Source organism: Onychostoma macrolepis, chromosome 07, assembly GCF_012432095.1.
Source record: "Onychostoma macrolepis isolate SWU-2019 chromosome 07, ASM1243209v1, whole genome shotgun sequence".
NCBI classification, from domain to species: domain Eukaryota; kingdom Metazoa; phylum Chordata; class Actinopteri; order Cypriniformes; family Cyprinidae; genus Onychostoma; species Onychostoma macrolepis.
This window is the reverse complement of record NC_081161.1, coordinates 47,621,886-47,693,974: the sequence shown is the minus strand read 5'-3', so window position 1 is coordinate 47,693,974 and position 72,089 is coordinate 47,621,886. Positions and strand designations below refer to the sequence as shown.

Sequence of the window (72,089 nt, the reverse complement as noted above, 5' to 3'; positions counted from 1 at the left end):
AATTTGGCGGAATGATCCGAGAATTGGATCCAATGCACTCTCCAGATCTCCTGTGTCTGATCTTCCTTTAACTGAATCATCTGTGGCAGGTAAGGAGGCCACCCAATCAGCAATGCGCTCTGTTTCAGGAGGATTATACTGTGGTGTTGATTTCTGCGTCAAAGTCTCATCCGACTGGTCCTGACTGAATAGTGAGCCGTCATGACAAGACTCAATCTCCTCTACCTCAAGGGGTAAAAAGTTGGCCTGCAGCATAAGATTGCGGTGTACCACCTTTTCTTGGCCAGTGCTGGTGTTTTTGACTCGGAAAGTATGGCATCTGGGGTCTTTTGAGACCACCACATAAGGTACAGATTCCCACTTATCAGCCAATTTCCTGCGTCCTCTTTCACCCTTATTGGCTAGTAACACCCAATCTCCTTCCTCAATGTCACAGCCTTTTGCCCTCGTGTTATAGAGTTCAGTCTGTCGTTGCTGACTTGAGCTTGCATTCGCTTGGGCTAGGTTAAGAGCCTCCTTGAGATCATCCTTCATCTTTGAAACGTAGCTGCCATAGTCTGCGATGTCATCATCCCTCCCAACACTGCGGAACATAACATCTACTGGCAGACGAGGAATCCTTCCATACATCAGGTAAAATGGTGCGTAACCTGTAGATTCATGAGCGGTGCAGTTGTAGGCAAACGTCAGTGTCTGTAACATCTGGGGCCATTGTTGTTTATCCCTAGGGGGTAATGCTCTTATCATGCTGCCTAGCGTTCGATTAAACCGCTCTGTGAGACCATTCCCCATAGGGTGATAAGCTGTCGTCCTTGACTTCCTGACACCTGCAAGCTGCATCAGCTCCTGGATCAGTTCACTCTCAAAGTTTGCACCCTGATCAGCATGGATCCTCTCTGGGAACCCATAGATGCAAAAATATCTGTCCCATAGTTGGCGAGCTACTTGTTTAGCTGACTGATTGCTACATGCAAAGGCATGTGCCATCTTTGTAAAGTGGTCGGTAACCACTAGCACATCCAAACTCCCGCCCTTACAATCCTCTGCGCACCAGAAGTCGATACACACCAGCTCCAATGGCCTAGTTGTCTTTACACTCTCAAGTGGTGCCCTCGCCTCTGGCTCAGGCGTCTTGCTTACCACACAGCGCTTACAGCACTTAACGTACTCTCTAGCGTCTCGCTCCATGCCCACCCAGAAGAATCGTTCTCTGGCTAAGTAAAGTGTTCTGGCCTGGCCTTGATGACCAGCCTTGTCATGTACCCCCTGCAAGACTTGCTCAGTCAGTGAGGCAGGGACAACATATTGCCAGCGTTTTTTTCCCGTAAGCTGATCTTTGCATACACGATACAAGATCCCATCTAACATCTTTAATTTTTCCCACTGTTTAAGAGTCTTCAGAATCCTTGACGTCTCTTTTGTCCTCTCGCGTCTTGATGGCCGTCTGCCACGGGGCACAGAAGAAAGAACTCGGGCCAGGACAGGATCTTCTAACTGTTTATCCTGAAGTTCTCTCAGTGTAAATACTGGTAGTGCGCTCTGACCAGCTGGGACCAAGTTGTGTACGTCCTGAGTCAGCCAGTGATGCAATTTATCCTTCGGTCCCGCGCTCCTCTCCATCTGGTTCTCCAGTAAAGCCAACACTTCATCCGAGGAAAGAGTCTCTCGCCTTTGACCCAAGAACGGAGGTTCAACAGACTGGCACTGGGAACTGATGCGGAAAGCATGTTAAACTACATCTTCCTTGAAATGATTAGCTTCCTCCAACAAGGTCTCGTAGGGTTCTGTCACCAGCCTCTGACTCACACGTCCTTGGACAAAAGGTTGTCGACTCATCGCGTCTGCTACCACGTTCTTGCTCCCTGGGATGTACTGGATGCTAAAGTTGTAAGGTGCTAGCTTTGCAACCCACCTCTGCTCACACGCATCAAGCCTTGGCCTCGTTAAGATGTAGGTTAACGGGTTGTTGTCCGTCCAAACGGTGAAGGAATGACCTTTCAGCCAATGGCTGAATTTTTCCACAGACGGACCATTTTAGGGCCAGAAACTCCAAACGGTGAGCAGGGTAGTTGCTTTGGGCGCGTGTGAGGGCCTTGCTGGCGAAAGCAACAGGGCGGGCTCCAGTCTCGCCTTCTGGGACCTGAGAAAGTACAGCGCCCAATCCATCCAGTGAAGCATCTGTTGATAGAATGAACGGGCGATTGAAATCCGGGTGTGCAAGCACCACGGACTCCAAAAGGGCAGACTTCAGCTGATTGAAGGAGTCACGCTGTTCTTTCTTCCAGTCGCTTGGGCTTAGCTTCCTAAAAGCAGACAACTTTGTTCCACGGTTCTTTTGCCCCTTTGGTGCAGCAGTCAACGCGAACAAAGGCTTGGCTATGCTAGAACAGTTCTGTATGAAGCGTTGATAAAACATAACCATCCCAAGAAATGATTTTATCTTTTTTTGAGATGGTGTAACCCCATCGTCTATCATAAGATCTCTTTCAGTCATAGCTGTAATGGCCTGGACTTTATCAGGATCGGCCGCTACCCCTTTTTCATCGATCACGTGGCCTAGAAACCGTACACTCCGACGTAACAAGTGGCATTTTTTTGGAGCAAGTTTTAAGCCATGAGCTCTCAGACGGCTGAACACCAACTCAAGCCTCTTCAATGCCACACACTCATTCGGTGCAACCACTAGAAGGTCATCTAGATAGCAGAGTATGGTCAGGAAGTTCTGGTCTCCGAAAATGTGCATCATGAGCCGCATAAAACTTGCGGGACTGTTGCACAACCCCTGAGGAAGCCTGTTGAATTCATAAAGCCCCATGGGTGTTGTAAATGCAGTCAATTTTTTGTCTTCTTCAGCCATCTCTATATTATAGAATCCCGAAGTGAGATCCATCGCACTGAATATGGCATTGCCTCCGAGTGCAGCTAGACAATCTGCCTGGTGTGGCAAGGGATGGGCATCTTTAGTAGTGCAGGCGTTCAGCCACCTGTAGTCAACACAGATGCGCAGATCTCCGCTTTTCTTCCAGACAAGCACTAGAGGAGAGGCCCATTCACTGGAGGACTTGCGGATGATCTCACGCTCCTCCATCTCTGAAAGGACCTGTCTGAGCTTGTGGTAATGGGCTGGTGGCACACGTCGATAAGGAAACCTAAAAGGCAGATCATCGACAAGATGTATTCGATGGCTGAAACCTTTCGCCCTGCCACAATCCAGTTTATTCTTTGAGAACACATCCTCATACTTGCATATCAGCTGCACAAGCTGTTCCTTCCAATGTTGGGACACTTCGCAAGCTTCAATGTCGAGGTCGCTAAGGCCAAGTGTATTCAGTCGATCAAGAAATCTTAAGTCAGCAGGCACACTATTAACATCCATGTCAAGGATCGTTTGGTTAAAGGTTTTTAGCTCATGACTGGCTGGATGTTGGGGGCTTATGTCCAGATCCTCTAGAGCTATACAAGGGAATGCATCGGCCAACTTTGTGTTCCTTCGCAATGTTACAGGGTTATTGCTAGCATTTAGAACTTTGACTGGCACCCATCCGTCACTGCTCATGGATGCCACAACCCGGCCAATGACAATGTTCTTGCATGAGTGTGACTTTGAAGGCTCAACCAGGATAGCGCTTCCTCGAAACAGGTACAGTAGCAGGTAACTTGGCCCAAACGAGGTGTTCTTGCTGGGGACACAACACTACGGCTTGGGTAAGTTTGGCTGTCCCTACCTTACTGGGCATTTCAGTGCCTCTCCATCTGTGGAGGCCAGACAACATGTCCAAAAACTGTACAATTTCGTCATTTTCCGAACTTTCAGGTCGACTCAGGACACGCCAGTACCCCTGTACATTCTTCATCTGGCTGATAATGTATTTGATGACATTAGTCCCCAGGATCATTTCATCTCGCTGACCAGGAACAACTAAAGTGGGAACACTGACCGCATGTCCGTAAACTTCCATCTCAAGCTGGTAAATACTTTCAGGCTGAATGCTGACACCGCCGCAACCAACGAGGATGATATCAGGACATGTTTCACTGGGTGCAAGCACAACTCCTGTGCTCTTCAACTTGCGTTCAGCCTCCTCGTTCATGGTACAGGCCATGGACCCACTGTCGAGGAGTGCACGTAATATAACTTTAGCACCTGCAATGGAAACATCAGTGTAAAATAGGCTGTCAGCTCTTTCCAACTTCATCACATTTTGATATAGGACACTTTTGTCAGGGATTGCTTTGCAGCTTTCCTCATACATCAGAAGATCATCTTTGTCGCTGAGGGTCTCACACTTCCCGCTCACATCGTCCCCTCTCCAATGCGAGCATGCTCGTTTACCTGAGAGTGTGACGCACCAGTTGGTTGAAAGGCTGGTTCCACAGCACTAGGACAGTCTTTACGCTGGTGTCCAACCCTCATGCAGATGAGACACCGTTTTTCTCGCATACAGTGTGAACGGGTGGAATGTGCTGAATCGCCACAAACACGGCAAGATGAGAAGCGAGCCCTGTGTGTCTGAAAGGACCCTGAAGAGCTGTGTGCCGGCTGACTGGTTCGCTCCAACACTCTCTCCAACATGCTAAGGACACGCTCCAATGCATCAGAATTAGATGGGACTGTTTTAGCTGCCTCAGGATGGCTACTAGAGATGCATGCTGCACTGTTAATGGCAGTGATTTCACCTCCCACAACTTCCTCAGAGCTGGGGACTGCCTTAGCTGTCGATACTTGGAAGGCGTGGGGCTTAACTGTACTAGGATTTCTGCGACATTGACTTTCTCTCTGATGTTCATCAATAGCCTCCTGAATCTCTTCGATGGACCATCTGCTCATGGGCCTGCACTTAAACACACTGGACAGTTCAGGGTCAGGACAATTTCGTATGAACATCATGGCCACTTCTGCACTCATGTTTTCCATGTTACTCCCACTGCGTTGTAAATGACTATTGGCTCGCTCTGCTGCGGAGTTCAATCTCACCCAGTAATCTACAGGGCTTTCCTTAGCTTTAGGCTGTGTTGCGTAGAAATCTGCCAATGGTAAAAGTGACACAGAGTGATCGCTAAAGTAGTGTCTTAACATGTCATAAATTCTCTCAACACTAGCTGAACTAGTGGAAGCAGTGCTTTTTAGTCCCACTTTAATTATGTTCTTAGCCCTTCCCAGAAGATGACTTAGTACAGTGTCTGCTTTCTCCGCTTCAGGGCAGCTACTTTTCTGCAAGTACAGTTCCATAACGTCTATCCACTCTTGGACATTGTATTTGTCACTTTCATCTCCTCTGAACATGGGTGGCTCTTTGATATCTGACCTCACTATGAAGCTGACTTTAGAAGAATCAAGCAAGGGCTCTGACTTGGTTAACCCTGATGTAGTTGTGGGTGACGGGCTGGCAACAATTTGACTAGCTAATATGCGGCTGGCTATGGACTCACCAATCTGATTACCCAGCTCCCCTATTAACTCTCGTAACTGCTGTGTGACATTGTTATTGTCGGAAGGAGTCGAGCAAGCTGGCTGTGCTAACTCAGGATGGGGGCTCACCTCTGGTACCGACAAAGTACTTGGGAACAAAAGCTTTGGTATAGCTCCTGTACTCTCCCCCACTCTGTATATGCCTCTACCCCTCCCAGCTAGTGGGGTGAATAAATCTGATGTATCTTGACCCCTTCCAGCCATTTTGTATGGTACAATAACTTAAATTTTGAATAAAACAACTCAAACTAAGGGATATGTAAATATGGAAAATACACAGATGTACAAATCCCAAATGACAATGTAGAATTTGACGGGAGGGAAAAGGCAGTCCTCAGAAGTATGCAAGTCCAAATGTCCAAATATTTAAAATATGCATGAATGTAAAATGTGTGTCACAGTCTATAGTTTATGTGGAACTTCACTGCCGAAGAATATGAGTTCGTGTTTGTGCAAATGTCCGAGTAAAATCACTTGAATATCTGCTGCGTAGATCCTCGTCAGACGGTACAGCACCAAGATGTCACAGCACACTGCTTGACCCCGGCGATTGGCTGCGGCTGACCAATGGATTCGGGTCACGGCACCAGTTAGATGTAGCAGACTTCAAATGGTAACCTCCGAACACCACAGAAACACGATTACACCAATAGTGGGATGATGGATTCACTGAGTTTATTCCTTAAACAAAGTAGTGAGGCAAAATTAGTATACACGGACATCCGAAGGCCTACTCTCACATCCCTCTGCTTCTCCGTTCGCATACGTTATGCGTCTCAGCGCAAACGCTTAAAGGAGCAGTGATATAATTTTGATAACATATGCAAATGTAGGTACTGAATTACCTCACATAACATAACAGTCTAAATGAAAGGTGGCAGTTAGATTAATACGTGACATACTTGTAAAAGTTAACATTCAAATATGCAGTAAACTCATTGGAACACACATATAATGAACTGTAACTCTAAACTGCATTAAACTCTGGTTGTGGACTTGATGTGTACAATACAATTCTTTTTGCACCAACTACCCGTGTCATTGCATGAATATATACCACAAGACAATTAGTATATAAAAAAAACCCCCAGCATACACTGAAGTGTACATGCCTATCAATCAAATTCACGAATTACACAATAACCAGTTAAACTAATGTCAACAATTTGAAATATCATACCTTAAACAAAGTAGTGAGGCAAAATTAGTATACACGGACATCCGAAGGCCTACTCTCACATCCCTGCATGGAGAAATACACGTGCGAATGAAGCGCTAAAATTTAACACGGTTAAAAGCGCTACTTTCAATGAAAATAAGTTAATCACACTGATACACATTATGACAGAACCTTTTAACAATGCTTTAACATCATAAATGCAGTTATTATGATTACCAAGAGAGAAGTAAATGCAAGATAAATATGAGAGTGTAAAACTACCTCTGCTTCTCCGTTCGCATACGTTATGCGTCTGAGCGTGAACGCTTGAAGGAGAAGTGATATATTTTCCTTCGGTGTCCCACTAATTAAGGCCCCACCTACAACAATCGATAGGAACTCCCAATTGGAACCATTGAAAAATAGAACATTAAATGCAAGTTTTGCTGAAGTTAACTAATTTATGTAACATTTCTCCTTACATATCTGAATTAATTAGCCTTTTTATATATGTCTCAATCCATCGGCCACACTGGATTCATGAATATTAATCACGTTGTCTGCATTGGCTCGAACGGATTTGCTGAAATCAAAACAGGGACGATAATAGGTGAGCGCCAGCCAATGAGATTTTCGTTTGCGCATTAGCTCCGCCTACGACCGGAATACCCAGCAGTTAAGCTGAAGAATTCAAAAGGAACTCCGTTATTTTGACAGAAAAATACAACAAAGAATAACGTTTACATACCAAGCAGAATTGACGCGCTACATGTAAGACTCCCTCGCTCTCTCTGCGTGCGAGGAAAAAAGCAAAGCGACAGCGAGTCGTGCGCTTCACACTAGAGCTTATGCCGAGTTCACTGCACGATTTTCAAACTCGTCGGATCGCTGTTGTTTTCACATTGCGTGACTATACTAGCATTCAGTCGTTGCTGTGTTCACATTGCACAATGGATCGGCGACAGGGGCTTTCACATTGCACGATTTCACAATAGGAAGAATCGCCGACAACTCTGTCTGATCCGCAAACTACGTTTCACAACAAAACACACGCGAGGAGTGATAAGCAAATAACGCGAGAACCCGCGTGCGTCAGCCCGTTGTTCTCGAGCTAGACTGGAAGTAGCTATTAAAACAATATAGCCCGCAAATGGTCTGTGCACTGATTTCCAGCTACAAAAACAAAAACAGATTATGCAGGAGGGAGATGCAGGGAACAGGGATTGTGTTCTGCAAAGAGTGGTAAATAATAATTTTGCAGTAACTGTTATGCTGATGTTGCGGCTGGTCAAACGTTTGTGCTTGTTTCTGTATGATATAATTGTACATATTAAAATACTGATATGGTCTATAACTCCTCACCGAACTTCCCTCTGCCCTGTATCTTTGTCTCTCATTGGCTGAAGGTCATCGTGATGTAGTTTTCAGTCAGAAATCATTGCACACAGCGTGATTGTGAATCGCCGACAGCTCCAGATATTTAGCATGCCAAATATTTCACAGGCGTCGGCGACGTGTCGGCGATTCTCTCAGATCGCGTCTTTGATAATTCACACTGCGCGATTGTCACTCGCGTGAACGAGCTCCGATTTGCCTCCAATGTTGGGCATTTGTCGGCGATTTATCAAAACCTGTCGGCGAGTGAAAAATCGGGCTAAAATCGTGCAGTGTGAACTCGGCATTACGGTACGTCAAATACAGCTGTGCTGCGCATCCATTCAGATGAACTGAAAAATAGATCGCTTGATGGAGAGAGAAACTCTGAAGCGAACTCAGAGAGTTCAGCGAGTGACAATATATCTGTGCTAAACTTATACATAGCCTCCCAGTAAAATCTGATCATTTATCAGCCAGTGGCTAATATTAGACATCATTTAGTCGCCCAGGGTGAAGATTTAGTCGCATATGCGAGTGATTTAACTTACTGGCAATGTGCTAGCACGTTTGTATTTCTTCTTCGCTGCTCTAAATAGTGGTTGCTTGTGTGGCAACACAGTACAACTTCCTGTGTTTGCATTCTGAGCAGCGAAGAAGAATTGATTTCCGATTTGCAGCGTTAAGCAAAGCTAGCGCGCATAGGTCTTGTTTAAAAATGGTATCGGATCGGTACATGGGTTCAAGTACTCGCCGTTACCGATGCCAGAATTTTTTGTGGTATCGGTGGAATTTCCGATACTAGTATCGGAATCGGAACAACCCTACACATTACACATACACATACTATACAAATAAAACTGTTTTATTTTCAGGTACAATAGGTGTATTTAGCAGGAGCATTCAATAAATTGAATCAACAAATATAAAAATAAAACACTATATAGATTGATTCCTATTAAATCAACTGTATTAACGTTTTTCAGTCAAGAGTAGTGAGTGATTTTTCTCATTGTGTTTTGGTGTTTTATTAACATTGAAGGAATAATTAACCCCAAAATAAAAAGTGTTTTATATTTATACCATCATTTACTCACTCAAAAGTTTCTTTAAACCTGTAGTTTCTTCTGCTAAACATAAATGCTATTTTGAGGAACGTGGAAAACCAAACAGTTGCTGGTCCCCAGTGACTTATTCCATAGTATTTTTTTTTCCTTCTATCAAAAGTCAGTGTGGACCAGATACTATTTGGTTACCCACATTCTTCAAAATATCTTCTTTTGTGTTCAGCACAAGAAAGAAATTAATACAGGTTTGGGACAACATGCGAGTTAGTAAATAATGACAGAAATTAAATTTTAAGGTGAACTATCCCTTTAATGACAGTCGGCAGCATGTTCAGTACTGCCCCTTTAAGACATGCAGGCATCTAATATACAGAGGCACGCATCCGTTTCTCTCAGCTGTTTACTTACTCATTTTAGACATAAACCTTGTGTGTTTTGACAGTATTAGTGCACAAGATAACTTAGTTCAGTAATCAGGTGCTTTTTGACAGGCTTTAGCACGCATGCTTCGGGTGTACGGGCTCAGAAAAAGCGCACGTCAGACCGACGCGTGAATAAAACATTTAACCGGTGTTACAATATATTCAGTTCCTGAAATATTTGGTTCCACTGGGTGGCGCTTACGTGAATATTCATCAGGATAACGCCGTGGGCGGGGCCATCCAAAACCGGACGAGTGGAACAGAAATTATTAGTGTGAGCGCCTCAGATCGCGTTTTGTTTTACGGATTATTTCAAGCAGGTAGTAAAATTGAACGAAGTTAAGCTTCAACTACTCATATGATTGTTCACATTTTGTAAATAATTAATTGTTTCTGTAACGTGTTTCTTAGTACTCTGTTTACCTTCATCCTATATCAGATCTGATTACTATTTAGGTAGTGTTGAAATACAACTACAAAAAAAAAGCGTATTTCTCCGAATTTCTCCAAGATTACTTGTTGACAGTTGACGTTTTTCACGAATGTCTGAGATTAAGCATTTTCAGTGTTTAAATAAATATTTACAAATATATTCTTGTGTTTTTATTCTGTCTCCCAATGTTGTCTGTGTCTAAAATAGCCTTTAAATTATACGCCGATAGCTCAAGACCACACAAGAACTTGGAATCGATGTTTGCGTGCTTGAATGTTACTCGACACTCAACTCAACATCATTTTGATACACAACCCTCATGCTTTCTTTATCAACAGTTATCATAAATGTGAAGCTTCAGTGGCATTAACTGTTGTATTCTGTAACAATGCTTTAGAATGTTGGGCAAGTTAAGACATTTATTTAAATTGTTTTTATGTCTAACCTCTAAACAAATTACAGCTCACCCATTTACATCATCCTTCTCATAAAATGCACTGGTGTTAATGTAATGTTATACTTATATTAGTCCAATAAGTAGGCCTAGTTTTTCTAGTTGTTATTATTTGCCTTTTCTGCTGTAGTAATATTTTACTTTCCTAACCTCATTAGTAACAGCCATTTTTTTTGTGCAAATTACATAATGGGTTAGGTTTGCTTCATGAGTAATTTCAAACGGAACTGTAGCCTACATTTTATCCTATATATAGGAATTTGTGGTTGAAAAATTATTGAAAAAGTTTGTAAGAGATGTTCCTTGATGGCAAGCTCTGTGCATTGAACAAAAATCAAGAAGAAAAATAAAAAGCGAGCTCAAATTTGTTTAATTCAAATATGGGTGCCATTCCAAAGGTAAGTGCAAGTTGTAATAGAACAGAGACAATAGAAAATTTGCTTATTTTGTGTTTATTTTTGCACATAAAAACCGCTTTCACGTTTGGCTTGTTTACACATTCCATGTGATACCAGCCATAGCAACTGTCACATTGAATCTGAAAAAGACAGTAAAATCAATATGAAAATGTAAACTAGCAAAGTTAGAAAGAAAAAAAACTATATAAAGAACACATTAAAATACCCAAGAGTCAGTGTCATCCAGAGTGTTAGGATATTAGACAAGTTTTCTGTGGAAACAAAGGCATTAAGGTATTGGTGTAATGATGCACATCACCACATCTTATTGGATGTTGAATGTTTCACAAATTGAATGTATCACACATATGTAACCAATTATTTCTTGGCCAGAACTGTGTACAACAGCAAATGCAAATCGCCAGGTGTGGTGTGTCAACAACATAAATAAAAATAGTGTCATTTAAAAGAAGAGGATAAAGCCATGTTAATAATATAACGTGATACCTAATGCTATCGAAATGTCATATATACTATTTAGGCTGTTTAAATTTGATAACCATTCACAAATTTCTGTGTAAAATGTATTGAGGTTTATCGATGCATTCATTAAGTGGAAATTTATTTAATAGTAAGACAAAAGTGGCATTTTATTTATATTTATCTGTAAAAATGTTTGTCGAGAAAAATCATGGGATTAAGCACCAAATTACTACATCAAGACTAATAAAATACTTATTCAAATAAGAGTACATTTCCTTAAAGGCTATGGTGCAGGTTAAACACTACTTTCGCTTAATGGGTATGTAAAGCAGTCAAGATATGTATATAAAGTTAGAAATGTCTCCAAAACGGTGATAAAGTCCAGTTTTTGTCGTTTTTGGTTAGTAACGGTTATTTTTTACGCAATTCGGCGATGACGTCATATGAGGTAGACGTGGTGGAAGGTAGCCTCAGCCTTGCAGCGCAGCTACTAGAACTAGTTACACTGACTATGGCGTCTAACTGGGATGAGGAAGAGGTGGAAAGACCCACAGTTAACATTTATGATGGCCCACAGCCATATAATTCACATATATATTCATAAGAATATTCACGGAAGCGCCACCCAGTGGAACCAAATATTTCAGGAACTGAATATATTGTAACACCGGCTGGGCTGACATTATTTTTAGAAAGCGAAAGTAAAACAGGAAAATCGGGAGCACGCTTGGATTCTGACTGATTTTCGACTATTGTATCTTTTATATTTAAATATATTTGACAGTAACTGTGATTTAGGACGAGTCTTTGTCTCCGGTGGATCTCCTCATCAGCAGTCCGATCGATCATTTATTCTGGAGAATCTCTCAAGAGTTTGCTTTAGCCTGTTTGAGATTTCCTCAGGCATGTTGTCGATTATTATCGCTTTACTGAATCTGTTCATAGAGATTGCTGGTAAGAACACCACAAACACCACACTTTCATTCAGTTTTTATGGCTTGAATATTCCATACAGAGGAGATTAAAATATTAGACCTCTTTATAGAATAACTCATGTAGGCTAGGCTATGTTTATATTGGAATGTTATTGCATACGGAATGTTAGTTGGGTCATTCTATGGAAATGTCCACTTTTCTGTCCCTAGCCTTTACAGAAATATTACAAGAAAAACACTTTACGGTTACAATGTTATTTGAACAATTACACCACCTTGAGTCATCAATGTGGCAATATATAGCCTATATATTTTTCATTGATTATACAGAATTCCAAGCACCACAACACTGCTGGTCCCCACAGCCATGTACAGTGGGAAAGCACTTTATTTTGAGGTCAAAACAGGTTTTTCTACCATTTAACATGCAATGATTTATTCATAACTATCAAATATATGATGTAAATGGCATATAAAAAGCAAACAAGAAAAAAAAAATGCTGAATAAATATTATAAAATATATAATGAAATTAGTGGTCCCCTGGAGTTGTGTCACTGGTGTTACTGTTTAACAAAAATGCGTTTATTTTAAATAAATGCACAAAAAAGATTTAAAAAATCATTAAGCAATCATTTGCGTATTCATAAAGTCAAAAGGTAATCTAATTGTTACGGAAGGAACAGAGGAAGCGTTCGGATCCATCTGCAAAGCTTTATTCAGAGACACTATCACAGTGACTGATGTTAAACAATACTCGCGATCTGACAGAGGAAGACTAAGGCTTATGCTGCGTTCACGCCATGTAATTACCGTAATTCCGAGATGACAACACGTGATGTTCAACTCGGTATACTGTTCACGTCCTCGGACTGGGGATTATCGTTCTATAGTGACAGTCAACAAAATGAACCCGCGACCGCATAAAAATGTTATTGGCAGCTGTAAAACACATTACATTTGTATGCTACTGCTAAATATTGCAGAATACAGAAACCATGTCAGGCAAAAAATAATTACAAACCGTGGGTTTGTTTGTTTGTTATTATTAATGACAGCGATAATGAATATTGCTAACCTAAACAAACAACAACAAAATAATAACAGTATGAACACTTGCATAATGTTTTTATATTATAGTACATTATAGTAGCCTATCTTTATATGTATCTATTTTCCCCTTTTTTCGAGCAGTATAGCTTTCTTTGAAAGCGCCGCCATTTTTCGCTGGCTCCGCGGTGCAGCGGTCACGTGGTACAAGCTGTAGTCAAGTCAAGTCACCTTTATTTATATAGCGCTTTTACAATACAGATTGTGTCAAAGCACTTAACAGTATCAAATTGGAGGATAGAGTGTCAGTAATGTATAATGATAAGATTAAACACTCAATTTTCAGTTAAAGGCATTTCATTATTGAATTCAGAGATGTCATTGTCTAGCTCAGTTTAGTTTAAATAGTATCTGTGCAATCAAATCGGCGATAATCGCTAGAAATTAAGTGTCCCCAACTGAGCAAGCCAGAGGCGACAGCGGCAAGGAACCAAAACTCCCTCCGAGACAGAATGGAGAAAAAAACCTTGAGAGAAACCAGGCTCAGTCGGGGGTCAGTTCTCCTCTGACCAGACGAAACCCGCAGTTCAAAAGTTTATATTTCTATTTTAATTTTGTTGCAATTTCTAACAATAGTAGTATTATGTAGTTAGGTATTTTATTATATTTTAGTTATTTTGTTATTTTTGGTTGATATATCTGGGGATATATCTCTGGGGGTCATCTGGGTGTCCTGGTCTCCGCTGACGATCAGGGCTGTAGACATCATCTCTTGGTGCTGATCCACCATCTGACTGGATACAGACTGAGAAACAGACTAGGAAAGAAACAGACAAATATTAGCGTAGATGCCATTCTACTTACGATGTAACAAGTACATCGTGTGTTATGGGGAGTGTTCCCGGTTCCGGTTGATCTAATTAATGCAGCCTAACAATCCTTTAACGGATTTGAATAATAGAAGCGTATTAGTGTGTTATGTGTAAGCCAGGATAAAGAGATGGGTCTTTAATCTAGATTTAAACTGACAGAGTGTGTCTGCCTCCCGAACAGTGTTAGGTAGATTGTTCCAGAGTTTGGGTGCTAAATAGGAAAAGGATCTGCCGCCCGCAGTTGATTTTGATATTCTAGGTATTATCAAACGGCCGGAGTTTTGGGAACGCAGCGGACGTGGAGGACTATAATGCTATAAGAGCTCGCTCAAGTACTGAGGAGCTAAACCATTCAGGGCTTTATAAGTAATTAACAAGATTTTAAAATCTATCCGATGCTTGATAGGGAGCCAGTGCAGTGTTGACAGAACCGGGCTAATATGGTCATATTTCCTGGTTCTAGTAAGGACTCTAGCTGCTGCATTTTGGACTAACTGTAGTTTGTTGATCAAGCGTGCAGAACAACCACCCAATAAAGCATTACAATAGTCTAACCTTGAGGTCATAAACGCATGAATTAACATTTCTGCATTTCACGAGTTCACACTTACATATATTAGCACGAGTAACGTAATGCGTATTTGGCGAGTATGGTAATACGTTGTTGGCGTGCTGTCCTGGGGAAGGGCTCCGAGCTCGGGAATTGCCCGAACCCAGAGTATCCCCCAAAAGAAATGAGTGTTGGACAGCCGCCAGACTAAGATCCCCCCCAAATACACAATAGAGATCTGGCGGTAGCTGGTTCGAGGAGTAGCCTGGGTGGCAGGCCGGGGGAGCCTACGAGCTCTGAGGGAGCGGTTTGGCATGCATGGGTAGGCCCCACCGGCCGCTGGTGTGAGTTTTGGGGCGACCGGTCAGGGAGGGCTCGAACCGAAGCTCAACGGTGTGCTCATCACGTTGGGACGGGTGAGCCCTGCCCGCCGATAGAGGAGCAGCGTCGTTAAGGTCCTGGCCAGGAGGACCCGAGTTGCCTGCAGTGGGATAGATCACGGAGTCGGCGTACGAGCCCTACTGGCCGTCAGCCCCTGCTGATCAGAGGACAGAGGGCGGAGACTTGCCAAGAGAACCCATGAAGCCTCCGACTGGAGCACCTCCATCACCGGACGAGTGGGTCCTCTTGGCTTGGCAGATAAAAAGAGTTTTGGACGTCCGACAAGGAGGCTCTCGCGACATCCGACGGGAGATCAACTGAGCCTCACTTGCGGGCGGCAAGTACAGGAGCCCACCGGGAGACCAACGTCGACGTCTGACACGAGATCAAGACTACGATGTCAGACGGATAGCCTCGCCGACGGGTAGGGAGAAGAGAAAACCCGGAGACTGGGAGGGCTCTCGCAGCATCCGATGGAGATTGAGACTCAGGAGAGATCGGACGGGTAGGCCTCGCCAGGCGGGGGGAAAAGGTGTGAGGATAGGAGAGACAGGTGGACGGTGTTCGGCAGGTGGACGGGACCTATGGCGACTGAAGGCTAGGCCTCGTCGCCCGTCGAACAGAAAAATAGGTGGGTGGCCAAGACCGACACCGATGCTCTACGGGAGGCCAATACTCACTGAGTCAAACGGGTCGGTCTCACCGACCGTAGGATGAAACGGTAAGTTGTCTGGCTGGGAGGCTTTTGCCGACGCCCGACGGGGGCACAATACCCACAATGTCGGACGAGTAAGCGTCGCCAGCGTGGGACTTGAAAAGGTAAGGTTGTCTGGCCAGGAGTGCTCTCGCTGGCGTCCGTTAAGAGATCGGGGCTCACTGGGTCGGACAGGTAAGACAGAAAGGTATAGTTGTGTGGTCGGGAGGCTTCACCGACATCCGTCTGGAGACGGACACTCGCAGCATGGATGGGTAAGTCTCACTGGCCGCAGGATGGAAAAAGTGAAGTTTGTCTGGCTGGGAGGCTCTAACCGGTGTCCGCCAGGAGCTCAATGCTCACTGTGTCAGATGGGTAAGCCTTGCCCGGCGAGGGATTTGAAAAGGTAAGTTTGTCTGGCTGTGAATGCGCTCATCGGCGTCCGGCGGGAGATCAAGACTCACTGCTGAACAGGTAAAGACGGAAAAGGTCAAGTTGTGTGGTCGGGAGGCTATCGCCGGCATCCGACCGGAGATGAAAACTCACGGTCCGGATGGGTAAGTCTCGCCTGTCACGGGATGGAAAGGAGAGTTTGTCTAGCTGGGAGGCTCTTGCTGACGCCCGACAGGGGCACAATCCCCACAATGTCGGACGAGTAAGCGTCGCCAGCGTGGGACTTGAAAAGGTAAGGTTATCTGGCCGGGAATGCGCTCGCCGGCGTTCGACGGGAGATCAAGACTCACAATGTCGAACAGGTAAAGATGGAAAGGTAAAGTTAGGTGGCCGGGAGGCACTCGCCGTCATCTTGACTGGAGATGGAAGCTCGCAGCCTGGTTGGGTGAGACTCTCTGGCCGCAGGGTGGAAAAGGTAAGTTGTCTAGCTGGGAGGCTCCGCCAGTGTTTGACAAGCTGTGGAGATTCACGGTGTCAGAAAGGTGAGCCTCACCGAGCGTGGACTTGAAAAGGTAAGTTTAAAAATGTCTGAGAGGCTCGTAATTTTTTTTTTTTTTTTTTTTTTGCGTCCGACGGGAAATCAATATTTATGGCATCGGACGTGTGAGTTTCACCCATAGTCAGACGGAAACGTAAGGTTTGCTCAACTGAGAGGCTCTCATGCATCTAACGCGAGTTCACTACCCGCAGTGTCAGATGGGTGAGCCTCACCGTTAGTCGACAGAGAAAGGTATTGCTCCACCGGGAGCGCTCTTACAGCATCTGACAGGGAATTCAATACTCAGAATAATAGTCGTCTAATAGGGTAGATGCTATGAGGATTGCTTGCGTGATTGTAAGACAATCCAATAGCGGTACCTGATAATACGTCCGAAAATCTTGGTGCTGCTTGCGTCCAAAGGTTAAGCGTACAACGAAATGGGATTCCCTGCTAGCGTACCCCAAATAAGTGCCATGAATCTGGATGGACAGGCATGACTTGGAAGTGATGTCGACTTTGCCAGACAGGTGCTAAGACTCATGATTTGCAATATGGATTGCATGATCATTGTCCTACTATTGAGAGAAAATTCATCGAGGTGTTTTATGCTTGAACGGGTAATTATGTGGAGCTGAAGTCGGTTAGAAGGTTCTTACCCCAGGATTTCCTAGCAGCCACTCCAATGGGCTAATGCTGAGACAGCGGTCGACGAAAGATCTGATCATGAACCCTCGTTTAATTGCGCCGCCTATAGGGGAAAGCTAAACGGATTAATTCTGTGAAACGGCTGAATGTAGTGAATGGAAAAATGGCAACTTTGATGTCCATATTCGATAATTTACGATAATTATGATAGTAATAAATACGATAGTTTCTGACGTAAAGAAATGGCCAAATGTTAAAGGTTAAGTGGACATTTGAATTGGATGTTTAGCCGAACGAGGATTAGATCGCACAGTGGCATATAGACCAGTGGTTCAGAACCCATCCCGGGACCACCAGCCACAGCACAACCCGCATGCCTCCCCATTCAACACACCCGACACAACTCATCAGCTCATTAGTAGAGTCTGCAAGACCTGAAACGGGTGCGGCCCATGAGAGAGACATACAAACCGCGCAGCAGCCGGGGCCCACAAGACAGGCCCGAGAATCACCGATATAGACGATTGTCAGGCCATTGGAGCCATCTTAGGCTTTGATGTAATGAGTATTTACATGATATTGTATAATACATTATAAGAAGTTTCAACAGAACCATGCTACTTACTTTGATACTTAGTTCAAAATAATTATTATAGCCTATGTGGCCTGCAATGCATCCGTTACCCAATTATTCATTGTAGAAAGCTGTAGAGAGCTGTGAGAGAGGAGCAGGGCCGCGATTTCTAGTGGAGGCAGCCTCGCACTGAACAACGGCCTCTGGGGCTTGGGGTGGGAAACTGATAGAATCGTAAGAGAAAAAGGAGTAAAAGAAAGAGGTCTGTATTGTGAGCGGGGGCAGCCTTGTGGCTAGCTCCTGTTGCTGTATCTGTAGGCCACAGGAAGGGAGTCCTGAAGAGCTATCGTGTCCTGCTCTGCTAACAGGAGTAACCTCACGCTAGTGTCTGCTACGGGAACTGGAGGCCACTGTAAAGGAAAAAGAAAGTAATTCGTAGTGGGAGAAAAAGACTGAGATGTGTGGGCCTGTGTTGCAGGCGGAGGCAGCCTCGTGCTTGCTCCTGCTGCTGTAGGTTACCTGGACATTCCAGCGTGTCCCACCAAATGTTACGGTGTAGCCGATTTAGCCATTTATTGCTGGATGGGTTGGGCTAGCCACTAGCCTAGCTACTTCAGCAACGAATGTACTGTTTTTTTTTTTTTTTGTTTTTTTTTTAATTGTGATCGAATTATCCACGAAACAAAATAAATTTGACCATTGCTCTGTGTAAATTGAGTATGGCACTGTAAAAACACTTCCATAAAATAAACCGGCAGCTGTGGTTGCCGGAATTGTACCGTAAATAACACGGTAGCAACATTTAAGTTTTACAGTTTTGACTTGAATTTACAGTCAAAAATACCGTAATTTCATTAACTGATATAATGTTAATAAACCAACTTATTGAAGTACTGAAATATGTTTTGTACCTTTGAAATACATTGATAACCACCAAATGCAGGTGGTGATGAGAAAGTCAGGTGATGCACCAAAGCCCATTACAGGCAGCTTTTAAATAACATATATAGATGGTGCACAGTATCATTCACGCAAGCATTAAACATCATGGTGAGACTCATTAAATTGAAATTTGCAATAAACATTCGTTTAACAACATTAGATGTAACAGACAACCTTAATAAACATAACTGATAAGATTTGAAATGCAATGCGGGGAATTCTGGGAACATTGTTTACGGTTTTCCCTGCAAATTTTATATTCTTTTTCACTTCCAAGATGGCATTTGTCTTTAAAATTGTCTGAAATGTCTATTACAGTTTTTTACCGTATATATTAGGGGAACTTCCCGTTACCGTTAACAGGTTTTCCTGTAGCATTTTAACGTTTTTAACCGTTCATGCTATTATGTATTTGTTTTTAAACATTTTTACAGTGTGGTAAGAAATGCAGGTGAAAAATACGGAAAGTTTAAGTAATTCTTGTGTGTATTCTAGGCGCTGTCATGGTTACATGGTGACATTAACATCCAATGATGTCGCGACATCCTTTAACAACTTATCAACAATTACCTGCCTTCAGCGATTTTACCTGAGAATTATTTGGCAACACTGATGGTTACGCCGCTAGCGTAGGCCGCCTCGCGCTAGCATCTGGAAACAGAAGCTAGAGGCCCGGCTGCATACGGCGCTGCGGCCTGGAGAGCCGCGGTGAAGGCTGAGCCGAAGCGGGAAGCGAGTGAGGCTTGCTGCGGTGAGAACTGGGGCGCGGCCCGGCCCAGGCTCGATGAAGGCCTGCTGCTGCGACCTGACGCTCGCGGGTGTTGGGCGGGACAATGGTGGTGTCGAGCGAGGCGAGTTCGGGCTTTTCTCGATCTATGACTGCTGAAATGGTTTTTAGGGGCTGGTTTGCGGGGTGGCGAAAAGATCGTGCAAATCCGCTTGTTTACCCTCCGAGAAGACGGTGCGTCTGAATTAATCAGCGTTTGGCTTATGTTTAAGATACGATCCAATTCCCGATCGGAGGAAGAGAGCGTGTGGCTGGTTGAGTTGAGAGCAGTGGCTGGTTGAGTTGAGAGCAGCGGCCGCGACGAAGCCAGGAGCTCGGCGGCCGTGTCTGGGGGAGAAAGACCGATCCTGGGGCCGGCAGATTGGCCGGAGGATCCGAAAAGATCCCCAGCATGGGTCTCGTTGTTTGGACGGGAAAAACCGGGTGAAGTAATGGCAAAAGGTGCAGACCGGATGCTGATTAGCCGTCAATGAAAGGAGGTAGGTCGGCTGTATTTATACCCTTGTTTTGATTAGCCTGATGGCATACCACTTGTGTCTAATTAGGCTAAGTATCTGACGTGCTCCTCCCGAACTTTGTTAATAAAACATCATTTGACGTTGAGAGCATTGATTGCAATTTAGATATGCTTTTGAGATGAAAAAATGCAGTTTTACAGATGCTAGAAACATGGCTTTCAAATGAAAGATTGCTATCGAACAGCACACCTAGGTTCCTGACTGATGAAGAAGAATTGACAGAGCAGCCGTCAAGTGTTAGATAATGTTCTAGGTTATTACATGTGGGGTTTTTAGGTCCGATAATTAACACCTGTTTTCAGAATTTAGCAGTAAAAAATTACTCGTCATCCAGTTTTTTATATCGACTATGCATTCCGTTAGTTTCTCAATTTGATGTGTTTCACCGGGCCGCGAAGAAATATAGAGCTGAGTATCATCAGCACAACAGTGAAAGCGAACACCATGTCTCCTGATAATATCTCCCAAGGGTAACATGTAAAGCGTGAAAAGTAACGTCCCTAGTACTGAGCCTTGAGGTACTCCATACTGCACTTGTGATCGATATGATACCTCTTCATTCACTGCTACGAACTGATGGCGGTCAGATAAGTACGATTTGAACCATGCTAAGGCACTTCCACTAATGCCAACAAAGTTTTCTAGTCTATTCAAAAGAATGTTGTGGTCGATAGTGTCGAACGCAGCGCTAAGATCCAGTAGAACTAATAAAGAGACACAACCACGATCAGATGATAGAAGCAGGTCATTTATAACTCTAATGAGAGCAGTCTCAGTACTATGATACGATCTAAATCCTGACTGGAATTCCTCACAGATATCATTTTTCTCTAGGAAGGAATATAATTGTGAGGATACTACCTTTTCTAGTATCTTTGACAGAAAAGGGAGATCGGTCTGTAATTAACTAGATCTTTGGGGTCAAGTTGTGGTTTTTTTAATGAGAGGCTTAATAACAGCCAATTTGAAGGTTTTGGGGACATATCCTAATGACAATGATGAATTAATAATAGCCAAAAGAGGATCTATGACTTCTGGAAGCAGCTCTTTTAGTAGTTTAGATGGAATCGGGTCTAACATACATGTTGTTGGTTTAAATGATTTAACAAATTTATACAATTCTTCCTCTCCCACAGTAGAGAATGAGTGGAATTGTTCCTCAGGGGATCTATAGTGCGCTATCTGATGCGATACTGTAGCTGACGGCTGCAGGGATACAATTTTATCTCTGATAGTATCGATCTTGGAAGTGAAGTAGTTCATAAAGTCATTACTGCTATGCTCTTGGGAAATGCCAACACCTGTTGATGCTTGATTTTTCGTTAATTTAGTCACTGTATTGAATAAATACCGGGGGTTATGTTTGTTTTCTTCTAGAAGAGACGAAAAGTAATCAGATCTAGCAGTTTTTAATGCTTTTCTGTAGGATAGGGTACTGTAGCTCTCAGAAAACTCCGTTCACAAGTTGTAATTACGACTTCTATGAGGACGTGAACAATTTTTACAAGTTGGTATCTACGATATGGCATGAACGCACCTTTATAGAGGGTGTCTGATTGGATGCAGCTGTGTGTGTGTAATCAGTGCAATGGATGATGGGAACTGTAGTCCGGAGTGACTGTGTGGTGTGAGAGTCAATATGATGGCGAGGCGACCTCTTGTGGCAGTCGGACGGAAGGCCACGAACCGGATTCGTGACACTAATAATGTGGTCTAAGTTTAAATGTTAGAGAAAGAAATACATATTAAGACATCTTGCCATACCAAAAGTGGACATTTTTGTACCCTGCTAAAAAAAACAACAAAACAATAGAAGCCCAATAGAAACCATCACAGAAATTCCAATGGTTGCCATTAAAATATCATTATAAACCATTAGCTTTTCCCAGTAAAACCATTACAAAATTCCTTTTTGTAGTGTGTTTTGGGCATTTTTCCAACAGGATTTAACATCCCACCAATAGAATCCATCACATACCAGTAGAGACCATTATAGTTTCCATTAAAACCAATACAACTCCCATTATAACCATTAAAACCATTACATTTTCTATTGTGTTTTGGGCAGGGTTCTATTGTTTTTTTTTTCAGCAGGGTAGAATGACCCAGTTAATAGGGCTGCAACAACGAATCGATTAAATCGATAAAAATCGATTACTAAAAGCGTTGGCAACGAATTTCATAATCGATTCGTTGTGTCGCGCGACGCGGAGACGCTTGATTATTAAAAAAAAAAAAAACTTTAGTTGAGCGCCGGAGCGGAGTGAACACACTCGGTCTCTCTCACACGGATGCTAGCAGAGTTTGGCGCCTCATAAATAAAAACAAAAGTAAAAAAAAAAAAAAAAAAACGAGCGGAGGTAGAGGAAAGATACATGGCGGAGGCAGAGAAATCCGTGCGACCCAAGTCATCCAAGGTGTGGGAGCAGGGGCGGCGTTATGCGTATGGCAGAGTATGCAGTTGCCATACCCTAGCCCAGTCAGGTGCTGTGAAAAATTATCCAAACTTGAGTCGCTTATAATTCGTTTTATTATTTTAAATCAGAGAGTTTTAAAAATAGTAAACCAATGATAAGCATTAAAATAACTTGTCAGTAAAACTGTAACGCCATTGGATCATCGAGCTCTCAGCGAGACCTCGTAACTTCACCCCGCCTCCGTTCAGATTGACGCGCGCACAGCCTGGAGAAGATGAGATCTCTGCTTTTCGCAATGCAAGGGTGAATAAATAATTGGTGTTTGAATAGTACAGCGTTTTCTTTACTCAAACACTATGTCAGTAAAGGATAATGTTTTTGTGTGTTTGAAGAGTGGAGAAGAATTAGTTATTTGCTGTCTATATCGTTTTAAATATCCTGTGCATTATGTGCATAAGCGCTTAATTTGAGATTTTGGCCAAGTGTATTAAACAACAAGAAAAACTAAGCGCCCATATAGCTACAATCAAAGTTATATAACCTGTAAAAGTTGATGAAAGCATAATGCACTTATGCACTGCATAACAGTTACAGCCGTTCTAACGACAGACAAAACACTCCATCTCCGTCATTCTCTGGTCAAAAACATTATTAACTCCATTTGAGCTTGATTTTCATATAATGTTAAGTGCAGGTGTCTGATACAATACCAACGCTAACGACGCAGTGTTGTTAAATTATTTAATTTTTGCACTCTCCCCCCCCCCCACTTTCTAAAGATTTTAGTTCTGTTTTTGAATAAAGGGTTGGAAATGAATGCTTTTTTTTTTTTTTTAAATCCGATTCATCGATTAATCGAAAAAATAATCGACAGATTAATCGATTATTAAAATAATCGTTAGTTGCAGCCCTACCAGTTAATTTAAATTTTTTTAGTTCATGTAAAGTGGTTTAGGATAATCTGAGGAACTAAACTCTACCAATCTCAACTCTTAACTAACTCTTGAAAAATTACTGACAAAAAACTTCAGTTGCAGGCTATAAAGTCAATAGTGTGTGAAGCACAGGATTCACTTTAAAACCCAACCAGTTTTCTGTTCGTCAATACAGCGAATTCACAAATTCCATAATCTGAGCGGGAAATCTTACGCTCTTACATGAAATCCCCGATCACGTGGATTCCTAGTAAAATGACTGGATTTTGCCTGTGAAAATTTGCAGATTATGAATAAATTTGATTTAAACTTTACTACAGACTGAAGACTTACACACTGTATATTTCACCGTCTGTCTTCGTCTGTCAGTGTCGTTCACTGTAGTGGTTCCTGCTGATCCTGTAGTGGCTCATGTGGGATCCTCAGTGATTCTGCCCTGCTGGATCTCTCCTCCTGAGACCGCTGAAGCTCTGGAGATCCGCTGGTACCGTCACGACTTCAACAACCCTGTTCTGCTCTATAATCACAGGAAGATCCAGGACATCCAGGAGTGTTTCAGGAACCGAACCTCTTTGTCTCTGCGGTCAGATCAGTCTGGTGGACTGAAGGATGGAGACGTCTCTCTGCGGCTGGAGAAACTCACATTTCAGGATGAAGGTCCATTTCACTGTTATGCGAGTGGAGACACAGTATATGACAGCAAAGTGGTAGATCTCAAAATCACTGGTGAGTCAAAAACTACAATTCATTATCAGTGGCAGCTGGCCAATAGAGGGCGATAGCGCGCTGCCTTCTCTAAGCCACACGCAAAATAATAATTATTGTTATAAATTATTAAGTTAAGTTAAGTCGTGACATATTGTCAAGTATGGTGACCCATACTCGAAATGGTGCTCTGCATTTAACCCATCCAAGTGCACACACACAGCAGTGAGTAGTGAACAAATGCACACACACACACACACACACAGTGAACACACACCCGGAGCAGTGGGCAGCTGACATCTCATTCACCGGTGAGAAAACATTACAGTACAAAGAGCATAATATTACAATAATAGCCTCTTTCATTCTCGCTGGAACGCGTTGATAATCATGTCTGCGCAAACAGTGTGCGCAGAGATATACAAATACATATGTTGACAGACAGGCAGGGCAGCCTATCGCAGTGTTCAGCCTGAACATTTTCTACGCCTTCCACAGACAATATAAATACATATAAATAAATGTAGACCACTTGTTTTTGAACCAAATCACCTGCACTGCCTTTAAGGCAGCTGGTTCAGTGGCCTGTTAGCATCTCCGTGTGGCCCTGTTTGGTATTGCAGCTTGATTAATATAACATTAAATTTTTTTCCTCGCAGTTTTTGCTGTTGCACTGTATACATAAATAGTAAATTATGAAAATTAAAAATGTTTTCATTTACCTCGGAAATATAGTTTTGTGAGACTCATCCTCAAACTCAATCCTGACCTTGGTAAAACGAGTCTTAACATTTTTACTTCTGTTATTCTAGGATAAATCATACTGAAAATATTCAGCATATTGCTTCAGCATAATCAATGGCACAGTTTAACTACATATTTCAGTTGGACTCATTACGGTCATGTGCTCACCGTAAGTAAAAACGGGCTTAACTCACGCCGCTCTCTCTCATAGTTCTCCAGTGACTCTGCATCATGTTGCTCCAAACTCATGCGACTTCCACTGCACTGCCGTTTATCAGATTCAATAATGAGTCCATTTGATGTGTTCAGTATATTCTGAAGTCTTTTAGTCATGCAGTCACTTTTTGTGAAGAACAGACTGACACTGAACTTATTTTAGGAAAACTTTAACATTACCTCTGTTGTGAACACACATGAACTGAACATGAGAACTAATGCAAATGGCATTTCATGCTGACTTTCACTGTTGTTGTTTTTTAAACTTAATTATTATATAATTTCTATATTTTGCTATATTTTTATTTATTTATACATTTTATTGGCGTTCTGTCTCAGATCCATCAGATCCATCAGATCCATCAGATCCATGGAAGGCTCTTTTCTTCACCCTCCTCATCTGTGCTCTTCTGGGTTTGGTTGCTTTTATTCTCTACAAATGCAGAGACAAACTAACAGGTACAATCTAGTTTAAAGATTTTAAAGATGTGGTTTTCAGAAGGTGTTTTTTTTTTTTTTTCGTGCATCTCATGTGTTGATATTTTTTTATCTGTTCTGCAGGAAAGAAACCAGCTGAAGAAAGTAAGTAACATGAACTCATTTATTCATGAATTTGATGAACCTGTCAGACAGCGTTACTGAGAGAGTTTCTGATACAGCTAAAGAAGTCTATGTGTTTATGCCAGTCAATGCCTGACAGGATTAAAATGTAATTTAATGTGGTTTATAGAGTCTGGAGTATTTGTGAAGCAGATTGATAATTAAACCTCACATTGTTATTTTCTCTCATTTCAGATTGTGAGGGAACGATGGAGAAACTGATAAAAGAAGGTATTTGAAGACGTTTGTTCTTTGCTATGTTTTTTTAATCAAATCAAATCAAATTTTATTTATATAGCACTAACAAAAACAACAGTAGAGACCACTGTGCTGTACAAAAAGACAAAGGATAATTATCTAAAAAAGAGACAGAAGAGAATAAAAAGACTGCAAAGCAACAGTATAGAGAGTTTACATCAAAAAACACCATTCAGAAAATCCTACTTTAAAAATCAAAGACAGCCTGAGAGACGAGGTGAGATTTTAACTTGGATTTAAATTCAGTCTCTGTGGTAATTACTCTTATGGATAGGAAGACTCTTCCACAGTTTTGGACCAGCAATAGAAAAAGCTTGGTCTTCCCTCGACTTAAGTCTAGATCTCAGAACCATCAGCAGTCTTTGAGATGACCTTAATAATCTAGCAGTAGTGTTTAGATTCAAAAGATTAGAAAGATATTTTGGAGCTAATTTGTTCAGAGCTTTAAAAACAAAAAGCAGAATTTTGAAATCAGTTCTATCACAAATCGGCAGCCAGTGCAAGACTGTAATATTATGGATACGTGATCAATCTCTGAGTGCCAGACAAAAGTCTGGCGGCTTCATTCTGAAGCATCTGAAGACGACTAATATTGGATTGACTCCAATATAAAGAGAATTACAGTAGTCAAGTCTAGATGAAGTGAATGCATGAACTACAGCATTTATCTGTCTATCAAACTTCAGGGCAGAATCAAAAATCGCACCAAGGTTTTTCACAGGGTTTTAGGGAACCACATCTCCCGGGTCGCCCTCTAAAGCATCTGGCACAACCGTAGGCCCAAACATAATAGCCTCAGAAAACCAAGACTTAATATCAGACAAGCATGCTGATAACGAGCTTAAGCCTTTTTTGTCATTTTTCTTTAAGGGCAAATAAATTTGCGTGTTATCAGCGTAAAAGTGAAACGACACCATGTTTAGAAAAATAGTACCCAAAGGAAGCATTTACACCGAGAACAAGAGAGGGGCCAGAACGGAGCCCTGAGGTTCAAAACAGAAACAGAAGAAGAAAACCCATCAAGAAAAATAGATACGTTTCTATCAGTCAGAGAGGACTTAACCCAGTTAAGAGCACAGCTTCAGTACCCAGTCCACACATGAGATAAGAGTTCTGTGGACCACAGGATCAGCGCTTCAGGCTCAAAGTAGGAGTATCAGAATCCCCCGGGTCAACAGACAACAAAGTTTTTATATAATACAATCTTTTAGCTGACTTGGTACTATGATATTTTATAATTATTATTATTTCTAATTACGTAAGTTTATATCTAATACACCCAGATTGAAAAACACTGTTTAGCTCCAGAAAACTCTGCAGTTGTTCCAACACAACTTTCTCTAAGATTTTAGACATAAAAGATACATTTGAAATAGGTTTATAATTGGAGAGGATGGTTGGGTCAAGATTATTATTATTATTTTATTTTTTTATTTTAACAGTTGCATGTTTTAGGTATTTAGGAACAACACCTGTGAGAAGGGGCGTATTTATTATAGCCCAACAACATCAAAGACCCGCAGCAAAACAAACAAACAAACAAACACTTGGCTGAATAGTGTCATGCAGACACGAGCTGCATTTAAGCTGCTTAATAATATCCTAAAGTGAATTAAAAGTAACTTGCTGAAAAGATGAAACACACACAGAGAGAACAGATGGATCACAGTTTAAAGACACAATATTATGTCTTACATCAACAATTGTGTCTGTGTAAAAACAGTCTGATACTGTAGCTGGTGCATTAAAACAGACAGCACTCACATGACTCACAACTGAGTTTAAAACAGTAAAAATCATGGTAACACTTTCTAAGAAGTCCATATGTATAATACATTATAAGGGTATTCTTAAGGCATTATAATGAATGCATAATGCATTATAAAAAAAATAAAAACTTATATGTTATATCATCTTGTGAATAATTATAACAACAATTATACTACATTATAATGCTTACGCATTTGAGGGTATAACTTTTAAGATTATGATTATTTATAACACCCAATGAACACCATATTAAATCTACTTTTACATTTCTAATGCACTATATATCTTGACATTGTTTAAGCTCTGCACATATCTTACTACATCTTGTAAGTGGTTAGGTGTGGAGTGTTATCTGAGTGTGAGGCTAATATTAATTTTGATGTGAGCTAGTTAATAATTTCAACTGAAAAAAAAAATAAAAAATCAATGTTTATATGTTAGGTTACATTTTATTTTGATGGTCCCTTAGTCTATGGACTATAAGCAACTTTGCAACTACATGTCAGCTAACTCTCATTAAAGTATTAGTAGGCTTAGGTTAAGGTTAGGATCGGTATAATGTTGATGTACTTGCAAAGTTACTTATAGTCAGTATGTCTGCTGGGGAAACATCAAAAGTGTGAGCATGTATTTAACAGACATACTACTAATACTCTCATGACTGCTAGATAACATGCGGTTGCAGAGTTACTTATCAACAGCTGTCTAAAGGGTACCATCAAAATAATCAAACTGATATTAAAATAAACATAGTTCAAAGCAAATGTGTCATATTACACATTCATCTGATCTGATATCTGATCTTTTGGCTGTTTGAGAAAAAAAGAATATTACTATTATTATTACTATACTTATAAGTGGTCTTTGTTTGCTTTAAGTAAAATAGCATAAGAAAGATGGCAAGATATGAGACTTATAATACATTATAACTATGAGAAATATAATCCATTGTAATTTAAGCAGATGGATTGTGTTCACTGTGTGTTATAAATCATCACACTCTTAAAAGCTATAACCACTAATAAGTAAATATTATAATACATTAAAACTGTTCTTAAGATGATATAACATATTATAAGGTTTTTATAATGCATTATGCATTCATTATAATGCCTCAAGAACACCCTTATAATGAATTATAAATATGGGCTTCATAGAAAGTGTTACCAAAAATTTGGGTTTCTTCTTCATTTTGGTTTTTCACTATAATGTCAGAAAAGTATTGAGATTTTGCAGCTATAACTGATTTTTGGTATCTACTGAGTGAGTGTTTTAAGAAGTGTAACGGCTGAAATGATTCACTAATCACTGCATAAATATCCACATATATGTTACAGCTGAAATAAACATGAAAATGACACGTTTGATGAGTCTGAGAAACAGACTGAAGTATCCACACACACATTAAATAAACCAGCACGGATTTCACAACAAGAACAATCATATTTATGAACCAGTTTATTTCATTATGGGGCATCCAGAGGTCTGAAAGCATCAGTGAAAATGCTTCTGTTTTGTGTTTTTACAATTTATCATATCGTTTATCATATTTCATAAGTAATATTATCAGAATAACGAGCACCTTGTGTGACATTCCCACTGTCACACAATTATTCACTTATTATTGTTATTACTGTTATTTACTTTCAGAACAGACTCGTTTGTTTGATACTGTAGATGTTCTCAATTATAACTGTAGTTTACTCACAAATTTTATATTTTTTATTGTAGTTGTGGAAGACATGACTATGGAAGAACTGAGGAGACATGCAGGTATGATGTAATCTCAGTTATATATGCATGTGTGTGTAAATATCATTTCATATAAAATTATACATAAGGATTAATAATGGTTGCTGATGTATTTTTTCCTCACAGTTGAGATCAGTATTGACCGTGAGCGTTCACATCCAGATCTGACGGTTTCTAAGGACTGTAAAATCGTGAGGGACGGTCCAGAATATAATCACACTGGAGAGGGATTTCCATATGAATTATGTGCATTTGGAGCCCAAAGATTCACCTCTGGTCGTCACTATTGGGAGGTGGATCTGGCACGAGACAATACACCTCCCAAACACTACTGGTTAATTGGTGTGGTGAAAGAAGGAAGTTCTGCTTCAAAACACAGATCTGCTGTAACTGCATCAGCTGGTTTCTGGTTCTTGTGTTCAGACGGTCCTAATGGCTTTCACAGCAACACTGACCAATCAATTATACTCTCACTGAACCCGAGACCTGAGCGACTGGGAGTTCTGTTAGATTATGATGACGGTCAGCTGTCATTTTACAACGTCACAGAGAGAAAACATCACCTGACCATCAGCAGCAGATTCTCTGGATCAGTCGTTCCTCTGTTCAATCCTGGTGTGGGTGATGAGAGTCCACTTACAATCCTGGATTGTCCAGAACCTGTAGAATCAGCTGCAGAGTCCAACACAGCATGTGTAAAGATGGACGTATGTCCTCAAAAACACTGATGTTCACTCAGTCTCAGGGTGTACTCACACTAGGCACATTTGCCTTGAAGCGAGCCTGAGCAGGTTTGTCCCCACTCCTCCGCTGGACGTGAATGACCTCTCAAGTCGTATTTACTGCTGGGAAACTCAGAGATTATTTTGAAAGGGCCTACTCAAGTTTCCAAGTTAGGCGGGCCATACACTTTAAATATGTTAGGAGACAACGATTGCTGCTGTTAATGCTATTCTTTATTATTTTTATTTTTTTTAAACAACAACTACATCACCTTGTCTTGTTGTTAAAGTGGTGCCTATTCATATATACTCATTTGCAAGTAGTGTTGTCACGGTACCAAAATTTCAGTATTCGGTACCGATACCAGTGAAAATCCACGGTTCTCGGTACCAATTTCGGTACCACATGCTAATTTAAAAAAACACACTATTTTTAATAATAAAGTCAAACAAAAATAAAATGTATGAAAATTGTGTTTCAAGTTTTTCCGCAAATAATAAAAGTATGAAAAACAGTAAACAAGTTTCACCCAAATTTGATTTGTTTTTTAATTAATTAAATTTAAACACATTTTATTTTTTGGGTAAATAAAGGGGATTTACTATTAAAATTAAAATATGGTGTGATTTCTTTAAAAATAAATATTTATAAAAAAAATTTCAACAGTAGTAATAGTATCACATACATTCTACTAAATAATAGTAATATATTTCTGGCACAATGTCTTTAAGATTAACGTTTATTTTGACGGGTTGCCGTGAATACCTTTAAATTTCTGTGTGTAGCTATATGATATGACGCTGGTTTTACTCAATGAAACGATCAAATGCTCGTGAAGTGACTCTTAGAGCAGTTCTGTAGATGTTGTTTATGTATTTATGTCCTCATTGAGACGGCAGATGCTGAAATCACCGCGAGCGTCACGCGCACTTCAGTGTATGTATTTAAAAAAAACAAAAAAAAAACGCGCGTCTCTGCCTTTCATTCACTCACAGAGACGCGCAGGATTCATATTTGAACCGACTTTTGCGGCTTAATATTTACAGATACTAGTCCTGTCGCGATTTGATTTAAGTGTAATGACCCACTTTTGATTAATTCATCCAAACTTTGACAGATTCCGTGACATTCCGTGCTAAACTATAAATTCCGTTTTTATAACTGGATTCCGAGATTCCGTCCGCGTTTTCTGCATCGCGGAAATCATAGGGCCGTACGCGTCAAGAACCGGGCTGACCGGGTACTCGGTACCACCGGTACTTAAAAAAACCTGGTACCGTGACGTTTTCATTTTTTTAGTACCGACTTGGTACCGAAGTACCGGGTCTTTTGACAACACTAATTTGCAGCATATTTTATGTATTATAAACAGTGAAATAAGCATGTATTTGACTGAAATTCCAGAATCATATCAAGCTGACTATCTGGCGTGATGAATGCTTAGGTTATCAAGCAATAGAATTTTACATTGTATTCTGTCTGACAACAAATCACTTGAATGCAGCGAGCTCGTAATCATGAGTTCATACGAGGGAAATATGACGTTTCTGACAGCAGGTGAAGACAGCAGAGAAGCCTTCATGAGTTCATCGTTTTGTTAACTCTGTGGTTTATTATTTTGAGTCGTTTGGGATGCAGTGACACACGGCCTTAACAGATCTATCACTTTCGCCGCTCAGAAATGTTCATGCAATCAACAACGACCACATGCTTGCTGCACTGAGCTGTGCTCCGGCCCACCTCCTCCAACCGAGCCAGGGCCGGCTAAACCACCCGCGATCACACTACTCAAACGAACCCGGCTCTGGGGGTCAAACACGCTCGGGCACGGTTCTGATCGCCTAGTGTGAGTACACCCTCAGTTTGATTCCCAGTCTATGTATTTCTGGTATTTGGTCAAAGTGTTCAAGTGGTCATTAAGTGTGTGTAGAACAGGGATGGACAGCTCAGTGCTGGAGGTTCTCTGTCCTGAGTTTAGCTCTCAAACACACCTGAAGAATCCAACCAAACCCTGCAGGATCACCAGAAGATCACAGGCGGCTGTGTTTGATTAGGGATGGAGCTAAACTCTGAACACCATTAAAAATAAAGACTCCACAATAGAGTTTTCACAGTGAGGCCATAGAAGAACCATTACTGGTTCCCCAAACAACATTTCAGTTCAGAGTGAAGAACAGAAAACTGAAGTACCAGAGAATCTTTTGCTCAAAGGAGGTCCGGTCTTCAGAGCCACCGCTGAGGAGGACCAGAGCCCTCATTTATTGACATGCAACCTGTACACCTGGAGCATTACTGCACACTTGTCTTGTGTCTTGTGTCAGACCTTTGCTATTGAGACAGATTCTTTGCTGTTTGTTTTAAAGCTCTTTTGTGTTTTTGGTGGTAATTGTGTCTCCCCATGTGGGAGTTTTAACATTTGTATTCAAAACTTGCACAAAAGTATTCAAAATGTTTTTTTTTAAATGTAAACATATACAATTAAATGTAATTAAAAACACATTTAGAGTGGCCTCTTTGTTTTATTTACATTGCATTACACACCATCAATAATATTATTCCTAACAAATATTTGTCAAGTCAAGTCAAGTCACCTTTATTTATATAGCGCTTTTACAATACAGATTGTGTCAAAGCACTTAACAGTATCAAATTGGAGGATAGAGTGTCAGTAATGTATATTGATAAGATTAAACACTCAATTTTCAATTTTCAGTTAAAGGCATTTCATTATTGAATTCAGAGATGTCATCGTCTAGCTCAGTTTAGTTTAAATAGTATCTGTGCAATCAAATCGGCGATAATCGCTAGAAATTAAGTGTCCCCAACTGAGCAAGCCAGAGGCGACAGCGGCAAGGAACCAAAACTCCCTCCGAGACAGAATGGAGAAAAAAACCTTGGGAGAAACCAGGCTCAGTCGGGGGCCAGTTCTCCTCTGACCAGACGAAACCCGCAGTTCAAAAGTTTATATTTCTATTTTAATTTTGTTGCAATTTCTATCAATAGTAGTATTATGTAGTTAGGTATTTTATTATATTTTAGTTATTTTGTTATTTTGGTTGATATATCTGGGGATATATCTCTGGGGGTCATCTGGGTGTCCTGGTCTCCGCTGACGATCAGGGCTGTAGACATCATCTCTTGGTGCTGATCCACCATCTGATCGGATACGGACTGAGAAACAGACTAGGAAAGAAACAGACAAACATTAGCGCAGATGCCATTCAACTTACGATGTAACAAGTACATCGTGTGTTATGGGGAGTGTTCCCGGTTCCGGTTGATCTAATTAATGCAGCCTAACAATCCTTTAACGGATTTGAATAATAGAAGCGTATTAATGTGTTATGTGTAAGCCAGGCTAAAGAGATGGGTCTTTAATCTAGATTTAAACTGACAGAGTGTGTCTGCCTCCCGAACAGTGTTAGGTAGACTGTTCCAGAGTTTGGGTGCTAAATATATATTATTGGCAATGAGACTGGAAATAACCCAGTGTATAAGTAGTATTTATCCCAGAAAGAGAATTAATTTCAGGCACTGGTTGGGTCAAATGAAAGACCCAGTAATTTGGGAAAAAGCAGTACTTGGGTCAAACCAACCAGCGCGTGTCCTGCATTAACAGCGGAGTTAAGACTGGGTTACTTTTTAACCCAGCAGCTTTTACAGTGTAATAATCTGATTACGTCTGTTTTATTGAGGGATCATCTGACTTTTGTTAGAAAGAGAAAGTAAAAAAAGGCGTCTAACCGCTCAAAGTCATCTAAAATAACCAGATTACTGTGATTTAACGGATGACCTTTGTCTGCGGTGAGTTTGTCTTTGTCTGACCGATTGTGTCTCTCATATAATTTTTTTCTGAAATAAAATCTCCCTCAGAGATTGTTTTATGTGAGTCTGTCTGTATTTTCACAGGCATGTTGTCGATTATTATCACTTTACTGGTGAATCTCCTCGTAGAGACTTCAGGTAAGAACACCACAAACACGTTTGGATTTCAGTCAGTTTTCCTTTACTACAGACTAATAATTATAGTTAAAGTGTAGCAACCATTCTTTTTATTTTTTTTGGCACATTGATTACCATTTGTATATCCATAGCTTCACTACAAATACCATGGTAAAACTATGGTAAGTGTAGCAAAACCATGGTCAATTTGTGGTTACCATTGTTTAATAGTAACCGTGTTGTTTTGGTTTTATTTATAGCAAAACCATGGTTTATTTTCACAAGGGTTCAGAGTCTGACCGCCTTTTCTTACTGAAGGAATGCCAGAATAACAGGGCCGTGCACAGGGGGGTGTCCCGGTGGCTAGAGCCACTGTCCCTCTGCCCTCATCGGCTGAGGTGCCCCTCTCACCAAACCCAGCCCCGCTATCACCCCACTCACAGCTCCGCAGCATCACTCACAGTCTGTGCAGTTCCCGAAGGTCGTTGGGTTAACTGGTAGATGCATTACAGTCAGTGGTTGATTTGCTGAATTAGTAATTTGGTAGTTTGTTTTTGTATTTCTGTCGGTAAAGATTTGCTCTCGGTCTTCTAAAAGTGATGATAACAAAATATCCACACTCTTAAAATTAGAATGTCAATTAAATTATTGTACGCAATCAGATCTAACATAAAGAGCACCACATTTGCTGTTGTTGACATGGATTCAAAACTCCAGCAAGCCAGCAGGTAAATCATCATAGTGAATATTTAGCAGTTTGTCACACTTTAATTCTTGTAATTAAGTATATTTCCCATTATAATCACTTGTCTTAGTTCATACTAGTAATCTAACACATTTATAACATTTTATTAAAACATTAATAGGCCTATAATAGTTAAAAAGGTAATAGTCTATAAATGTTGTAAATGAGCTGTTTATTATAATATAGATTTATGCTGTATAATATTAAATTAAATGTCTAATACTTATACTTCCATTGAAGATGAGGCAGAAGCAGGCTCAGAGTGAGGGAGAGCCCACTCTATCAAAACATCTACAATAAAGTCTGAAATTATTACAGTGCTGTCTTCTCTTTTAATCATACACTACCAGTCAGAAGTTTTTGAACAGTAAGATTTTTAATATTTTTTTAAAGAAGTCTCTTCTGCTCACCAAACCTGTATTTATTTGATCCAAAGTACAGCAAAAACAGTAACATTCTGAAATATTTTTACTATTTAATTCTATTTAATAATAATAATAATTCAATATTATATTTGAATATATTTTAAAGTGTCATTTATTCCTGTGATTTCAAAACTGAATTTTAGCATCATTACTCCAGTCACATGATCCTTCAGAAATAATTATAATATTCTGATTTGCTGCTCAAAAACATTTATAATTAGTATTATGTTGAAAACAGCGGAGTTCAGATTTCTTTGGTGAATAGAAAGTTCAGAAAAACGTCATTTATCTGAAATAGAAATCCTTTGTAACATTATAAATTCTTCATTCATTATAAAGTATTTATCATCACTTTTGATCAATTTAAAGCATCCTTGCTAAATAATAGTACTACTTTCTATCATTTATTTCTAATATATATAGACTGACTCCAAGCTTTTGAGTGGTTATAGTGTATAAATGCTGATCTTTGGATATTTCTATTCATCAAAGAATCCTGAAAAAAAAAAAAAATCTACTCAACTGTTTTATTGATGATAATAATAATAATAATAATAATATTTCTTGAGCGGCAAATCAGCATATTATTATGATTTCTGAAGATCATGTGACTCTGAAGACTGCAGTAATGATGCTGAAAATACAGCTGCGCATCACAGAAATACATTACAGTTTAAAATAAATTCAAATAGACATCAGTTATTTGAAATAGTAAAAATATTTCAAAAATTTACTGTTTTTGCTGTACTTTGGATGAAATAAATACAGGCTTGGTGATCAGAAGAGGCTCCTTTAAAAAACATTACAAATCTTCAAAAACTTTTGACTGGTAGTGTATGATTGTAACAACTGGATAATTTGTATTGACAAGCACTTAGTGCCCCTTTTTTTGGTTTGGACCACTGCCCCGCAAAATGTCTGTGTACAGCCCTGAAGAATAGAATACAAATAACTCATTAGGGAGAAATAGACAACTGTTCAAAATAAACAATAATACTGTTAGCATTGACTTCATATAGTTACTTTACTTTTTGACTAGTACTTACTAGTTGATCATGCAAAAATAACTGGTTTGATCATCCTAAAGGAGTCATATCCTCTGGGGTTAAGTGCTTAATAAATTATGCTGCCAAAATAAAAACAAAAAATTAAATTAAATTAAAAGGGTGTATTCCAATTATTCCTCCTGCAGTAATTTGAGCAGCGTGCAGATCCTCGTTTATCTCAGGACTAAAGCGACACTGACAGCGCTGACAATCAGCTCGCTCACACTTTGCACATTAAGATGGAATATTAGGGGTAGGGTGGAAGGGAGGGTATCGTGCATAAACCGTTTAAAATACAGATGTTTTATGTCAAGTTCAGCCAAGTTTGTTTAATTTTCTTGTCAGAACTGGCAACCGTCTATTGATAATAATGCAGGCGGAAATTCTTTTACGCTACTAATTGAAGCCGGATGTGACGACACACAGACTGTGATAAAGGTCTATTAACAAGCGCTCATTATTTATTATGTAAGAAGGTAATGCTGACAAATAAAAGACATTTAATACACTGTAAAAGCCAGAATGCCAACTGTCAATTTTATTTTACTGTCAGTTCTAAGTAGGGCTCAATGACCAGTTCAGTGACATTTAAAGCAAGAATTGCAGCATGCCTTAATGAATAAATCTTAATGAATAATGTAGCTGCAAGCAGCAATCACTGGGGTTCAAGCGCTTTAAGGCCTTTTCAATGCTGCTGGGATCTAGTTTGACTCAAGTGAAATTAAAACCACAAAGCAGAACAAACTGAACTGTAGGACTGACATCATAACACACGCATGGTGGAGAATATGCAACACACACTCACAAATGAAAGGATTACACTATCAAACTTACTAAGCATGCGCATACACACACAATTTGTTGTAGATGTAGACATTTTAAATACACGATAGGCTTTAAAAATTCTTACTCTAAGGCTCTACTTTGTTTGGGTTTCACTGTAATTATGTGGCAAGATTTTATTACAGATTAAGTGGTAAACATTGACAAAATGTGATTTTAAATGTTATAACAGTGATTCTATAATGTCTAAACAGTTAAAGCACCACCTATGACCCGCTGTCCATAAAAGTTTCCATGCTTTTTTAGAATCATGTGATGCATGTCCTCACCTAATTTCATTAAGTGCTACGTAAATCAGGCCGGAAGACGGCCATTTTCAGCCATTTCATGGGATCTTCCATAGAAATACAATTTTTACACCTTTTTAACAGTTATAGCCCCACCTATAGGCCGATCTCCATAAACGTTTGCATGCTGTTTTATAATCATGCGCAGCATGTGCTCACCTAATGATGTGAAGTTCTGAGTTTTCATTTAGGAATTATAGGCTTTTGGCTAGACTTGGCCACGCCCATTTTCTAAATGACCCTGCTATTGCTATCTAAAGACCAAAGTTCAACATTTCTTTGATAATTATTGACCGAGAGCAGGTGTTACACATATGTAAATATAAATAAACAAACAAAAAAAAAAAATTTAAAATAATCATTTGAAACATGTGCTATAGATGATAGAATGGGATAGAATAGAAGGAGGTGCTCTAGGATGATGGAGGTGGTAGCAAATAAATATAAGGTTATTGCACATCTTTATTGCATAATGTGGGGGGCATTTAACTGTTCATAAGGTGGATTGTCTGGGGGAAGAAGCTGTTCTTGTGCCTGGCTGTCCTGGTATTTGGGGCTCTGTAGCGCCGGCCAGATGGCAAAAGGAACCCGAGAGTTTGATCAAGGATGGAGCAAAACTGAAAGAAAGTGAGGGTCAGAGTTGAGAAAACCCTAACCTAGAGAGTCTTGTGAATTGTGTTGCAGTGGTTTTATCAAGGTTGAGCCAAAAACATAGGACCAAGGGCGGATTAAGGTGGTCAGGGGCCCCTGGGCTGCTCTTTGTGTGAGGTCCATCCTTAATCATTACGCTTTACCTGAGAAATGTATTTAGTGTCATACATGGGCCACATGCAAATAGTAAGGTGAACCGGCACGCACACGCATTGAGACAACTAATCCTACAGAGTTTCCTCTACATTGTGTCCCCACAGGATTTTGTGAGACTGTGGTGGGTGCATATTGGCTCCTCTAGGGTGTTCCGGGGTATAAATAACAAAAAATATACAACACAGTTCTTTCTTAGTCGTATTAAGTGCAAACAATAAGTGCAGCCATAGTCAAAGGAGGACACTCTCTCAATATTCAAAGTCCAAATAGAGACCAAATGTTTCAAGCATGATGCAGAGCTATAGATGACTACACAATCTATTATAGCCTACATACTAATAACAGCCTAGATATGTTATGTAGCCTAATTTGCAGGGAGTCACTCTCAAAACGTGGGGTATTAAAATTGCTTTTGAATTTGTGTGTGCGTTTTACTTTTGGTTTCGAGCATGCATTCTACAACACAAGAAATTAATTTTGTCAGACGCTCTGCAGCTAATCCTCATTTAATGTTTCTCATGGGCCAATGAGGGTTTTTTTTTTTTCTTTTTTTATTCATGCTGAAGTAAATTTTAAATAATAAAAAAATAGTCTGGCCAAACCTGGGCTGCGGCCCAGGCATTAATACGCGCCTGCATAAGACTAAAACGCAAAAATAGATTTTTAAAATAATCTCTAATATTTAACAAACTATTTAATTGACAGCTGCTGTAGAAGCATAGTTGCTGAGAATGAGGAGTTCTACCATGTGGCATATCGTGGGTGTGTGCAAAAAAATAAAAAAATAAAAATCGCGTGATGTACAATCTTTTATGTATGTGAAAAATATGAAGGCGTCTCCGGTGTCTGATTTGATACGCCAATGACCTTAAAGGCAGTCTTGGCACCTTGGACATAGATGCTGCATTACAGTTTTCAAGTCAATGAGACTTAGGGTTGCATGGTAATAGCCATTTTTAACTTTTTCCTATGTTATAGCACCATCAAGTGGCCAGTCGCCACATTCTTTTTCACGCGACCACAGACTGAGCCCATTCATAGGTGTATTGGGTTTGGCGAAATTACCTCATTCTGTTCAAGAGAGATAGCAATTTTAGTAAAAGTGGCAACGCCCACTTCGAACAATTTGGTGTCCCATTGCGTACGTGAATCGAAATTTCAATTTTTTTAATTATTGACAATCAGACTCTAGAGAATACTTCTGCACTTGTTTTGGTTCTGATCTGGCCAAAAACCTAGGACTAGTTTGTAAAAGTAGGTTTTTAAAAAAAAAAAAAAATACCTGAACATTTTGCCACAATTACCATGTGCATTTTGTGCGTCTTGAGCCAAGGATTCCAACAACACAATACACTTGAGCCTGCGACCAACTATTTAGAAGCGATTTTGTACTTTTGATCACTGTAGCACCCCGTCAGGCCGATTGGGATTGAGAATGCTGATCCTTGGAAATTTCAAGTTACAACAGGGCTCATCAATAGTGTTCATCATTGCAACGAATCCACAAATTATCGTTTTGCCCTCAACGCAAAATTCCAGATTACATGAATCGAGAGCGAATGAAGGCGAACACACTGTATATTTCACTGAACGTGTCTTTCTGTGTCTGTCAGAGTCGTTTATTGTGATGGTTCCTGGTGATCCTGTAGTGGCTCATGTGGGATCCTCAGTGATTCTGTCCTGCTGGATCTCTCCTCCTGAGAACGCTGAAGCTCTGGAGATCCGCTGGTACCGTCACGACTTCAACAACCCTGTTCTGCTCTATAATCACAGGAAGATCCAGGACATCCAGGAGTGTTTCAGGAACCGAAGCTCTCTTTCTCTGCGGTCAGATCAGTCTGGTGGACTGAAGGATGGAGACGTCTCTCTACGGCTGGAGAAACTCACATTTCAGGATGAAGGTCCGTTTCACTGTTATGCGAGTGGAGACACAGAATATGGCAGCCGAGAGATAGCTCTCAAAATCACTGGTGAGTCAGAAATTACAATTCTAGGGATGTAACGATATTATCAATATTGTGGTATCATGATAGCAAAACTGTCTCGATATCATTGTGGTCACATGACGATATGAAACGATAGGTCTTCCTGGCAAAAAGTGCAGTTTTTAAAATATATTTAAACTTATTATTCTAACATAAAAGGTCTTTAACCCTCTGGTGCTCTTCGGTCACAGTTGGATGTGCCTGAACTTTCTTCAGTTAAACTGCATTTGGAAACAAAGATGAAGTTCTCAAGGTGAATGCATACCTTGACTCTAGGGGTCAATCAACTAAAAACCAAGTCAAAAATCTTGGGGTGATTCTGGAGACAGACCTTAGTTTTAGTAGTCATGTCAAAGCAGTAACTAAATCAGCATACTATCATCTCAAAAACATTGCAAGAATTAGATGTTTTGTGTCCAGTCAAGACTTGGAGAAACTGGTTCATGCCTTTATCACCAGCAGGGTGGATTATTGTAATGGTCTCCTTCCAAAGAAGAGCATTAGACAGCTGCAGCTCATCCAGAACGCTGCTGCCAGGATTCTGACTAGAACCAGAACATCTGAGCATATCACACCAGTCCTCAGGTCCTTTTTAGGTGTCCGGTCACTTTTGACTGTGAAGATCACAAGTGTGACTCCCAAATGAGGAGCACCATTAAAGTTGTGTTTTGGGTCATTATGCGTTGGCACAGTATCTGTCAAACGAACTAAAACCGAAAGCAGAATATGGCTTAATCCCTTCATGAAGTCTGTTATCCGGTGTTTTCCACACCTCGGTTCGGCTCCATTCACACTGAATGAATGCAGTGAACTCGTTTATTTCATGTGCTGTGAGTTTAGCGTGTGTTTGTGAACAACAGCCACCAATTTATTTTCACATTTGCATAATTCCCAATATTTTAATGGGCAGATGATTACAGCATTTCACTAGATTTGTAGCGAGATGTGTTTTTGTAAGCATGTTTTCACTGAAGGTCGAGTTTCCTTCAAAATAAAAGCTCTACTGCTGTTTCTGTCAAAATAAAAACTTAAAGTGCAGTATATGAATTGCTGACAGCTAGTGGTTTAAATGCAGTCCAAATTGAAAATATCTCTCTGAAGTGTAGAAATTAGGAAAGAAGTATTGTAATTTCCTTAATGTAGTGTAAAGCAAAACTAATATACCTGTGACATATTCATTTTAATTTATTTTACAGTGCAATTGTTTTGCAATCTATGGCTATTACTGTTATTGCTGTTGTTGTTATTATTATATTTGATTTTTTTGGGTTTCATAAAACAGCAGTGTGAGTGTAATTTAGACTGAGACAGTATATCACAAATAAAAAGAGGGTTGAGTCCCCTTTAAAGTTCAGCTACAAGTCAATTCACTGACTTTCCTTGACTTTTTTTTTAGCTTAATTATTTGCTATATATATATATATATATATATATATTGCATATTTAGCTCCGGAATTGAGTTTAGAATGTTCTGTCTCAGATCCAGCGGATCCGTCAGGTCCATGGAAGGCTCTTTTCGTCACCCTCCTCATCTGTGCTCTTCTGGGGTTGGTTGGGTTGATCCTCTACAGATACAGACACAAACTAACCGGTACAATCTTCTTGAAGGATATCATTTGCATTTTTTTGTCTGTTGTTGTTTTTGTTTTATGTATCTCATGTTTTGAAGTTTTTTAAACTGTTTTGCAGGAAAGAAAGCAGCAGATGAAAGTAAGTAACATGAACTAAATTAACATCTAAACACAGCCATGAATCAGATGTTGACACAGTGTTACTGGGAGAAAATCACTCTATTTCTCATCTCTGCACTTTTTTCTTTGAGTTTTGATTGATTTTTTATTTATTTATTTTTATAGATGTTTTACCTGTAATTTGAATGTTGACCTTCATTGCATTGTATTTTAGGGTTAATGGAAATGTCTGTGAATTAATGGATAATGTCCTGGCAGAAAATTACCAGTACATCTTCCGTTTTTTACAACGTAATTTGATTATATAAATTACATTATTATATAAATTAACAGCATGATGAATAAATCAATGTTTAAATGCACTTAACTAGGACAGGTGTGTATGATTGGGGTTGGATATCATATCTTTTGTGTCATCTTACGTATGAGCTCAGATTTAAGATTCTTTGTGAAAATAAAAGAAATCAACGCACAAAGGCATTCATCTTTGTGTAAAAATTGCTTGTATATAACAGTCAACTCGTATACAAGCGGTAAATATCTAAAATGTCAAAGTGTTTAGCTTAAATGCAGCCAAGAGAGACCTGCTTCTGTCTGTTATCATTACTAATAATCAAACAGCATTAATGTGGAGAAAAACAAACACCACTCACTGCTCTTGTCTGACAAATTACATATTTCAGTTATTTAATCAGACACTCTGTCTCTCTGCCTGAAAGAGAAGAAGTGTAATTGAATGTAGTTTACAGAGTCTGGAGTATGTGTGAAGATATCTAATAATCTAGGATAACTATACACACTCACAATTAAACGTTAAACTAACATCCAGAGAGCTAAAAGCATCAGTGAAAATGCTCCTGTTTTGTGTTTTTTTTTTTTTTTTTTTTTACAATTTATTATTATCTTTCATGAGTTATTTTTTATCATTATTAAGAGCATGTTGTGTTTTACTGGAAGCAAGAAAATCTGATCTGTAAAAAAAATCTCAAAAATTCATTCTAAAATTGAGTTTATTTAATTTAAGTGTTTTCTAAGACTTTTATTACTATTATTACTACTTTTATTACTTAACTATTGCAGGCATAATGTCTTATACTGCAATCATCACTCAGAACATAATGTGAATATAATCAAATGTGCATTATCATAATGAACAGAATCATGTGCTTTGACATTCCCACATAATTATTCACTCGCCTTCAATAACAGACTCGCTTCTGATATACTGTGATACTGTAGATGTTCTCAATCACAACTGTAGTTTTTTCTTTTCTCAAATTATTAGTTTTTTATTGTAGTTGTGGGAGAAATAAATCTAGAAGAACTGAGGAAACATGCAGGTATGACGTAATCTCAGTTATCTCATATACATAAGGATTAATAATTGTTGCTGATGTATTTTTTCCTCACAGTTAAGATCAGTATTGAGCGTGAGCGTTTACATCCAGATCTGATGGTCACTAAGAACCTTAAAATGGTGAGGAACAGTGCTGAATATAATCACACTGATGAGGGATTTCCATATGAATTATGTACATTTGGAGCCCAGAGATTCACTTCTGGTCGTCACTATTGGGAAGTAGATCTGACACGAGACAATACACCTCCCAAACACTACTGGTTAATTGGTGTGGTGAAAGAGAGAAGTTCTGCTTCAAAACACAGATCTGCTGTAACTGCATCAGCTGGTTTCTGGTTCTTGTGTTCAGACGGTCCTCATGGCTTTCACAGCAACACTGATCCACCAGTTAAACTCTCTCTGACCCCGAGACCTGAGCGACTGGGAGTTCTGTTAGATTATGATGACGGTCAGCTGTCATTTTACAACGTCACAGAGAGAAAACATCTCCTGACCATCAGCAGCAGATTCTCTGGATCAGTCGTTCCTCTGTTCAATCCTGGAGCGGGTGATGAGATCCTGAAATCCTGGATTGTCCAGAACCTGTAGAATCAGCTGCAGAGTCCATTCAGCCTTTCCTGAGTAACAACAGCTCAGACTGACCAACACAGTGTGTTTAAACTGGATGTAAAGGAGGACATCTGAATTCAAGGTCATGGGTTTGATTTCCAGTCTAATTACGTTACATATTTCCGGTCTTTGGTCAGTGTTCAAATGGTCGTAAAGACCTCAAGTGTGTGTAGAACAGGGATGGACATCTCAGGATATCTGCGTTTACTCAGCAAGGCTTAACTCACAGATCCGATGTTTTGACCATATCCGATTCTTTGGCCTGTCCGTTTACTTTCATTTTAGACAAAACTTGTATCCGATATCAACTGTGCACATGGTAGACCCTCGGGTTTTTAATGGCCGTTATTCATATAATTCACATCGAGAAGACATTATTATTTTCCAGCATGAACAACGGCTGTCATGGATGGTTTGCAGCACAAAATCTGACTGAACGGATAAAGACCGGAAAATAACAGTACTTTTCATTTGTTAGGTTATTTTATCTACAGATTTCTTTAGTGAAATAAAGTAATGCCAAGATGATATGATGTAGCTTTGAGTGAAGCTGTTGTATTTATAAAATTCATGGGGCAGGGGTTGTGCAGATTTTTGTGTTTACATGTGTGCAACAAATTCTGATTTGTGTCAGATGTGAGCAAAAAATCTGATTTGTTTGTGCCAGTGTGAACACAGCCTCAGAGTCCTGCAGAGTTTAGCTTGAATCTCAATCAAACACACCTGAAGAATCCAACCAAACCCTTCAGGATCACCAGAAGATCACAGGCGGCTGTGTTTGATTAGGGATGGAGCTAAACTCTGAACACCATTAAAAATAAAGACTCCACTATAGACCCTTTTTCTGTTAGTAAACATTGTGATGTTTTTTCTGTGGGCGGAGCTTAGGTGGATTCCTCTGACCGCTTCACTAACGCTAGCTGTGAAGTTTGTTAGCTTGTTTTTTTTAACAATTAGTGCAGAAAATACATGATTGTGATTGTTATTTAAATAAGTTAACTTTAACGGACGAAACCAGATTGGCCGACCTGTATTCACTCAAAGCATGGACGATCTGACAGGATTCCTCCGGTTGAGTGAACCACATCTATAGAGAAACCTAACGTGTAGTAAACAGAAACTCACCGTGTCTATCTAGTCGTGAAGATGTATATATATTTCAACTTCAGCAGGCAATTATTTTTACAGCTACATGAGAGTGAACCAAAATACAAAGTAAGTTAAACAATTCAATTCAAGTCTTACACACTGCTTAATTAAAAAGTTGCTGAATTAATGATTCTAATTGCATTGGGGATAAAGGACCTCTTATACACATTTTTATTTGCTAGGGGAACTCTATAACGTCTACCTGACTTCAAGAGCTCAAACTGGCTGAAAAGAGGATGAGAGCCATCTGCAAGAATAACTCTCGCCGCCGCCTTTGTCCTTTCTACGTAAAGTTGTGTTAATTGATTCTGAGGCCTGCCAATTCTTTTATTTGCCAAGGATACAATTCTGGAAAGTTTGTTCTTGAGTCTGCAATTTAGATGCTCGTACCAGACAGAAAGATGAAACGTTAAAACACTTTCAACAATGGATATATACACAAGTTCCAAAACTAACACCAAAACCACTGAGCTGTCTGAGAAGAAAGAGTCGCTGAGAGCATCGTTTAAAAATATACTCTGAATTATCAGCAAAACTCAACTGAGAATCCAAAATTGATCCGAGATACTTAAAATGTTCCACAATTTCAACTTGTTGACTCTCAAGTGAAATCGGCTCACATATCACATCTCGTTTTGTACACATAATTAATTCTTTAGTCTTGGCAACATTAATTTCTAATTGGCTAGAGCAACACCAAGTTTCAAGAGCCTTAATGTGGGTCAGGTAGGCCAGATCATATGCATGATTTGTTTTGTCCAACAGGCCAACCAGGGCCATATCATCAGCATATTTAAATAATCTGAAATTTTCCTCATTAATTGTAAATTCATTAGTAAAAATAGAAAACAGCACAGGGGAGAGAACACAACCTTGTGGGTAACCATTACTCACAGTGAGCACATCAGACGTCACCCCTCTAACACAGACTCTTTGTGGACGACAAGAGAGAAAATTTCTAATCCAGAGGACGAGCCCTTGATTAATATTAAGATACACTAACCTTTTTAAAAGAAGATGTGTCTTCATTGAATTAAAAGCTGAACTAAAATCTACAAATAAAATCCTAGCGTATCCTTTATTACACCAAGATTTCTGACCGAAGTTGATGGGGTAATTGTTGATGAACCTAACTGGATCGTGATGTCATGCTGTAGAGTTGGAGCGGCAGGAAAGACAAGAAGCTCAGTCTTTGCCAGGTTGAGCTGGAGGTGATGTTCTTTCATCCATGCCGAGATGTCTGCCAGGCAACCTGAGATCCTTGCAGCTACCGTTGGATCATCTGGTTGAAAAGAGAGATAGAGCTGTGTGTCATCAGCGTAGCAGTGGTAGGAGAAGCCATGTGCCTGTATGATGGGACCCAGTGATGTAGTGTATGTGGAGAAGAGGAGGGGTCCAAGAGCATTTCTTGCTCTTATCTTAAGTTCATCAAGTTTATTGCTTACCGAACGCACATTTGACAGGGTAATGACGGGCAAGGGAAATCTGCTCCGACGTTTCCAGAGTCGATGTCTTACACCTCTTGAACCACGCTTTTTCCGCTCTTTCTTTCGTCTCTCCGGACATCTGTCACGCCGCCTGATAGCATAACAATCCTCTGGAAGATTTATAGATGAGGACCCGGCAGCAGAATGAAGAGACAGCAAATCCTCACGCGTGTAGATGAGAGCGTCTTTTTGGTTTGGCCAGCAATGGTACCCGGGTGCGAGTGCCATGAGGTAGAATAATATCCATAATAGTGCAAAATTCATAACGGCAATAAATAAGTTTAAATAAATAAGGCTTTAAATCACAAACAAACAAACAAACAAAATACAGGAGATGAGCACAGGGTCAGCAGCAAAGCCGCACCGCCGGAATCCTTCACACGAAACAGTGGAATAATTGAACAGAATAAATGTGAATGTGTGTAACGGTGCTCATTCAGCTTTTGTCCACAGAGATGATGAGGGGAATTGTTTTACAGTCTTCAGCACATAATAAAGGGTCCTTCTCGAGCACTGAACTCTTTTCCATAATGTGGACTGGGACTGTTTTAATATGATGTAAGTGTCCTGAACAGAACTCAAGCACAACAGAGCAGCTTCTCAACACAGACTCCAGACACCAGAGCAGACGTGACGGAGAGAGACACCTGTCCACAGACGCGTTCACCTTCTTCTGATTTCTTGCTTTTCTTCTTGTTAGTCATATCACCAGATGCAATCTTGTGGAGGACTGATTCTGATTCTGATATGAGAATTTAAGAATACCATATGAGAAAAACACAAGTGAAAGCGGTTATTATTGTGAGGTTTCTTGGTCACCAATGGAAATGTTTAGTTACCTGTCTGTAGGTGGCGCTCTCTCTGCTTTCTGTGCCATTCAGTAAGAGATAATCACTCAATAATTTTACAGTCAATATAACAGGAGAAAATGAAAAAAAAAATGTATATGCTACACGTGAGATCTCTTTGAATTTGAGTCAGTCGCCTCGTAATGTTGTGTATTTGGGTTACTGTGGTAGTAAATTGTAGGCATCACTAGAGGGCTCCTGTGGGTATGAAAAATGAGTTTGAGAGAAAGTATTTGGCCAGATTTGGCCAAAATCTCATAATAAAGATGAGCCGCTGTGCACAGGATATTTAAAACGTACAAAAGTGTATTCACTACAACTAGACAGAAAATGCTAAGACTCTTCTTTACTTTTCAAACACACAAAAACATGAGCCTTTATCGACAGTGTTTCACGAGTAAAGAAAACACTACTTATTCAAACGTCAGTTCTTGAAGTTATTATTCAAACATCTTGACGACACGTGAAATTCAGATGGAGGGCAGACAGTGACAAGCAGAATGGATGAGATGGAGGAAAGTCTGTACTGTACTGGTTTAGACTCTATTACAAGAGAAAGGTAGAAAACAGAAAATCACAACATACTGTATGTTGGACGCGATCCTTATGTTATGAAGTGGAGCGATTTTTCAACTAAACTGAAATACTTACCTGCCACTGAGGCGGTGGATATAGACTAAGCAGCTAACTCTGTTTGTAAACAAGCTATTTCTAAAGTGAATCCTGTATTTATATGAAGGATGAGGGATATATGTCACTCCTGAATGTACAGAGTATTCAAACTTGTACAAAAGTATTAAAAATGTTTTAAAAAAAATACAATTAAATGTAATTGAAAACACATTTACAGTGGCCTCTGTGTTTTATTTACATTACACACCATCAATAATATTATTCCTTTTATTATATAACAAATATTTGTTAATATATTATTTTATTGTTAAGGCAATGAGACTGGAAATAACCCAATGTATAAGTAGTATTTATCCCAGAAAGAGAATTAATTTCAGGCACTGGTTGGGTCAAATGAAAGACCCAGTAATTTGGGAAAAAGCAGTACTTGGGTCAAACCAACCATCGCGTGTCCTGCATTAACAGCGGAGTTAAGACTGGGTTACTTTTTAACCCAGCAGCTTTTACAGTGTAATAATCTGATTACGTCTGTTTTATTGAGGGATCATCTGACTTTTGTTAGAAAGAGAAAGTAAAAAAAGGCGTCTAACCGCTCAAAGTCATCTAAAATAACCAGATTACTGTGATTTAACGGATGACCTTTGTCTGCGGTGAGTTTGTTTTCTCATTAAATATGACAGTCTGATCGATTGTGTCTCATTTTTTTTCTGAAATAAAATCTCCCTCAGAGATTGTTTTATGTGAGTCTGTCTGTATTTTCACAGGCATGTTGTTGATTATTATCACTTTACTGGTGAATCTCTTCATAGAGACTTCAGGTAAGAACAAGAGACTTTTTTGGCGCATTGATAACCATTTGTATATACATAGCTTCACTACAAATACCATGATTAAACTATGGTAAGTGTAGCAAAACCATGGTTAATTTGTGGTTACCTTTGTTTAACTGTAGTAACTATGTTTTTTTGGTTTTATTTGTAGTAAGACCATGGTTTATTTTCACAAGGGTTCAGAGTCTGACCGCCTTTTTTTACTGAAGAAATGCAAGAATAGAATACAAATGACACATGTGACCCTGCAGCACAGAAGCAGTCATAAGCAGCACAGGTATATTTGTAGCAATAGCCAACAATACATCGTATGGGTCAAAATGATCAATTTTCTTTTTGCCAAAATCATTAGGATATTAAGATCATGTTCCATGAAGATATTTTGTAAATTCCTACCATAAATATATCAAAACTTAATTTTGATTAGTAATATGCTTTGCTAAGCACTTCATTTGAACAACTTTAAAGGTGATATTCTCAATATTTAGATTTTTTTGCAACCTCAGATTCCAGACTTTCAAATAGTTGTATCTCAACCAAATATTGCCTGATCCTAACAAACAAAAATTTTTCCTAATAAGCAAAAAGTTTAGGATGAAGTCAAGTAGTGTCGAAAGAGATGAGTTTTCAGCTGTTGCTTGAAGATTGACAGGGATCCAGCGCTCCGGATAGGGGTGGGAAGACCATTCCACCAGCCAGGAATGGTGACCGAGAATGTTCTGGAGAGTGATTTTGAGCCTCTTTGTGATGGTACCACGAGGCGTCGCTCTCTAGCAGATCTCAGATTTCTGGAGGGGATGTAGATTCTTAATAGTGAGTGCATGTAGGCGGGTGCTGAGCCTGTGGTTGTTCTATGAGCAAGCATCAGTGTCTTGAACTTGATGTGAGCTGCGACTGGTAGCCAATGCAATGAGATAAAGAGAGGTGTAACATGGGCTCTTTTGGGTTCCTTGAAGACCAGTCGTGCCGCCGCATTCTGAATCATTTGTAGAGGTTTGACTGTGTTTGATGGAAGTCCAGCCAGAAGAGCATTGCAGTAGTCCAGCCTAGAAATGACAAGGGCCTGGACAAGAAGTTGTGCAGCATGCTCCGTCAGAAAGGGCCTGATCTTTCTGATGTTGTGTAGTGCAAACCTGCAAGATCGAGCAGTCTTTGCAATGTGCTCTTTGAAGGTCAGCTGGTCATCAAAGATTACACCAAGATTTCTGACCGAAGTTGATGGGGTAATTGTTGATGAACCTAACTGGATCGTGATGTCATGCTGTAGAGTTGGAGCGGCAGGAAAGACAAGAAGCTCAGTCTTTGCCAGGTTGAGCTGGAGGTGATGTTCTTTCATCCATGCCGAGATGTCCGCCAGGCAACCTGAGATCCTTGCAGCTACCGTTGGATCATCTGGTTGAAAAGAGAGGTAGAGCTGTGTGTCATCAGCGTAGCAGTGGTAGGAGAATCCATGTGCCTGTATGATGGGACCCAGTGATGTAGTGTATGTGGAGAAGAGGAGGGGTCCAAGAGCATTTCTTGCTCTTATCTTAAGTTCATCAAGTTTATTGCTTACCGAACGCACATTTGACAGGGTAATGACGGGCAAGGGAAATCTGCTCCGACGTTTCCAGAGTCGATGTCTTACACCTCTTGAACCACGCTTTTTCCGCTCTTTCTTTCGTCTCTCCGGACATCTGTCACGCCGCCTGATAGCATAACAATCCTCTGGAAGATTTATAGATGAGGACCCGGCAGCAGAATGAAGAGACAGCAAATCCTCACGCGTGTAGATGAGAGCGTCTTTTGGTTTGGCCAGCAATGGTACCCGGTGCGAGTGCCATGAGGTAGAATAATATCCATAATAGTGCAAAATTCATAACGGCAATAAATAAGTTTAAATAAATAAGGCTTTAAATCACAAACAAACAAACAAACAAAATACAGGAGATGAGCACAGGGTCAGCAGCAAAGCCGCACCGCCGGAATCCTTCACACGAAACAGTGGAATAATTGAACAGAATAAATGTGAATGTGTGTAACGGTGCTCATTCAGCTTTTGTCCACAGAGATGATGAGGGGAATTGTTTTACAGTCTTCAGCACATAATAAAGGGTCTTTCTCGAGCACTGAACTCTTTTCCATAATGTGGACTGGGACTGTTTTAATATGATGTAAGTGTCCTGAACAGAACTCAAGCACAACAGAGCAGCTTCTCAACACAGACTCCAGACACCAGAGCAGACGTGACGGAGAGAGACACCTGTCCACAGGCAGCGTTCACCTTCTTCTGATTTCTTGCTTTTCTTCTTGTTAGTCATATCACCAGATGCAATCTTGTGGAGGACTGATTCTGATTCTGATATGAGAATTTAAGAATACCATATGAGAAAAACACAAGTGAAAGCGGTTATTATTGTGAGGTTTCTTGGTCACCAATGGAAATGTTTAGTTACCTGTCTGTAGGTGGCGCTCTCTCTGCTTTCTGTGCCATTCAGTAAGAGATAAAGTGAAATTCAGATGGAGGGCAGACAGTGACAAGCAGAATGGATGAGATGGAGGAAAGTCTGTACTGTACTGGTTTAGACTCTATTACAAGAGAAAGGTAGAAAACAGAAAATCACAACATACTGTATGTTGGACGCGATCCTTATGTTATGAAGTGGAGCGATTTTTCAACTAAACTGAAATACTTACCTGCCACTGAGGCGGTGGATATAGACTAAGCAGCTAACTCTGTTTGTAAACAAGCTATTTCTAAAGTGAATCCTGTATTTATATGAAGGATGAGGATATATGTCACTCCTGAATGTACAGAGTATTCAAACTTGTACAAAAGTATTAAAAATGTTTTAAAAATACAATTAAATGTAATTGAAAACACATTTACAGTGGCCTCTGTGTTTTATTTACATTACACACCATCAATAATATTATTCCTTTTATTATATAACAAATATTTGTTAATATATTATTTTATTGTTAAGGCAATGAGACTGGAAATAACCCAATGTATAAGTAGTATTTATCCCAGAAAGAGAATTAATTTCAGGCACTGGTTGGGTCAAATGAAAGACCCAGTAATTTGGGAAAAAGCAGTACTTGGGTCAAACCAACCATCGCGTGTCCTGCATTAACAGCGGAGTTAAGACTGGGTTACTTTTTAACCCAGCAGCTTTTACAGTGTAATAATCTGATTACGTCTGTTTTATTGAGGGATCATCTGACTTTTGTTAGAAAGAGAAAGTAAAAAAAAGTGTCTAACCGCTCAAAGTCATCTAAAATAACCAGATTACTGTGATTTAACGGATGACCTTTGTCTGCGGTGAGTTTGTTTTCTCATTAAATATGACAGTCTGATCGATTGTGTCTCATTTTTTTTCTGAAATAAAATCTCCTCAGAGATTGTTTTATGTGAGTCTGTCTGTATTTTCACAGGCATGTTGTTGATTATTATCACTTTACTGGTGAATCTCTTCATAGAGACTTCAGGTAAGAACAAGAGACTTTTTTTTTGGCGCATTGATAACCATTTGTATATACATAGCTTCACTACAAATACCATGATTAAACTATGGTAAGTGTAGCAAAACCATGGTTAATTTGTGGTTACCTTTGTTTAACTGTAGTAACTATGTTTTTTTGGTTTTATTTGTAGTAAGACCATGGTTTATTTTCACAAGGGTTCAGAGTCTGACCGCCTTTTTTTACTGAAGAAATGCAAGAATAGAATACAAATGACACATGTGACCCTGCAGCACAGAAGCAGTCATAAGCAGCACAGGTATATTTGTAGCAATAGCCAACAATACATCGTATGGGTCAAAATGATCAATTTTTCTTTTTTGCCAAAAATCATTAGGATATTAAGATCATGTTCCATGAAGATATTTTGTAAATTCCCTACCATAAATATATCAAAACTTAATTTTTGATTAGTAATATGCTTTGCTAAGCACTTCATTTGAACAACTTTAAAGGTGATATTCTCAATATTTAGATTTTTTTTGCAACCTCAGATTCCAGACTTTCAAATAGTTGTATCTCAACCAAATATTGCCTGATCCTAACAAACAAAAATTTTTCCTAATAAGCAAAAATAACTGGTTTGATCATCCTAAAGGAGTCATATCCTCTGGGGTTAAGTGCGTAATAATTTATGCTGCCAAAATAAAAACAAAAAATTAAATTAAATTAAAAGGGTGTATTCCAATTATTCCTCCTGCAGTAATTTGAGCAGCGTGCAGATCCTCGTTTATCTCAGGACTAAAGCGACACTGACAGCGCTGACAATCAGCTCGCTCACACTTTGCACATTAAGATGGAATATTAGGGGTAGGGTGGAAGGGAGGGTATCGTGTATAAACCGTTTAAAATACAAATGTTTTATGTCAAGTTCAGCCAAGTTTGTTTAATTTTCTTGTCAGAAATTTTCTAAATGACCCTGTAATTGCTATCCAAAGTTCAACATTTCTTTGATGATTATTGACCGAGAGCAGGTTTTCTTAACTCTGGCCCTTGAGGTCCTCGAGTTGAGCTCCAACCCTAATCAAATACACCTAAACAAGCTAATCAAGGTAAATCGGGATTATTAGAAAGTTACCGTACCGGCAGATGAGTTTGATCAAGGATGGAGCAAAACTGAAAGAAAGTGGACCTTGAGGGTCAGAGTTGAGAACCCCTAACCTAGAGAGTCCTGTGAATTGTGTTGCAGTGGTTTTATCAAGGTTGAGCCAAAAACATAGGACCAAGGGCGGATTAAGGTGGTCAGGGGCCCCTGGGCTGCTCTTTGTGTGAGGTCCATCCTTAATCATTACGCTTTACCTGAGAAATGTATTTAGTGTCATACATGGTCCACATGCAAATAGTAAGGTGAACCGGCACGCACACGCATTGAGACAACTAAGGGTGAATCCCATTTCTCTGTCTTACCCCTTCCCCTTCCCCTACCCCTTCGTCTTACCCCTTGCCCTTGTCCCTCGAAACCGAGTGGTAAGCGCTAGGGGTGAAAACATACCCCTATGAAATGAGACACCACTTGGTTACGGTTACGTCATCCTACACCGTCACTAGCTGGCTGCTACGTCACCAGAGCCGACAAGTGTTGATCACAAACTATGGATCATTTTACAAACTTGTTAAAACTGTAGACATGCATGGAGTCCATTCAAGGCTAGTCTGCGGGACTGTTGTGCAAATCAGCAATGTAACGTTAGCACCGCAAACTAGCGATTTTTTAAAACGTTTCAGTTAAGAACATGGTTGCAAATATCAACCTGATCTCACAGAATTCCGTGTAATGTTCACGGACTTAATTAACCCCGAATCTGTGGTGGCATCACGGAATCGCCGAAAATTCCGTGATGGGCTCACAGAAGGCATCAGCCGTGGTCCATGCACGGATTCACTGGTTCAACACCAGCGCTGCATCGGACCACGTAAAAATAGTGACTCCGATGCAGTTATACTTTCACTGGAGTACCTGACCCCACCCCTACCCTAAACCTACCCGGTTCTGAACAATAATGATGACGATAAATTATCGCGTCGGCATATTGAAAGTGTTGAACCAGTGGATCCGTGCGTGGTTCACGGCTGATGCCTGTCACTGACTTACATTGATATATCACTTCTGTGAGCCCATCACGGAATTTTCGGCGATTCCGTGATGCCACCACAGATTCGGAGGTTAATTAAGTCCGTGAACATTACACGGAATTCTGTGAGATCATGTTGCAAATATATATGTACAGGACTGTCTAGAGCACAAAACAAGACTGTCGTAATTTTTAAATAAATTATTTAAGCCGAAAATACTTTAATACTTGATGATCTGGCCGCCATTGTTGCCGGTTGCGCAGTGCGTTCTGTGTACCCCTTGGTTTCAAGTAAGCTCGCGAAAATGCTTGGTTTTAAGGGGTATCTACCCCTTCCCCTTAGCCCTACCCCTCGATCAAAACGAGAATTGGGATAGCCCTTACTCTCACGTGAACGCGCAAAACTAAGGGGAAGGGGTAAGGGGAAGGGGTAAGACAGAGAAATGGGATTCACCCTAATCCTACAGAGTTTCCTCTGAGCCCATTCATAGGTGTATTACCTCATTCCGTTCAAGAGAGATAGCAATTTTAGTAAAAGTGGCCACGTCTACTTCAAACATTTTGGTGTCCCGTTGTGTATGTAAATCGAAATTGCAAGTTTTTTTTTTTTTTTTTGATAATTATTGACAATCAGACTCCAGAGAATCCTTCTGCACTAGTTTTGGTTCCAATCGGGCCAAAAACCTAGGACTAATTTGCATATAAATTACCCCAAAATTTTGCCACAATTGCCATGTGCATTTTGTGGGTCTTGATCTTGATCCATGGATTCCAACAATACAAGACACTTTAGCCTGCGACCCACAGTTTAGGTGTTATGAGCAATTTTGTACTTTTGATCGCTGTAGCACCCCCGTCGGGTCATTTGGGCCGAGCCTTGGTGACGTTGTAGACCAGGGGTGTCAAACTCAGTTCCTGGAGGGCCGCAGCCCTGCAGAGTTTAGTTCCTACCCTGCTCCAACACACAAACCATGTAGTTTTCAATTTAGCCTGAAGGACTTGATTAGCTGGATCAGGTGTGTTTAATTAGGGTCGGTGCTGAACTCTGCAGGGCTGTGGCCCTCCAGGAATTGAGTTTGACACCCCTGTTGTAGACGGTGTGAGTACTACCATCCCTCCAAGTTTCAAGTTTCTATGATTTAGTTTTACAGTCTTTTAGGGGAGAATGCTGATCCTTGGAAATTTTAACAGTTACAACAGGGCTCATCAATAGTGTTCATAATTGCAACAAATCCACAAATTTTCGTTTGCCCTCAACGCGAAATTCCAGATCACATGAATTCAAATTTTTCACCCATGAAAATTCACTGAATAGTAAATGTGATCACACCTATAATATAATATTTATATAAACACACACACACATATAGATTGAAGACTAACACACTGTATATTTCACTGAACGTGTCTTTCTGTGCCTGTCAGAGTCGTTCACTGTAGTGGTTCCTGGTGATCCTGTAGAGGCTCATGTAGGATCCTCAGTGATTCTGTCCTGCTGGATCTCTCCTCCTGAGAACGCTGAAGCTCTGGAGATCCGCTGGTACCGTCACGACTTCAACAACCCTGTTCTGCTCTATAATCATGGAAAGATCCAGGACATCCAGGACGAACTGTACAGGAAGCGAAGCTCTTTGTCTCTGCGGTCAGATCAGTCTGGTGGACTGAAGGATGGAGACGTCTCTCTACGGCTGGAGAAACTCAGAGTTCAGGATGATGGTTCATTTCGCTGTTATGTGAGTGGAGAAAATGCATATGGCAGTGAAGAGGTGCTTCTCAAAATCATGGGTGAGTAGTCGTTTTTTAAGGATATACACCTTATTAAAACAATGGTAAAGACAAACATTGCAATTCTCTCCTCCATGTGCTTTTCTTTGATTGTTGAGGATTGGCTGAGGATTGTTGAAATACTGTATTACTCGTCCATATTTGTGCACAAAATTCCAAGCATTATGAGCAATTTTTTTGATGGCCAATACCGATATGAACGAGCAGGGTAACCGATATATGATATTACACTATTTAATTTTAGGATCCCAAAAAATCCCATGTATACAAACTGCTACAATTTTTTTTCTTTGTTAATAATATTTACTAAAGTAATTAGAAATAAATTATTTGAAAAATTCATTTGAAAAAAAAAAAAAATCTAAAACAAAAATCAGTCACACATTATTTTGATTGTCCACTTTAGACTATTAGTCAACTAATTAGTACTAATCTACTAATGAGAGCTAGTTGTCACAGTTGCAAAGTTACTTATAGTTAGAATAATGTCTAAAGCTAATTATACAAATAATGTGTGACCGATAAATTGGTTAAATACATTTACTGTTATACTTTAAATAGCAACTTTTTGAGTCTATAATTTGTTACGTTTTTGGAGTTCACATCACTGTCAAAACGAAATGTTCAAAACTTGCCAACAAATGCAATATATTGGTTGATCACAGCTTTTGTTTTTTTTTTTTTTTTTTTTTAGTGCAATAGTACCCATATTTACATACACTATAGTATATACTGTATGTATGTAGTATAGTATATTACAGAGGCATTATTCTGCTCAGTTTGGCTAAACATCTCCTTTTGTGTTTGACTGATAAGAAGTAGTTTTAATGGTTTACTGGAGGATGAAAAATTGACAGAATGTGCATGTTGAACTGTTTCAAGAACCTGGAAAGACAGTGTGTAAAACAATATACTTACTGTAGGCAGTTTTTGTGTGTCTGGAGAAGATCTGAACATCTGTCTGTCCTCCTCTCATCAGCTTTAGGATCCACTCCTGTGCTCGTTCCACAGCCTCTTGATGATGAACGCATGAACATCAGCTGCAGGTCCAGCGGCTGGCATCCAAAGCCCAGCGTCACGTGGACATCAGATGATGGAGGGGTTCTCCGTCCTGGAGGATCATCTCACAGTCGTGAAGAAGACAGGATGTTCTCTGTCCACAGCTGGATTGCCATCTCTCGTTCAGATGCTCAACTGGTCTCATGTTCACTGTCCATCGGAACAGGAGAGTTCAAAGAAAGTAGGATTGACGTACAGGCCTTCTTCTCTTCAGGTTAGAGAACATTTTCACTTATACTTCATCCTCATACCAGGATATTTGTAGTTCCCCATCGAACTGTCTCTCCCTTTGCGTGTAAGGGGTAATTCTTATTTACTGAACCTGATTTATTCACATTTCTGAAGCTGCACAAACCAATGGCGCTCTAGCCCGCCAGAAGGGGAGGAGCCGACTGCTATATAAGTCGGCTCAGAGCGCCATTTCATCAGAATTTTTCATCAGACCACCTCTTCGCTGACTCTACTATCAAGAACCCGAAGCAAGAAGAGGAAGAAAGAAGAGAAGGGAACCCCTGCACGATGTAGAAGGGCAGTTTTTATGTCGCCTGTCAGCGCCCACGCAAGGACTACACACTCACTTATATGGAATGCTCTCACTTAGAGCATGTCTCGCTCTTTCCTCACAGATCGTCTTCTTCAATGAAGGCAGCCCTGCTCTTCAGTTTCTCCTCTCGCAGCAAGCTCAGAGAAAGAAACGGAGCAACCGAGCTTAGCTGAGCAACCAGGTTGAGTGATCACACATCAGCACAGGTCCCGTGTGCTCATTCTCCCCCAGAACTTTGATCCATCAGTGTGTTTTACATGTATGGATCAGCACCACTCGTTATGCAGGCTTGGATTATGCCAGAACAATCCGTAACTATTCAGCGATCGGTGGCGTCATTCAAGATAGGGACTTCTTTCCCTCAGAGCCTTTTAGAGGATGCTCGGCCTCATGGTCTCCGCCGCTTCAATCTTGGCTCAAAGCCCATGTCCCGCCGCATCAGAGCCTTGGCCCCTTGGAAAATTTCTTGCCGTTTCTATCAGGCGTCTCATTAGGACTGACCCCCAGATGGAAGGAGGACACGACAAATGCCTCCAACCTGGGTTGGGGAGCTCTGTACGAGGGCGAACCAGCATTCGGCTCCTGGTCAAACCTGGAGCAACATCTGCATATCAACTGCCTCTAAATTTTGGCAGTTTATCGAGCCTTACAAATCTTTTTACCGGCCTTACAGGGGCACCACGTCCTGGTCCGCTCTGACAAGACGAAGTGGTAGCCTACTTCAATCCCCAAGGTGGTCTCAGGTCACGCTCCCCTCACAGGTTGGCTCATCGCCTCCTGTTATGGGCACAGAGCAAACTCCTCTCGCTCAGAGTGGTTCATGTGCTGGGCAGACTGAACCAAGGGGCAGACATGCTTCCAGGGGAATGGAGACTGCATCCCCAAATGGTTCAAACGATCTGGTTGGTCTTCGGTGAGACAGAGGTAGAGCTCTTCGCCTCAGAAGACAGCACTCACTTTCTAATCTAGTTTTTCCAAACAGCGAGATGCTCTGGCCCACGACTGGCCCAGAGCTCACCTGTACGCCTTTCCATCCCATTGCCCTGCTGCCTCAGGTCATCAGGTGGGTCAGGGAAGTCAAATGCTCAGTCCTTCTGGTGGCCCCACTCAAGTTGATTTAGCTGTCATCGACAGCTCTGTGGCCAATACCACTGAGGAAGGACCTCTTCTTGTAAGCAAAGGGCATGCTTTGGCACCCCAGGCCAGAGCTGTGGAGCCTTCATGTTTGGCCCCTCGACAAGAAGCTTTGCAGCTCCCTGCGAGTGTGACTAATACCATTTTAGAGGCTAAAGCACTGTCTACAAGACACCTTTATACCTGGAAATGGTCAGTCTTTTCTGATTGATGTGCAACACACAGCTTGGACCCGTCTTCATGCGACGTGTTCCACGTGTTTACCTTTCAGTAAGAGCTGGACAAAGGGAGAACCCCATCCATGCTCTGCGTAACCCTCTCCAAAGTTTATGTGGCAGCTATCGCAGCAAATCATTCCATTGAAGCTGGCCACTTAGTCGGCAGCAACAACCTATACACAGTAGCCAGAGCAAGAGATAGAAGAGATTTATTTTGCATATCTGACAGTGTAACATTAGCTGCTTTTCCACTGTCGGGTCAGTGCGGGCCAGTGCTTTAAACGGGACGCGGGGCTAATAGCCTCAGACCTGCAGCACCGAGCCCAAAATCACGATGCGTCTCCACCGTCGGGCCTGAAGCTCCGCAGCGCTTCACTAAAACACGCCCTTTACATGCCTCTCTGGAACAACGTCACGCAACCCCATCATTTCATCAACAAAGAGAAGTTATCAGACAACTAATCAGAAATAAGTCACTGGAACTAGCGCGATCACAAAACGAACATGATAAAAGCGGCCGTTTGTTTGCATGTTTTGTTAGATTTAAATCCAAAAGCATCGATGTTTTACAATAGCCTATTAAGTCATACATTGATCATAATTAATTAATTTATCAGGACTGAAAATTAGTCACACAGAAATAAAGCAATGTGAACTACTATTTCACAAAAGAAAGAGGACAAATAGGCCTACCCTACTTATTCAGTAGAGTCTGTTTCTGTTTATTAGTAGTCACAGTATACATCACGTTAAGTAAGAATGATCATTTCTATATTTTTCCATCAACAATACGACCTGAGGGAGGGAGCTCCCGAACAAAAACCATTAGCCTATATATTTTTATGACATACACGGAGCTAAAGTCTCGAGAAGAGACTTATGACAGATAGAATATGTTACTAAATAAATACACGATTGTTATAGAGAATGAAAAGCTGACGTCTGATTTCTTCAAGCGGTCGTATTTACCATGTTTAGTATGGTAATGTTAATGGCTAGCTTGAATAGTCTTTTGCATCGCTTATAAATATTTCTGCCTTGTATGGTGATCATAATCCACATCGGATCAAGTTATTTCAAACAGTTGCTGCTGTCTGAAAGTGAGTTTTGAGCTAAAATTATTTTAAAAGTCTTTAATGCTGGTGTTATAGCTGTTAACTTTATGAAATGATATGCAGTGCTGACGCTCTCAAGACACAGTGATAAAGGCATTGCATTATAGATATACTTTATTATAATGAAAATTTCCTGGGTTTCTTCTGCGGGGCGTATTTGGAGTTTCTGTGTGAGAGCGCCCTCTGGCCTTCAGATGGAGATTTACTTCTGATCATAGAACTGTGCTTCACTGAAAGATATGCTTGACAGTCGGTATATGCTATGGTATACGGCAGGGCTCCTCAAATCTGGACCTCGAGATCCACTTTCCTGCAGAGTTTAGCTGTAACCCTAATCAAACACACCTGAACATGCTAATCAATGTCTTCAGGATCATTAGAAAATCACAGACAGGTGAGTTTGATCAGGGTTGGAGCTAAACTCTGCAGTGGATTGGACATCCAGGATAAGATCTGAGGAACCCTGGTATACGGTATATAAGATATGCTTCGGTCTAATTGCGATTTCGATTTCACTTCGATTTATCGTGCAGCCCAGGGTTTCAGTCAAGCACAATACATCAAAACTATTACCGTATTGACCCGAATATAAAGCGATGTTTTTTTTTCTCTTGGAAATACATCTGAAAAAACGCGGTCGTCTTATATTCAGGGTCTAGACTTTGACATGTCAATAATACACCCACAACAACAGGTGGCGCCAAACACGCATAAAACGAGTGTGCCATGAAATATGTAATGTAATGTGTGTTGTAAAGATCGCGAGTGAAAACAAAAGAAAAAGAAAAGCTTACAGCGGAGTCGTGACTGTCATGTTATCCTGATGGGAACAAACGTCCTCTGTAAGTGATTTTAAAACATAAGACAGTACCCAGATTTGAAGACTACAATAAGATTTCACTTCTACTGCTAATTAAATTGGCTACTATGAGATGGATAGCCTAAATGTTATATAATTCACTATTTTTATGGTATATCAAAAAGTGTATATTTTTCAATGTCATTATTGGTACATTTTACCAGTATTTACACTACTTTCAAAACAAAAATTAAAATAGGAAAAATATGCAATATGAAAATAATTTAAGAAAAAATGTATTTTTCAGAGAGAGAGAAAAAAAACTTGGTTTTCAAAAAGCCTTTTTCCAAAAGGTACATCTGGAAAAAGGGGGGTTCAATCACGATCAGGTTTTTCTAGTTCCTGCATTAAATTTATATTTTGACCTCACTATTCGGGGGAACAGACACAGACTAGATTTATAGATTAGACAACGCAAGTACTTCTCTCATTTAAGAGGGTAGAACAAAAGTCATCATAGCAGTTATTTGAGAATTGGCTTACTAGTCATATGGAGCGTAGCGTCCTGGAGATGTTGTCCGACAGGAGTTCGGCTCTGACTCTGCTGGGGTGCAGGCCATCAGCGTGATAAAGCCTAGGTCACTCCCAGAAAAGATTCCAATTATTAACAAAGAGCAGTTTCTGTTCTTTGCACCATGACAATAGCCATTCGTTTAAAGCAAAAAGTCTACTGAACCTTTCGTGTCCTCGTCGATACGTGGGAAGCGGTCCTGATACGATGATCGTCGTCGCCGGCGATGTGCTGCGTACCGTCTCGATCAGGCTCCTGAAGTCCCTCTTCAGTGTCTCTGTCTGCCGCAGCTTGGTGTGGTTAACCCCCGCGTACAGCACGACAGCTCTGCTCAGTATCTGCTCAGAAACATCGAGAACACGAGCACCAGGGAAACAGTGAGTGTACACTTTACCTTCAGCTAACGACTGTAGCACGGACATGAAGCGGTTTCCAATGGGGGAATGCAATGGGGATATATTCACACATTATAGAAACGAAAATGATGGTGTATAAAATTGATTTTAAGATTGAAAAATAGACAATAAAGAATTAACTTGATGGAGTTAACTTGGAATTAACTCAAAACATGCGGCAGCAACAAACAGGAAGTGATATATTTTTGCTGGCACAGTTGTAGCAAATTAGCTCAAAAGACAAATATGAATAATACATTATAATTATTAATGTCAGCTGCCAGAAGTAACTGTAGCAGAATTAGTATTGCAATCAACTAATCTGTTCATCCAGCAAACATTCAGTGTAATCCTATATCAACTCTAAGAAATGCTATTTTCTTGGCCACAGAAAATAACTTTCTTATAGTACTAATGCATTCGAGCATGTAGCAAAATCGGCTCATTAAAGGGACTTTATTTTGCAAGCACAAAGTTTTTTTCAACTAAATCATGAATACACATTAACTAGTCTAAACGAACATACAGTAATGCATACAAACATGGGAGAACGAGAAAGTAAAAGTAAATTAATTAAGCTGAAATTGAAACAGAGAATGAAGCTATGGAAAGAAGTCAGTTAACCACTTGAACAGAACCATCAACACCTTTGTAACAAAGGAGTCTACACTTATACTAAACCTCTGTTTAGTTCACTTAAATGTACGACACTTGCGTTGCCTTGGCCATTGAACAAGCATCCGGATGAGGTCTTGATGGTTTGTTAGTTCGATTATGATGAAGTTGCAACAGTTTCTTCCAGGTTTGAGAATAATGGTGAAATACAGTGATGTTATTCTGACTCTGTTGTTGACTTGTAACTTTGTCACGGTCAGAGCAGAGATCTCCAGTCGTCTCCATATAAACAGCAACCATAAGAAGGGCCCAAGAGAACTAGGGTCAGTAATGTAAAGGCCTTTTAACTTCTGCAGATGACACACCTGCTGAGTTTGGCTTGACCACTGCAAAAGGTGTAATTTTCAGGAAAATGTTTCATTGTTCAGAAGCGGACTCATTTGCATGATCAGAGTGAACTTGCAGTTTTGTGTTTGTTTATACTCTGATTAATTATAATAAACATGCAATGTATGTTATAAGGGGGTGATATACACCAGCGGACAGGAACTTACATGAGGATTATTTTGAAATCAAGCACAGTACCAACAGGGTTACATTATCTAATAATTATATCATAAGGCATGCATACAGTACAAAAGACAATATACAAAACAGTAATAATATACACAGTGTCCTGGGAATATGCTTGTTCATCCAAAGGAAGGTTTGTCTATGAATTAATGGAAATAAGTCATTTTATTATGGGCTTTATGTGTCTGTTTCAAAGTGAACTGAGTGATAGTCACAACTCTCTCTAAATTCCTTTGGGTCATAAATAATATAATAACAAATAATATTGATTGGTCTGATTGGTCCAGCCATTACAGTTTTCAACCACATGTCATAGAGATACGTTTCACCATACAATCAAACAAACAAAAATAATAAAATCACGTCCATTATTTTTCTCTTGGATTATCTTGTGTCAAATGCAAAATGGTTGCGAATGGCATTTTTATGTCGGCCTAAGATTTAAAAATGATTTTTCTACTTTCAATGACTTTGATTTCTATATTTTGAAAGTGTTTAGATTGACCTGGTTTCTCATATTCTTCAGGTCCATGGAAGGCTCTTTTCTTCACCTTCCTCGTCTTCACTCTTCTGGGGTTGGTTGGGTTGATCCTCTACAGATACAGACACAAACTAACAGGTACAATCGTATTGAAAGATTTCTGAAGATTTCATCTTCAGTTTTAATGTATCCAGCATCTTTATGTGTTGATTTTTATTTATTTTTTTTGTATCTGTTTTGCAGGAAAGAAAGCAGCAGATGAAAGTAAGTAACATGAACTAAACACAGTCATGAATCAGATGAACCCTTTCAGACACCGAGCTACTGGGAGAAAACAACTATTCTTTTCTCATCTCTAATTTTGTTTAAGGGTTTAAAAATGCTTAATACAATGTTTATTTTATTAAAGGTGAGAGCACCGGTGAAAACGCTTCTGTTTTGTATTTTCTTTTTCTAATTACAAAAAAATCCAAATATTGAGAAAATCACCTTTAAAGTTGTCCAAATGAAGTTCTGAGCAATGCATATTACTAATCAAAAATGAAGTTTTGATATATTTACGGGAAATTTACAAAATATCTTCATCGAACATGATCTTTAATTAATATCCTAATGATTTTTGGTATATAAAAAAAAAATCAATACTTTTGACCCATACAATGTATTTTTGGCTTGTGCTCCATATGACATGAATGGGAAAGGGCGAATGGGAAATTAAAACCAACATTTTTGAGTATTGTGAGGGTTGAAAGGCACTCTATGGTGATATTGACCCATAATTCAAGAACTGTCTGCCCACCTGCTGCCTAATATATCCCACCCCTTGACAGAAGCCATTGTAGTGATATAATCTATGTGATTCACTTCATCTGTCAGTGGTTTTAATGTTGCGGCTGATTTACTGTATGTTCTCAGTTACAGCTGTACTTGTCTTTCTCTAAAATTGTTTATTTCATTTTAGTTGTGGGAGAAATAAATCTAGAAGAACTGAGGAAACATGCAGGTAAGGCATCAGTTCAGTTATATATGCCGATGTATGAAAATTATCTCTGATAAACAAAATTGGGAGGGTTAATAATTGTTTTATTTTTTCCTCACAGTTAAGATCAGTATTGACCGTGAGCGTTCACATCCAGATCTGATGGTCACTAAGAACCTTAAAATGGTGAGGAACAGTGCTGAATATAATCACACTGGAGAGGGATTTCCATATGAATTATGTACATTTGGAGCCCAGAGATTCACCTCTGGTCGTCACTATTGGGAAGTAGATCTGACACGAGACAATACACCTCCCAAACACTACTGGTTAATTGGTGTGGTGAAAGAAGGAAGTTTTACTTCAAAAACAGATCTGCTGTAACTGCATCAGCTGGTTTCTGGTTCTTGTGTTCAGACGGTCCTAATGGCTTTCACACCAACACTGATCCACCAGTTAAACTCTCACTGACCCCGAGACCTGAGCGACTGGGAGTTCTGTTAGATTATGATGACGGTCAGCTGTCATTTTACAACGTCACAGAGAGAAAACATCTCCTGACCATCAGCAGCAGATTCTCTGGATCAGTCGTTCCTCTGTTCAATCCTGGAGCGGGTGATGAGAGTCCACTTACAATCCTGGATTGTCCAGAACCTGTAGAATCAGCTGCAGAGTCCATTCAGCCTTTCCTGAGTAACAACAGCTCAGACGTCTGACTGACCAACGCAGTTTAACCAGAAGCATCTGTTTGCACAAATACAGACACCTTTCCCTCTAATGTCCAGAGCAAAGCATCATTACACATCAGAGTTTATCAGAGTGGGACCAAACACGATGACTGAAAGAAAACAGAAGTGCCATGAAAGTGTCTTAGTTCTCAAACAGCATTCTAGAATAATCAAACATCATTTCTACTCAGTTTGTGAGGTGTGAAACGACACTAACAAAAGAGAAGTCTATTCAATCTAACACATTCTAAGAGTTCTGGTCTAATGTAAATCCAGATATTAATTGGGACTGCAAACACAACTTCTTTCCCAGGCACATTTATCTTGTGTCCTCAAGCACAGAGATGATGAGGTGATTTATTTTTACAGTCTTCAGTACGTATTAAAGGGTTCCTTCATCCTCTCTGTTACAACCTCCATCTGGTCTGCTGAGATCTCTTCTCAAGCACTTAACCAAAACACAACCATAACCAAAGGAACCTACTATAACTACTTTTTTACTTTTCTGCATTTAATGTATGTGTACTAATCTATACTTTAAGCTTGGCATTGTGTATGAGGAATATTGTTGGTTCTAATGACAAATTGCTCGTGATGTTCATCATTAGTAAGTCACTTTGGGGGAAAAGGTACAGATATTTGCTCAGCCTACCAGGAGCTACAAACAGGACTAAAAGTCTTTATCCCTTTAGGAAAACTTAACTTTTATCTGGTCCGAAAATGTGATGTTTTGCTGTATATTGATGGAGTAACATGATGTGTAAAGTGTCTGATTAAACTTTTTGTAAAGGTGCTTTTGCCCAAATACTATTGATATTTTTAATGGATGATCATTGTACTTTGGGGTCGCATTTGAAGTTGGCAATAAATGTGTGCATCATGTCTTTTGTGTGAATTATTATTGAGACTAATCTTGCTCCAAACACAACAGCAGAAGACTGACTGACACTTGAGATGGAGGGAGTGTGACATACCTGTCCAAAGACACGGTTCAGCAGGTGGGTCTACAACTTCTTCAAGGCGTCCTCGTTTGATTTCTTGTTTTTCTTCTAATTGGTCGCATCGCCAGCTGCTGATTTGGGGGCAAAGCCATCACATGATTGGATTTGATGCTGTCAGGAGGAGGAAATGCAAACGTGTGAGAAACTTGTTAACTGAAGATAAAATACTGCACCCTAACCCCCAACCATAGAGAGAGACCAAGAAATCAACACAGGAGTGTTGTGATGTTCATGATTTGTCGTAATCATGGCTGACTATGACAAAAACATGAAAGGTCTGCGACCAAACTGCTCTAACATCACAGTTAGCTGAAATCAAACTAAACTTGTTAGTAAAGATTCAAAACAGAAACGGATGTTATTTCTTCTTTATGAATGGATTGAAGGTTCCCTGACCCGACTGTAGATTACACTTTCTCTGCTGTTCTGTAGAGTGTTGTTAATTTCAACATAAATGTGGCACAATGCATTCTGTTCATTAATCCCAAAGCCTACTACAACACTCACAAACACGCAAGTTTGATCGAGCATTTTCCTTAATATGTCACTATTGTAATCACTTGCTAATTAAAATGAACCATATTTTCATTCCAAACTCTTAATTTCATAATGTAAAAATTCCCAGAGCTGTTCGTTCATTAGACGCAGACACAGAATGAAGCTTCTCCAATCTAACGCCGATCAGAGACACCGAGCATCTGAGCGTCAATACCGTCACATCTTTATATCTCATATTGCATGTTTGTTCTCTTTATATTTTTTTATCTGTTGATATAGCAGGAAAATTTTTTTTGCAAAATCCTTAAACGCATCATCTGTCGAAGCCACGAGATCTGTGTGGATTCAATCGCCTCGTGCGCCTTGAACAGAACACAATGCATGTTTTCACCTCTGATATCATTACAGATCACATCTAACAGAACAACACCGAATATGAAGCGTTATTCATCTGATGACGTCTGCTTTATTGATGGATCAACATTTTTAGAAAGCGAAAGTAAAACAGTAGGAAAATCGGGAGCGCGTTTGGATTCTCGCTGGCTTTTGTCTATTTTATGATTCATATTTTTCTCCATTATTGTCTTGATTCTTAAACAGAGTCCTTGTCTCCGGGGAGTTTGTTTCCTCATTCAACACGACAGTCCGATCGATTATATTTCTTATATCATTTACTCCGGAAGAATCTCCTTCAGAGATTGTTTTATTTGAGTCTGTATATATTTTCACAGGCATGTCGTCGATTATTATCGCTTTATTGGTGAATCTCCTCATAGAGACCTCTGGTAAGAACACAAACACTTTTGGATTTCATTCAGTTTTAAGGCTTAGATATTCCTCACAAGCCTCGTGAGTTCAGTAAATATTCAAATTTATCAAGAAATTCATATAAGTTTAATTCATATAACACTTTCTATTGGATATTATGGCATTGGGTTACATATAGGATATGCCGATGGAAGGTGATTTAAGGTGACACTGACCACAAGGTCAAATTGCTACCTCTCTGCCAGCCAATAAAATGGAAAAGCCAGAATGCCAACTGTCAATTTATATAAAATTATTTTACAGATAGTTTTAAGTAGGGCTCAATGACCACTTGTTAAGAGACTTTTAAAGTGAGAATTGCAGCCTGACTTGTTGATTTTTTACCCCTATAGACAGGGCTCAACATAAACGTTTTTACTCGCCAGCCACTCTGGCTAATGGTTGTCCAAATTTACTGGCCACTAAGCATTTTCACTGGCCACATTTTTGTTGTTGAAGAAATTACATTTTATATGACTAAAATGTATTTAAATTGATTTTCTGGTCTTTTATGTTTTGCCTATTTAAATGGCATTTATCCCTAACCATATTAAATGCATGCGTTATCTTTTATATCAAATTCTTACATAATTATTATTAATAATTTAACTTAATATAATAAGAAACTATAGGGCTGCCACCAATCAAAGTAAATCAGTATGAACAAAACTGATCGTTCCACTGCAGAAGAAGCAGAAGCAGGTGAAGTGGTATTTAGATGCATTTACACAGCTTAATGTAGCTGAAATGTAGCATGAATGCATTTACACGGCAAAATTATAATATAACATAAATAATGTTATGAGCTAGGTGTTTTAAATATTTAAAGAAATATATATATACAAATATGAAATGTTGGAAAAAATGCAAAGATAAGCTACTTTTAAATGTGAAAGTAAACCGCCAGTAGGTGGCAGAAAGTGACTGTCTTAATGAGTGAGTCATTGAGGCATTCATTCAAACGATTCGTTCAGACGGCCGATTCATTCAAGAATGAAGCAAGTGCCTGTCTTTATGAGTGGATCACTGAATCATTGACTCAAATGATAAATTAAAAATTGCAGAATCATTCAGTAACAAAACACTGCTGTGTTGTTTACATTTACATTTACATTTAGTCATTTTGCAGACGCTTTTATCCAAAGCGACTTACAATTTGGGGAACACATGAAGCGATTCATCTTGAAGAGGCAATTCGACAAAGGAAGTGCTTGTAACACCAAGTCTCAGGCATTGTTTAAATAAGTACAAGCTAGCAAGGGAAGGAATAAGTAAGGAGAAAGATTTTTTTTTTTTTTTTTTTTTTTTTTATGTGTAGGTTGAAGTCAAGTAGTGTCGAAAGAGATGAGGTTTCAGCTGTTGCTTGAAGATTGACAGAGATCCAGTACTCCGAATATGGGTGGGAAGATCATTCCACCAGCCAGGAATGGTGAACGAGAATGTTCTGGAGAGTGATTTTGAGCCTCTTTGTGATGGTACCACGAGGCGTCGCTCACTAGCAGATCTCAGATTTCTGGAGGGGATGTAGATTCTTAATAGTGAGTGCATGTAGGCGGGTGCTGAGCCTGTGGTTGTTCTATGAGCAAGCATCAGTGTCTTGAACTTGATGCGAGCTGCGATTGGTAGCCAATGCAATGAGATAAAGAGAGGTGTAACATGGGCTCTTTTGGGTTCCTTGAAGACCAGTCGTGCCGCATTCTGAATCATTTGTAGAGGTTTGACTGTGTTTGATGGAAGTCCAACCAGAAGAGCATTGCAGTAGTCCAGCCTAGAAATGACAAGGGCCTGGACAAGAAGTTGTGCAGCATGCTCCGTCAGAAAGGGCCTGATCTTTCTGATGTTGTGTAGTGCAAACCTGCAAGATCGAGCAGTCTTTGCAATGTGGTCTTTGAAGGTCAGCTGGTCATCAAAGATTACACCAAGATTTCTGACCGAAGTTGATGGGGTAATTGTTGATGAACCTAACTGGATCGTGATGTCATGCTGTAGAGTTGGAGCGGCAGGAAAGACAAGAAGCTCAGTCTTTGCCAGGTTGAGCTGGAGGTGATGTTCTTTCATCCATGCCGAGATGTCTGCCAGGCAACCTGAGATCCTTGCAGCTACCGTTGGATCATCTGGTTGAAAAGAGATAGAGCTGTGTGTCATCAGCATAGCAGTGGTAGGAGAAGCCATGTGCCTGTATGATGGGACCCAGTGATGTAGTGTATGTGGAGAAGAGGAGGGGTCCAAGAACCGATCCCTGAGGAACCCCAGTGACCAGTGTATGTGCTTTGGATACCTCCCCTTCCCAGGCCACCCTGAAAGACCTACCAGTGAGATAGGATTCAAACCAGCGAAGTGGAATTCCAGCGATGCCCAGTGATGAGAGAGTGGAGAGGAGTATCTGATGATTGACAGTGTCAAACGCGGCAGATAGATCCAGCAGAATGAGGACTGATGATTTGGAATGGGCTTTTGCAATTCGCAGGGCTTCAGTGACCGAGAGAAGTGCAGTCTCAGTTGAATGGCCACTCCTGAAACCTGACTGTTTAGCGTCCAGTTTGTTGTTCTGTGAAAGAAACAATGAGACCTGGTTGAAGACAACACGTTCAAGTGTTTTCGCTATGAATGGAAGGAGAGAGACAGGTCTATAGTTTTCTATAAGAGAAGTGTTTAATGTAGGTTTTTTGAGCAGTGGGGTTACCCGAGCCTGCTTGAACGCAGTGGGGAAGATGCCTGTGAGGAGGGATGTGTTGATGATGTGTGTGAGTGTCGGTAAGAGCGTGGGAGAGATTGCTTGCAGAAGGTGCGAGGGGATTGGGTCAAGAGGACATGTTGTAGGATGGTTGGAGAGGAGAAGTTTGGATACTTCAGCCTCCGTCAGGGGACAGAAGGAGAAAATGGGAGGTTTAGCAGTGGAAGTGGTTGGTTGGGGGTCCTGTGTGCATGGAGAGAGAGGACAAATGTCGTCTAGACAAGAAGTTAAGGTAGAGCATAAAGTTTCAGTAGCTGCGTTTACATCCAGAGATGAGAAATGGGTAGGTGAGGGAAGAGAGGAGGATTCCACAGAGGAAAGATGGGAAGGAGAAAGGGAGCGCAGGTTTCGTCTAAAAGTAACCGGTAGGGGGGTTGCTGGCACACGGGTAGCAAAATGTAGTGTAAATGTAATGAAGAAATGGTCCGAGATATGTAGCGGTTGTACCAGAATGTTATCTGCAGTACAATTGCGTGTGTAAATTAAATCAAGTTGGTTGCCTGATTTGTGCGTGCTAGTAGTGGTAAGGCGATTGAGATCAAATGAAGCTAGTAGCGAGTGGAAGTCTGTAGCATAAGGCTTGTCTAGGTGAATGTTGAAATCACCAAAGACTAAGAGTGGAATGCCATCCTCCACAAAAGAGGACAACAACCCGTCCAGCTCCTCTAGGAAGGTGGCTAGAATTTGTCCAGGGGGACGGTAGATTACCACAATCTGGAGTTTTATCGGAGCTGATACAGTAATGGCATGACATTCAAATGAGTTGTAATTGCAAAGGGTAGAGCGGGTTGAGTATTTCCAATTGTGTGAAACGAGCAGGCCAGTACCCCCACCCCGACCAACTTGACGCGAAGTATGAGAGAAAGAGAAATTAGTAGAGAGAGCAGCTGGGGTTGCTGAGTCTTCTGGACGAATCCAGGTCTCAGTCAAGCCCAAGATGCTGAGAGTGGATTTTAAAGAAAAGGCAGAAATGTGCGGCTGTTCTGCCGTTTGGAACTATTTTCGTGAACCAAACCTAGCAAAAACAGTCAGCATTGACAACATTGCACTAAAATGTATATTAACTAGTGGTGGGCATAGATAATTTTTTTTAATCTAGATTAATCTCACTGTAATCTTGGAATTAATCTAGATTAATCTAGATTAAAATGGCTCATTTGAATTCTGCCAAGTAGATAAGTAAACAACTAGCAGTCATCAAGAATTTAATATTGATAATAACATTGAAGACATTGTATGATTATTCCTTAAAGATAAGGTTTTAATAGTTTTAGTAGTAGTAGCCTATTACGTTCGGCCCAATGTCTTCAAGTGAAACCGAACTTTTATTTTGACGGGTTGCCGTGAGGATAGTTTTTCTCAAATGAAACGCTCGAATGCTCATGAAGTGACTCTCAGAGCAGTTCTGGAGATGTTGTTCATGTTTGTGTACGTTTGTTTGTGTGTGTGTGTGTGTGTGTGTGCGAACCGAGGCGGAACTCCGCTGTGCGCGCGATACAGAGAGCGCGACCATGTAACGAGAGACAGAA

The 72,089-nt window shown here is 40.1% G+C and overlaps 2 protein-coding genes and 1 pseudogene across 3 annotated transcripts; all 3 read left to right on the top strand.

The window, feature by feature from the left end:
* The first annotated feature begins 11,947 nt into the window (after positions 1–11,947).
* Positions 11,948–32,751, top strand: LOC131543756 (butyrophilin subfamily 2 member A1-like). Of its 2 annotated transcripts, none has more exons than XM_058781506.1 (7): positions 11,948–12,214; positions 23,863–24,219; positions 25,498–25,617; positions 25,720–25,740; positions 25,954–25,989; positions 29,518–29,559; positions 29,665–32,751. In XM_058781506.1, exons 1-7 carry the CDS (start codon positions 12,166–12,168, stop codon positions 30,264–30,266), a joined length of 1,227 nt encoding a protein of 408 aa, XP_058637489.1. In that variant the 5' UTR covers positions 11,948–12,165; the 3' UTR covers positions 30,267–32,751. The 2 variants fall into 2 exon arrangements, with proteins under 2 accessions (XP_058637489.1, XP_058637490.1); XM_058781507.1 differs by lacking the exon at positions 11,948–12,214 and adding an exon at positions 18,132–20,102.
* Positions 32,752–34,049: 1,298 nt separating this feature from the next.
* On the top strand, positions 34,050–44,033 carry LOC131543914 (butyrophilin-like protein 8). The gene is given in 8 exon segments (XM_058781717.1): positions 34,050–34,065; positions 34,171–34,224; positions 39,970–40,326; positions 41,822–41,932; positions 42,031–42,051; positions 43,331–43,372; positions 43,445–43,948; positions 43,951–44,033. Coding segments are annotated over 8 exon segments (1,188 nt in total).
* Positions 44,034–52,367: 8,334 nt separating this feature from the next.
* LOC131543913 (uncharacterized) lies at positions 52,368–66,176 on the top strand (annotated as a pseudogene).
* Positions 66,177–72,089: the final 5,913 nt, after the last annotated feature.

What these genes read in the sequence shown, in the direction of transcription:
- LOC131543756 (XM_058781506.1), top strand. Translation starts at nt 12,166, where the DNA reads ATGTTGTCGATTATTATCGCTTTACTGAATCTGTTCATAGAGATTGCT. An exon ending in GGTAGATCTCAAAATCACTG is followed by an intron (nt 24,220 to 25,497) that starts GTGAGTCAAAAA and finishes GTTCTGTCTCAG; the next exon opens with ATCCATCAGATCCATCAGAT. An exon ending in GGAGAAACTGATAAAAGAAG is followed by an intron (nt 25,990 to 29,517) that starts GTATTTGAAGAC and finishes TTTTTATTGTAG; the next exon opens with TTGTGGAAGACATGACTATG.